The 72,089-nt window shown below is 38.6% G+C and overlaps 2 protein-coding genes across 3 annotated transcripts in view; one reads left to right on the forward strand and one right to left on the reverse strand.

Annotated features, from left to right (window-relative positions):
* Positions 1-247: 247 nt before the first annotated feature.
* Positions 248-56,906, forward strand: LOC143029661 (cytochrome P450 2L1-like). Of its 2 annotated transcripts, XM_076192467.1 has the most exons (11): positions 248-387; positions 4,619-4,703; positions 5,154-5,250; positions 28,765-28,898; positions 28,975-29,193; positions 39,274-39,476; positions 39,593-39,707; positions 41,428-41,608; positions 47,077-47,194; positions 47,752-47,896; positions 56,400-56,906. In XM_076192467.1, exons 1-11 carry the CDS (start codon positions 271-273, stop codon positions 56,597-56,599), a joined length of 1,614 nt encoding a protein of 537 aa, XP_076048582.1. In that variant the 5' UTR covers positions 248-270; the 3' UTR covers positions 56,600-56,906. The 2 variants fall into 2 exon arrangements, with proteins under 2 accessions (XP_076048582.1, XP_076048583.1); XM_076192468.1 differs by lacking the exon at positions 28,975-29,193.
* An 11,570-nt stretch (positions 56,907-68,476) lies between these two features.
* LOC143029987 (uncharacterized) overlaps positions 68,477-72,089 on the reverse strand; it is a 228,293-nt gene continuing 224,680 nt past the window's right edge. The window contains exon 13 of the mRNA XM_076193197.1: positions 68,477-72,089. This exon is cut by the window's right edge and continues 303 nt beyond it. The gene's annotated coding sequence lies outside the window, so the exon portion shown is untranslated.

Raw genomic sequence — 72,089 nt, forward strand, 5'->3', positions numbered from 1 at the left:
GTCACTCCACCCCCCACCCCCCAACACGACCCACTCCAATCCATCACCCATTTCATATTTTAGCTTCTTGTCATTGAAGGGACATCCTTGTCCCCTGTCCACTGCCCAGGTCAGAAGCAATGCTGCTAGACAAATAGAAACACGAATAAAATATTTCATATGCATTCCTTAAATAATAACGTTTCCTTTGATAGCCTATCAACCATAGTTACTAATGGCTTACAATAGTCCTAGTTGGCAACATAGTCGTAATCTCATGCCTGAAGTCGCATGTGGCCGAAGGCCCACTCATGCTTGTATTTGAGCGAGGTTCTTCAGTTCATTCATACACACCCCTTTCAGCGCAACTTATACCTTCCACTTTCGAAGCACTGCAGTCATCGCAAGGTATCGTATTTCTGTTCAAAACAAGTTACGGTGTCCACGAATACACTGGTGGCCACATGCAGACATAAACTGTCTTGTCACAGCTTCTATTAGGTCATTCGGGAGCGGTGTCCTTTTGCATGCATACTCTACCATCGAACGGTTTTATTCAGCTAAGGGATATATTTTCATTGACCAACACACTGATGAACATTTTCTGTCAAAAGTTTCAGTTTTACATCAGCAATGCTTTGTGTATTCGGACTTGCGCGTTCGACGTTTCAAAACAAATAGTATGAAATTTGGCCAATCCTTCAAAAGATGTTTTGGGACGCTCTCTCCCACGTACCCTACCCAGCCACACACACCCGTATTTGCTCTTGCATCACCGTTAGAAACTATACCCCACTCTCTGTTTAGAAGTACGATAATAGTAATAATGATTGTAATAATAATGATAAGAAGTAAGAAACCTCGAAATTTGCAGATACTGGTCCAACAAATGAATATTGGAAACTTTTGTTGCACGTTGAACTAAGTCAGAAAAGGATCCAGGGTGAAAAAAAAAAAAAAAAAAAAAAAAAAATAGGGTGGGGCTAACCTGAAGTTCGTAAATGTAGATGACTTTTTTTTTTTTTTTTTTTAGGGGGGGCTGATTTTTGTAAATATTGAGACGATTTTAAGGAATGTACTCTGTAGCTTCAGCCCCCTCAGCATCCCTCTCCTAGTACCCGCCACTGCTATAAGGAAATAATAATAATAATAATATTCTTGAGCGATTAACTACACTATACTCGTTACATTGAGAAATGACCGTTAGGGCGGAGCATTGGGAGTCCCCCTGTGTTGCCACATATAATTATTTTATAATTTTGTTTTATTCTATAATTTTATTTTATATTTTTATAATGTTGCCACATATAATTATATTCCAATTTTTTGTCACACACCACCACTGAGGTAAAAATCAAAGCAATGTTTTCTATACAAAGGTTTCGTTTCCTCGAGTCAGACATGGCATATGAGCAAGGGAGAGCGACGTTGCCCTACATTTATTCTTTGGCCCCGCCCCCCTCACACTGCATTCAGTGTGAGCCGTGCGGGCCGTGTTATCTGTAGAGATGTGGCAACACCGGGAAATCTCCTAACCCCGCCTTAGCGGTCACTTCTCGTTGCGCTGACTATAATCGTCAGAACGTCATCGGTATCCAGTTTAACAATAACTGTATCAGAGAGAAGATCAATACAAGAATAGTAATGATAATAGCAATAATAATAATAATGACAGAATAAGAATAATTATAATAACAACAATAATAATGATAATAACAATGACGGTAATAATAAATAATTCATAATATTAATATAATTGTATTACAAAAATCAACAATAATAACACTACCAATAATGATAACGATAGTAATAACAATAATAATATTAATTTATATATCTATCGATAGTTACCATTTTCAATAATGATAATAATAATGCTAATGCGCATGTCTACTCTGGCAAGCTCTGAGCTTTCATCCGGGAGGTTAACTGTTGATCACGAATCCAACACGTGATCCAAGGCCATGGTGAATCACCAGCGAACTACCAAAACATTAAAGTACTTCGCTGTAGACGGCGGTAATATTTCATTTATATTTGTTCTGGCTACCACCAAGCAATTTTATTCATCAGAGGGTAACCCCCAACTCCAGTCATTTCAGGGTCACAACCCTTCTCAATAAATCCAAAATTTTTTACCCCTTATAAGAGGGGCGGACAGCCAACGCATACATCCATCCTTCACCTATCCCACTCCCATCCAACACTCCCTTTTATTTTGTTTTCAATTTACTCAAGATATTCTAAGCAATGTGTACATCAAGGCGCAATTTCATCCACGATTTCTAGCGATGACTAAATGAAGCGACATATTGTTTCCAAACAAACTACGCTTTGATGAATCAATCGTGCGAGATATTTCTTGACTTCGGTGAAGCAGTATTTGATGGTTGCTGTAGTGTAGTGACAATGTAGACACAGCATAATTTGAGGCAAAACAATCAAGTAAAATTTGTACTATTGTGCTATCTTTACCGCACTGACGCAGCAGTAATGCGTGTGATTAATCAGGTGTATCCCAAATGCACAGAGTAGGCTTTACTACGCAGTGTGTGTGATTCACCATGGTCCATGGTCTTGGATCACGCGTTGGACTCGTGATCGACACCTCATATATGACCGTGTGTGTGAGTTTACCTGTACTATTTCCATTATCTCGTGGCCCACAAGGTGTTGTCTGCCGTGTTGTCACGTACTGAATCAAAACATTCTTCATATACCGGAAGCTGACCACTACCCCGAGTATGTTAACATGGAATATTCTAAATGCATTTTGATTTTTTCATTAAATGGCAGGTGATATGAGTAATTCTTATACATGTGAAGAAAAGAAGAGATTTGTTAAACGATGTGGCATCTCAGGTCAGGCGTCGTTGCCCCAGCTCCCGACCTAGGAATCCCCGTAGGTTGGGGGAGGGGGGGTGTTTAGTAATTACATAGAAAAGCTGAGTGCGGGTCTTCGGTCCACTTGCAGTTTCTTTAATTATATCGGTCATACATGCAAATATAAAGAAAACGGTGTCTCCCGTTTTCTTTGGAGATGGTTTAGACGTGGCAACGCTGCTGGTTTTGCCGACCACATCCTATGGGTCACCAGAAAATGGAAGAAGTATAGATGTATTATACGGGAAGGGGAGCTATGCTCGTAGTGACCCGTCTTTGAATCTCTCAGCATCTACAGTAGTTTCTCAAATTCTTGTATGGTCTTTGTACACACTATTGTTTCGTTCAATTTGTTCCAGACATCCATCACTCTGTTGGTTTACTATATTTTTGTCTATCTTCATCATCCTCCCTTTTATATTTTAACCAGTAAGTGAAATTACTCTATTATATCATTACAGTCAGTCAATAAACAAAGCTCCCTTCCCATACAATACCAACTAGGCATTTCCACCAACTTAGTGAAAAAGCATTGTACACCAGAGCTCGTTCTAGATGCCCATTCCAGATGGTGATTCGTCGGTGTGTGTGTCTGTGTGTGTGAGAGAGAAGCACAGACCATTGTGGCAGATGCAGGTTGTTCAAATGCTCCAAAAATGCACGGGAAGGTTTGTTTTCCGACAACCTTATTTCATCGTGTGCACATAGATATTCCTGTGGAGTACTGGTCTTGTTTTCTCTATATTTTAGTATAATACTAATTGCCAAATATATTGCAACGCAATGCATAATGATATGAGTATGGCACCAACTACTAGTTGATAAATAGCAAAAGGTTGTAGTATAATCTTAAGACGTGGCTGCATGACCCTGAAGCGTAGCACAGTATCCATGATAACAAAACGCCTCGGCATCTTCTTTGTTGTGGCTTAAATGATTAAACTCTTTAACTTCTTCAAAACTGTCACTATCTATTATAATTCCTTTATTTCTAATCGGTTGGTTTTCTGGTCTTTCTTATGAAGTATTAAATTATCACAGCAACATTGCACCATGTGTCGTAAGACACAGCGCATCCACAGCAAGGCCGCTTCATCAATTCGGCGACCTCCCCCCCCCCCCTCTCCGTCCCCTCATCCAGTAAAGAAGAAGACGGGAAGAAATCTCCTCGGGCTGTGTCATATTATTTCTCATACATACTTCCTCATCCCTTATCCCCCACCCACTCCCCTTCATGCATCACAGCATCATCCATATACAACCCTTCTCCATTCACCCCTATCTCCTGTCCTCTCCCATCCTTCTTCAACAGACATTCCTCTCTTTCCTGACGTAAACTGGGTATATAACAGAGCTAACGTACAATGAACTTATTTCCCTGTGTCTTTCTGAAGATCTCCATATGCACAGAACCAAACTGCCACAAAGACAACCATCATACTGAAAATACTCGGCACCTCATCTTGCTTTGCGTTACTCTGACCATACCCAATAACACATTTCTTCTTATAGGCCAATCCAGTGGCTCCTGCAGGGAACCTGTGATCCATGGGTCTCCTGCAAAAGAGATGTAGACCAATATGTTTAATTGACTAGTTTTATATAGACAAGGTCAATTATAATGAGAGATGTATCAGCCCATCAAGTCCGTTATATCCGATTTTTTTTATATCAGATGCTGCTATAATGAAATTTGACTGTAATCTATATAAATTGTAAACCAAAGACTGTGTCTAATGTTTTTTTTTTTCTGCAGATGTTGGCTGAGGTGCTCCTGAGTGTGTTCTTTCTCACAGTCTGTGTCTACTTTCTGGATGCAAAGCCCAAGAATCTCCCCCCAGGTATGTTGTAGTATATTTCAATATAAGGTCATGTTATTATTTTTCTCTGCAAACCTCATTAAATTAACCTAAATTAAATAAATCAGTACAACACTGTCAGGGTTGTAGATAGCCAATCCTTTTCTCCTACTATTATTTCAATGGGCATTCCTCTAAATTCTCCCCTGTCTCTTACTCCCTTTCATCTGTCACAGATAGTCTAAATCTTCAACTGAAGGTCTAAATAAGGTCTCTACTGACTATCCCTGTGAAGTGAATATCCAAACTTAAGTCTAACAGTTATAAGCATTTACTACTGTACAAAATTCTATTAAATGATGCCTCAGAGTATTTAATGAAATACTTAATATTTTTTGTGTCAACTGTGGGACTATAAAACCCATAACTTACTACCAAGTGTGGCACCAAAATGACTATACGAGATATTATATCAACCACTTCTCTTTGCAGGACTATGGGGCCTTCCAGTTGTTGGATACATATTTTCGATGTTGCCATTTCCAGAACAAATAAAAAACCTACAGAGGAGATTCGGAAACATTGCTTCGTAAGAAAGTTCCTTATTGTTGTAACTAATGTACATGCGTAATAATATTTCATACATGGTAGGAAAACAGTTGACAAGTAAATAGGAAAAATGTATTTATACATGACACACGCACATACGATTGGCAGAGACACGGCGACGATTAGAACTCAGGAAAAAAACTAAATTTTCGTAGATTTCAATGAAAGAGTTGTATTAATAGGGAAGGGGAAAGCTCGTGGTGTAGTGGGCAGGTGAAGAAAAAGGAGAAGGGGAGGGATTAGTGAGGAAAATGGAAGAAAATGACGAAGGAGACGAACGGGCTCCCCCGGACGTCAGAAGGAATGTAAACAAAAGGGCTGCAGACGACGCAGGTGAAGTCGAAAATATCAGTAAAGACATTAAAATTAGAAATGTAGACAAGAACAACAGAATAGAAAGTGAAGATAATAATTTTCATGGATTTAATGAGGGAGGAGATGACAACCTCCCTCGATTAGCAAGTCTAGAGGAAAAACTAGAGAAAATGAACGAACAGTGGGAGGTTAGGTTCAGTCAACTTACACGGATTACACAAAGAGTTGATAAATTGGAAGAACTAAAGAAGGAGAATCAAAACCTAACTAAAGAAATAGAAGAATTAAAAAGACAGTTAAAAGAAGTAAAGGATGAGAATGAGGAATCAAAGAATAATAATAGAGTAAAGAGTCCATAGCAAAAGAGGTACAGGGTTGGAGAAAAGTACAAGAGAACAACAAGATTGAATTTAGAGATATAGTAAAAATACAGATGAAAGAACAAACTAAGGACACAGTTATTAAAGTGATGAGGGAGAAGGAGAATATAGTAAGAGACTTAGCAGATAAAAAGAAATGTATAATTACATTAGGGATGGAAGAGAAGCATAATCCAAATAGGACTACAAGAGTAAAATAGAAGGAAAAGTTAAACAAGATATTAGAAGAATTCAAGAGGATGAACAAGAAACAGGGAAAGAAAGTGAAGAAATATATAGAATAGGGAAATACAATACAGATAAGACCAGACCAATTAAGGTTAAATTCAGGTCACAAACGACAGCAGAGAATATCTTATCAAAAACAGGGAAACTAGCAAAAAGTGATCTGTATAAACAGGTATGGATAAAAAGACAGGTGAATAAAGAGGAATGAGAGGATGAGAAAAAAAAAAGAATAGAAGCTAAGGAAAAAAACGAGAAAAGAACAGAGTCAGACAAAGAGAAATTCTATTGGAGAGTAGTGGATATTAAAGTGAGGAAATGGTTCATAACAGAGAAAACGGAAGGGAAACGGAAAACACGATGGAAGTAGCAGAAAATTAAAAGTGTCTTACTCAAATATAGATGGCTTAATAACAGGCTTGAACTGAATGATTACCTGAAAGAAAAAGAACCGGACATAATGGGAATTGTAGAGACAAAATTGAAAGGTCCACTACCACCCAACAGTGTAGGACATGGTGTATGTAATTATTGGATTAGAAACAGAGAGGTAAAACTAGGGGGTGGAGTTATGTTCCTGATTAGGGATATAAATATGAGGAATGTCACATATGGAAAGAATAGAGTACAGATGATTATGATGGAAGTGGAGGACAGGGACAAGAAGAGCAGGAAGTTTGTAATAAATTATGTGTCTCCTATAACGGCTTCGTGAGAAGAGAGAGAACACAAAAATATGTGAGAAGACACAAGGATAACACTAAATAAGATAATGGAAGATGGAGTAAGAATAATTATAATAGGTGACTTTAATTGCAAAGAAATCTGCTGGGAAGAGATGACAGTGAAGGGTCGAGACGATCTATGGGGAAATGTACTACTTGATATGATTGTAGGACATACAATGACGCAATGGATACAAGAGAATACTAGATATAGAAATGAGGAAGAATCATCGAGACTGGACCTAATAATCACATCAGAACCTGAAATAGTGGACAAGATTGAATATAAGACACCAATAAGTAAAAGTGACCCCATATTGGTTGAACTGGAATTAAATGAGGAAAAAATACATGGAAGAAACGAACAATATAGTAAGGGAAGATTGATTTATGGAAAAACCAATTTTGATCAAATAAGAGAATTCTTTCAAAAAGCAGACTGGGAAAAGGTACACAAGGAGGAAACAATAGTAGAAGAGAAATGGAATATTTTGACAAAAATTTATAAAGTGGAAAAGTATGTTCCAAGACAAAAACAAGAAAAAGTGTTGGTACAACAAAAGATATACACATACATTCATATACCAAAGGCTTTTTTCCCTTTACATGGGGGATAGCCAAAAAGAAAAAGGCATAGAAACCACCCCCACCCATTCCACCCCCTACATATTCCACTCCCGTCCACCCTCCTCCCTCCCTCTTATCTTGGAACCTCTTGGATGACGGGACATCGCTGCATCCTGTCCACTGCCCTGGGTCAGAAGCTGTGTCGCAAGACACAGCGCATCCACAGCAAGGCCGCTTCATCAATTCGGCGACCTCCCCCCCCCCCTCTCCGTCCCCTCATCCAGTAAAGGAGAAGACGGGAAGAAATCTCCTCGGGCTGTGTCATATTATTTCTCATACATACTTCCTCATCCCCTATCCCCCACCCACTCCCCTTCATGCATCACAGCATCATCCATATACAACCCTTCTCCGTTCACCCCTATCTTCTGTCCTCTCCCATCCTTCTTTAACAGACATTCCTCTCTTTTGCAATGCCCCTTTTACCCCATCCATCCATCTCATCCTAGGATGCCCCCTCATATTCACTCCTTCCACATCTACCTTCCACACCTCTTTTATTAATCTTTCTTCACTCATTCTTTCCATGTGTCCAAACCATCATATTACTCTTTCATCAACCCTATCTCCAAACTCCATTTCCACCCCTGTTCTCCTCACCTCCTCATTTCTCACTCTGTCCAGCCTAGTAACCCCTATCATACTTCTCAGACATTTCATCTCAAACACATTCAAACTCCTTCTCTCTTCCTCTCTTATGTTCCATGTTTCTGCCCCGTATAGTGCTGTTGGCACAATCAGCCCTTCATATAACCTCCTCTTAGCATCCATTCCATGATGTCAATTTCTCATTACACTTTTTAATTCCACCAATGCATTTACTTGCTTCTCTCAATCTACATTCTACCTCCACCCCCACTCCTCCCTTTCCTGCCACATTTGCACCCAAGTATCTAAAACTATCCATTTCCTCCAGTCTCTCTCCCTTAATGCTCACTTCCAGCCTGCTGTCACTTTCTCCCCTTGTACATCTCATCACCTTTGCCCACATTTATCTTTAGCTTCCTTCTTTCACACACCTTCTCAAACTCTGTCACCAACTTCCTCAATCCCTCCTCTGATCCTGCTACAAGCGCAGTGTCGTCAGCAAACAACAACTGGCTTATTTCCCACTTTTCTCCATTTTCTTTAACCATCTCCAACCCCTGACCCACCACCCTTGCATTCACCTCTCGCACCACCCCATCCATGTATAGATTGAACAGCCAGGGCGACATAACACATCCCTGACGAAATCCCACCTTTACCTCAAACCATTCACTCTCTCCATTTCTAATCCTAACACAAGCTCTACTACTCTCGTAAAAACTCTTGACTGCTCTTAACAGCTTTCCTCCTATCCCATATATCTGCAGTACCTTCCACAGCACCTTCCTGTCTACCCTATCGTAAGCCTTTTCCAGATCCATAAAAGCCCAAAAAATCCTTACCTTTTCCTATAGCTTTCTCACATATCTGACTTACCACAAAAATCTGATCCACACAACCCCTACCTGTCCTAAAACCACACTGTTCCTCACCAATTACTCCCTCTGTTCCTCTCCTACAGTACTCGTCTCAATCAAGACCCTCCCATAAGCCTTCCCAGCTACGCTCAACAAGCTGCCCTATGAAACTACTACACTCACACTTGCCCCCCCTTCCCTTGTAAAGCGGAACTATACAGGCACTCCTCCAGTCCTCCGGCACTCTACCCTCTCTTTAAACAAACCTTAAATTACCTCATCAGCCAGTCCACCATAACTGTACCTCCTTTCTTCAGACATTCTGCATGGCATTTATCCAACCCAGGTGCCTTACCTGCTCTCATCATCTTAACAGCTGCTTTCACTTCATCTTTCCCTATTTCTCCTCCATTTTCTTCACTCATCACTCATTTTCTTAGCACTTCCCACTGCAACTACATTTCCCTCCCTATCCCCCTTCACATTTAGCAACTCCCTAAAATACTCTGCCCACCTTCCTCTCACTGCCTTCTCTTCCATTATCATCTCTCCATCTGTATCTTTTACTTTTTCTTCTCTACTTGATTCACCTCCTCTTCCTCTTTTAATTTCTTTCCAAAACATCTTTTTATTACTTTCAAAATTTTCCGTCATACTCTTATCCCATTTCACATCTGCTCTCCTCTTTGCTTCCTTTATCTTATGCTTAACTTCCCTTCTCTTTACTTTGTACCTCTCATACAATTCCCTCGTTCTAATTTGTAGCCAATCTATGAAAGCCTGCATCTTCTCTTCTACACCCTTCTTTGTTTCCTCATCCCACCACTTACTACCCTTCCTTCTATTTCCTCCCACCCTCCTTGTTCCACACACCATCTTTGCACACCTTATGATTCCCTCCTTAAACCATCCCCATTCCTCCTCCACTCCTAGTTCTACTCTATCCTTCACTACCTCCCACTCCTCTCTCAGTTTCTTCTTGTACTCCTTCTCCTTTTCTTTCTCATTTAAGCAGTTCACTCTAAATACCTCCCTACCTTATGCCCTTTTCCTTTCTCCATCTATTCGCCACTCTCAATTTACCTTCCACCAGAAAATTATCTGATATTCCCCCACTCTCTCCCACTCTGTACTTATGCTTGACTTTCTTCCTAACCACTGTATTTGCTATCAACTCTCTTTCAAGACACATCTCCACCATCAATTCTCCACTACGATATTTACCTAGAACTCCATACTTCCCAATTACTCCATCTATTGGTTCGTTTCCTACCCTAGCATTAAGGTCTCCCAATACAACTACATTGACATTTCTCCCTAATCCCTCTATGCACTCACTCTATCTACCCAAAAAGCCTCCCTTTCCTCTATGCTCTTCTCACTACCAGGCCCATACGCACTTACAAAAACCCACATCTCCATTCCCAGCTTCACCTTCATGCACATCAACCTTGAAGAAACCTCCTTCCACTCCATTACACATTTACCTATCTCTTCACTTACTAGTATAGCCATCCCTTCTCTCCCTCGTCCCCTCTTCACTACTGAGTACCTCCCAACCACACTCCCAAACTCACACTCGCCCCTCCCTTTCATTTTAGTCTCACTGAAAGCCAGCACATCAATTTTTCTTCTCTCAAACATACTGCCTATCTCTTCCCTTTTACTCTCATCTGTACCACATCCATGCACATTAAAAAACCCAAACCTTAGGGTACTGGTTGGAAAACTCCCAGACCCTCTTATGCATTTACATTTTTTTAGGAATGTCCACTTTGGGACTACAGGTAGCAAGACTCCTAATCCCATCCCCCGTCCCGTTTTTCGTCGCCTTTTGCGACTCAAGTGGGAAGACTTGGTGGTAGCATTCTTTTCCCCCACCACAGGATAGGCGAAAAAAGGAAATGAATATTAAGAGAAATTGTACAGGACAGGAACAAGGGGTTAGGGGACAGCATAACGAAGGGACAGTCGTAGTATAAAAGTGTCATCATTTCTCTATGAACAGAATTTTCCTCTATCACAGACAAAATGATGTGTGGCTCTGGTCCGTAGCGGCGCCCCATATAGACCCTAAAGTATCAACTGCATGCTACTTTGCCACAATAACATCCAGCCAAATACCCCAGATGTAAGGAGTTAAAAGACAAAAGGGATAAAGCTTGGATGAAATGGAAAAAATACAAAAGACCTGAAAATAGAAAATATATACTAGTTATAGAAATCAATATGTACAAGTGTGCAGAGAAGAAAAGAGAAAATACGAAAAAGATGTCATAGAAAAATGTAAAGATCAACCAAACCTATTTTACAGATTGTAAACAAACTAAAAAACAAACAAGAATTAGAGAAACTATGACAAGGAGGAGTTGAATACACAGAGGAAATAGAAATGGCAGAAATTATGAACAAGCATTTTAAATCGGTGTTAACGAGGGAGAACATACAACTTACAGATGTCGAGTGGAAGGAGAAAGTCCCCCTATGAAAGAGATAGAAGTAACAAGGAAAGAAATAATTAATCACTTGAGTAATCTCGATGTCAGAAAATCGCATGGACAAGATGAAATGGCAAACTGGATTTTGAGAAAATGCAGGAATGAACTAACAGACAAAATACATAGCCTAATAAACAGTTAATTGAAAGAGGGATAAGTTCCAGAAGATTGGAAAAGAGCAAATATAGTGCCAATATATAATGGGGGAAACAAGGAAGACCCTACTAAATATAGACCGGTCTCTCTTACAAGTACGATAGCTAAAATTTGTGAAAGAATTATCAAAATTAGATAGGTAAGACATTTGGAAGAAAAAAAAAATACTAAATCCAAGGCAATTTGGATTTAGACAAGGACGATCATGCGTCATAAACTTAATGTGTTTCTATTCAAGGCTAATAGATGTAATACAAGAAAGAGATGGATGGGCTGATTGTGCATTTCTAGACCTGAAAAAACTTTTGATAAGATGACACATAAGAAGTTGCTTAAGAAATTAGAAACTGCAGGAGGAATACAGGGCAAACTGCTGAAGTGGATGGAAGACTTCTTGCATGAAAGAAAAATGAGAGTGGTGATAAGAGACAAACACACTAATCGGGATGAAGTGATTAGTGGAGTTCCACAAGGAACAGTTCTGGCCCCAATAATGTTTGCTATATATATTAATGATATGGATAAAGGAATTGTAATTTATGTGAGCTTCTTTACAGACGATGAAAAATTGTTGAAAAAAGTGAACACTGAAGAAGATTGTGAGTCGCTACAGAGTGATCTCAATAAAGTATGGGAATGGAGTAGGAAGTGGGAGATGGAATTTAATATTAAGAAATGTAGTATAATGGAATTTGGAAAAAGCAAAAAAAGAATAGCGGCATTGTATAAATTGGGAGAGGAAGATATTAAAAAAGTAGAAAATAAGAAGGACCTGGGAGTCATTATTATGAATATGTCCCTAGAGAAACATATAAGCACAATTATTGGAGACACTTATAATTTAATAAGAACAATCAAAGTGGCATTTACATACCTGGACGAAGAAATGGTAAAGAAACACTTGATAAGACCAAGATTGGCGACGTGGTCACCAAGTACAAAAAAAAAAAAAATTATAACAAAACTTGAAAGAATACAAAGAGCAATTACAAAATTAGCACCAACACTCTCAGGACTATCATGTGAGGAGAGACTAGTGGGACATCACGAGCATAGCTTCCCTTACCGCAAAATGCAACTAAGTAAATACACGTTGGATTGACGGCGAAGATTGGAACTCAGGGGGAAAAAATTGTCATGGATTTCAACGAGGAGGGAGTACCTGTGTTGTATTAGTAGGGAAGGGGAAAGTTCTTGGTGTAGTGGGCAGGTGAAGAAAAAGGAGAAGGGGAGGGATTATTGAGGAAAATGGAAGACAACGAGGAAGGGAACGAACGGGTCCCAGACGTCAGATTGGATGTAAACAAGAGATGTACGGACAAAACAGCTGAAGTCAAACAAGTCAGTAAAGACATTAAAATTAGAAATATAGATAAGAGCAGCACAATAGAAAGTGGACATAATCATTTCTATGGATTTAATGAGGGAGGAAATGACAACCTCCCCCGATTATCAAGTCTAGAGGAAAAACTAACAAAAATGAATGAATCGTGAGAGGTTAGGTTTAGCCAACTTGCACTAATTACACAAAGAGTTGATAAATTGGAAGAACTACAGAAGGAGAATAATAAACAGAATAAAGAGTTCATAGCAAAAGAGGTAAGTGGTTGGAAAGGGTTCAGGAGTAAAGCAAAATTGAATTTAGAGATATAGTGAAACAACATATGAAGGAAGACACTAAGGACACATTTATTAAAGCGATGAGAGAGAAGGAGAATATAGTAAGAGACTTGACAGATAAAAAGAAATGTATAATTATATTAGGAATGGAAGAGAAGCATAATCCAAATAGGAATACAAGAGTAAGATATAAGAAAGGAGTGAACAAGGTATCAAAAGTATTTCAAGAAGATGAACAGAAAATAGGGAAAGAAATTGAAGATATATATATATATATCTAGGGAAATACAGTATAGACAAGACCAGACCAATTAAGGTTAAATTCAGGTCACAAACAACAGCAGAGAATGTCTTAACAAAGAACAGGAAAACTAGCAGAAAGTGATCAGTACAAACAGGTATGGATAAAAAGGGATGAATAAAGAGGAAAGAGAAGAAAAAACAAAAAGAATCGAAGCTAAGGAAAAAACGAGAACAGAAAGAGTCAAAGAGAAATTCTATTAGCGAGTAGTGGATATGAAAGTGAGGAAATGGTTCATAGTAGAGAAAAACAGAAAGGAAACAGAAAACAGGATGGAGGTAACAGAAAATTAAAAGTGCCCTTCACAAATATAGATGGATTAATAACAGGCTTGATTGAACTGAATGATTACCTGAAGGAAAAAGAACCTGACATAATGGGAATTGTGGGGAACAAAATTGAAAGGCCCATTACCACCCAACGGTGTAGGACATGGTGTATATAATTATTGGATTAGAAACAGAGAAGTAAAACAAGGTGGTGGAGTTATGTTCCTGACTAAGAAGGATATAAATGTGAGGAATGTTTCATATGGAAAGAATAGAGTGGAGATGATTATGATGGAAATAGAGGACAGGGAAAAGATCAGGAAGTTTGTGGTAAATCATGTGCCTCCTAAAACAGCTTCGTGGGAAGAGAGAGAACACAAGAATATGTTAGAAGACACAAGTATAACACTAAATAAGACAATGGAAGATAGAGGAAGAATGTATATATATATATATATATATATATATATATATATATATATATATATATATATATATATATATATAAAATCAGCCATCCTCAGTCCACTGCTGTACAAAGGCCTCCTTCATAGCATTCCATGATTCACACGACCGTGCCATCATCTGCCACGTCACTCCTGCAAACTTCTTGATCTCGTCTCTCCACCTTCTGTCTGGTCTCCCTCTTCCACGCTTCCTATCTCGCAGCGTCCACTCAGTAACACACTTGTTTCATCGCTCATCAGTCGTTCGCACCAACTTACCTGCCCAATTCCATTTCCTCTCTTTTACCGCCTCTACAATATCTTTCACTCTAGTCTGCTCTCTCACCCAACTTGCTCTCTTTCGGTCTCTCAGTGTTATTCCCATCATTGATCTCTCCATTCTCCTCTGTGCAGTCCTTAGCTTTGTTTCCATCGCCCTCGTCAGCTTCCAAGTCTCACACCCATAAATTATTACTGGTAGAATGCATTGATTGTAAACTTTACGTTTCAATCATAAAGGTAGAGAGCCTCTCGAGATCTTATGTTACTTACCAAACACTTTCCAACAAATTGCAAAGCGTCTTTTTATTTCATTATCATGATCTTTCGTCACTTTCACCGCCTGGCCTAAATAATTATACTCTTCAACTTCCTCAAGACTCTCACCATCAATTACAATCTCTTTGCTTTGAACTTTCGTGTTGAACATTACTTTGGTTTTGGTCTTATTAATTTTTAAACCTAATTTGAGACTTTCCTTGTTTAGATCACTCAGCATCTCTTGCAAGTCTTCTGCTCTTTCTGAAATAAGAATAATGTCATCCGCAAATCTTAGGTGGTTCAAATATTCGCCATTAATCTTCAAACCTTTCACTTCCCAGCTTAACCTTTAGAAAATATCTTCCAAGCAACCGGTAAATAATTTGGGTGAAATGGTATCACCTTGCCGTACTCCTTTTTTGATTTTGATCTTTTCTGAATCTTTATGTAGTCGAATTATAGCGGTACCATTCTCATAAATCTTTTCTAGAACCCTTACGATCTATTCGTTTGTACCCTGATTGCGTAGCAAGTTTAGAATTGCTATTTGTTCTACCGAGTTGAAGGCCTCGTAATCTACAAAAGCTAAACACAGTTATATTATTATTATATATATATATATATATATATATATATATATATATAACTATATATATATATATATAACTATATACTGTATATATATATATATGTATATAACTATATATATACATATATTATATATATATAACTACATATATATATATAACTACATTATATATATATAAATATATATATATAACTATATATAACTATATATATATAAATATAGATATATATATATATATATATATATATATATATATATATATATATATATATAAACATATATATACAGTCGAACCTCGAAAGCCTGGACTAATTGGGGGGGAAAAGTCCGGTCATCGAAAAATTCGCCCCAACACCCGTAGAATTTCGTAGCAGTATACGTATAGGTAATGTATGATATGGCATAGAAACACATAAGAATAAAACTCTAACACTGTATTAATAACAATACTGTAATAATAATGTTATAATACTAATAATTGTGTAATAACTGTAATACAGGCATGTAAATGTACTATATATACAGTGTACTGTACTGTATTTTTTATTACGTACACTGTAAATATCGGAAGGTATGCACGCGGGACAGTGGTGGCAGCCAGGGTTGCCGCGTTTTCTACACTGCCGTGTAGAATGGGAGTGTTGCCATACCGGGGCATACATTTTTCTCGGGCGTGTGCAGACTTTCATAGCAAGATATACTTGAATGTATATAAGACCCCCATGCCCTAACATATTCAGTAAGATATAAGAATTATTTTTTTATTATTATTATCGCTAAAAGAAAGCTGAAACTTTAGCGTAGAATTTTTTTCTACACTGTAAAAACGTATCTTTTGGGGTATAATATTTTATAAGTAACACAATTACCAATAGAAGTCATATTTCGATGTACCATTTATTATTTGATAACTAGTTCTATGATTTTAAACAAAAGTTTGAGTTTTTGAATGTTTTAACAGCCCGCTGATATGTAGAAAAAAATTTCTCATGTCCTTGTGCAGTTGCCACATGCCGCTATTTTACTACGTTTTGGTACAAAATTCTACGAAACAGCAGCCCTGGTGGCGGCTTGACTGGGCCGGGTTTGAGTACACGTGCACGGCCGTCGCTGCCACCTACCGGACAAATAGGGAGCTTTGCTTGAAAAGTCCGCCCTGTGTTCATTTCGACTGGTCATACGAGGGTCCGGGCATTCGGGGTCCGGGCTTTCGAGGTTCGACTGTATATTATATATATATATATATATATATATATATATATATATATATATATACACATATATATATATACATATATATATACATATTTATAATATATAATATAATATAATATATATATATATATATGTGTGTGTGTGTGTGTGTGTGTGTGTGTGTGTGTGTGTGTGTGTGTGTGTGTGTGTGTGTGTGTGTGTGTGTGTGTGTGTGTGTGTGTATTTACCTAGTTGTATTTACCTAGTTGTATTTTACGGGAAGGGGAGCTATGCTCGTGGGGTCCCGTCTTCATATCTCATTTTATCTAAACTATTTTTAAATTCATGTATTGTTTTTGCACACACCACTTTCTCATCTAACTTGTTCCAACTGTCTATTACTCTGTGAGGAAAGCTGTTCTTTTTCAAATCTCTTCTATAGCTGTCTTTTTTTATTTTCTTTCCGTGTCCTCTTGTATTTCTGTCATCCCATTTTATCAGATTCTCTCTATCAGTAATTTCTATGCCTTTCATGATTCTGTAAATAGCTATCAAATCTCCTCTCTCTCTTCTTTGCTCTAGTGTCTGTAGTTTAAGTTTTTGTAGTCTCTCTTCATATGATAGTTTTGAGAGTGTTGGTGCCAGTTTTGTGATTGCTCTTTGTATTCTTTCAAGTTTTTTTATACATTTTTTTGTACTTGGTGACCATATCGTTGCTGCATATTCCAATCTTGGTCTTATCAGGGTGATTAGGATTTTCCTCACCATTTCTTCATCCAGGTATGTAAATGCCACTTTGATTGTTCTTATTAAATTATAAGTTTCTCCAAAAATCTTATTTATATGTTTCTCAGGTGACATATTATTCATAACAATGACTCCCAGGTCCTTCTCATTTTCTACTTTTTTTATTCCTTCTTCTCCCAAATTATATGATCCTGTTATTCTGTTTTTGCTTTTTCCAAATTCCATTATACTACACTTTTTTGTATTGAACTCCATCTCCCACTTCCTACTCCATTCTTGTACTTTATTTAGATCTCTCTGTAGTGATTCACAATCTTCTTCAGTTTTCACTCTTTTCAGTAGTTTTGCATCATCTGCAAAGAAGCTCATATAGCTTTCAATTCCTTCATCCATATCATTAATATATATAGCAAACATTATTGGGGCCAGAACTGTTCCCTGCGGGACACCGCTTATTACTTCATTCCATTTTGAGTGCTGATCTCTTATCACTACTCTCATTTTTCTTTCTTGCAAAAAGTCTTCCATCCAATTTAGCAATTTACCTTGTATTCCTCCTTCATATTCTAATTTCTTAAGCAACTTCTTATGTGGTACTTTGTCAAAAGCTTTTTTTTAGGTCTAGAAATGCACAATCAGCCCATCCATCTCTTTCTTGTATTATATCTATTAGCCTTGAATAGAAACATATTAAATTGGTGACGCATGATCGTCCTTGTCTGAATCCAAATTGCCTTGGATTTAGTACGTTGTTTTTTTCCAAGTATTTTACCCATCTACTTTTGATAATTCTTTCACAAATTTTTGCTATTGTACTTGTTAGAGAGACTGGTCTATAGTTGGTAGGTTCTTCTTTATTTCCTCCTTTATATATAGGTACTATATTTGCTTTTTTCCAATCTTCTGGAACTTTTCCTTCTTTTAAGGAACTGCTTATTATGCTATGTATTTTGTCTGCCAGTTCATTCCTGCATTCTTTCAGAATCCAGTTTGCTATTTCATCTGGCCCATGCGATTTTCTGACATCAAAATTACCCAAGTGTGTCAATATTTCATTCTTTGTTACTTCTATTTCTTCCATAGGGGGGACTTTTTCTTTCCACTCAATCTCTTCAGGTTGTATATTTTCCCTTGTAAACACTGATTTAAAATGTTTGTTCATAATTTCTGCCATTTCCATTTCCTCAGTGTATTCAACTCCTCCTTGTCTTAATTTCTCCAAGTCTTGTTTGCTTTTCAGTTTATTGTTTACAAATCTGTAGAATAGTTTTGGTTGATCTTTACACTTTTCTATAACATCTTTTTCATATTTTCTTTTTTCCTCTCTGCACTTTTGTACATATTCATTTCTATAACCAGTATATATTTTCCATTTTTCAGGTCTTCTGTCTTTTTTCCATCTGGTCCAGGCTTTGTCTCTTTTGTCTTTTAACTCCCTACAACTTTTGTTGTACCAGCATTTTACATATTCTTTTTCTTGTTTTTGTCTTGGGACACACTTTTCCACTCCTTTTTTGTAAATTTTTGTCAAAATATTCCATTTCTCTTCCACTGATGTTTCTTCTTTGTATATTTCTTCCCAGTTTTCTTGTTGGAAGAATTCTCTTATTTTATCAAAGTTTGTTTTTTCATACATCATTCTTCCTTTTCTATATTGTTCATTTCTTTTCATATATTTTTCTTCATTAAGTTCCAGTTCAATCAATATGTGGTCACTTTTACCTATTGGTGTTTTATATTCAATCTTGTCCACTATTCTAGGTTCAGATGTAATTATTAAGTCTAGCCTCGATGGTTCTTCTTCATTTCTATACCTAGTGTTCTCTTGTATCCATTGTGTCATTGAATGGTCAGTAATCATCTCAAGTAGAGCATTTCCCCATGAGTCATCACCACTCTTTACTGTCATTTCTTCCCAGCAGATTTCTTTGCAATTAAAGTCGCCCATCATAACTATTCTTCCTCCGTCTTCCATTATTTTAGTTAATGCTATCTTTGTGTCCTCTAACATACTTTTATATTCACTCTCCTCCCATGAGGCTGTTTTCGGAGGCACATAATTGATCACATATTTTCTGCTCTTCTTATCTCTGTCTTCCACTTCTATCATAATCATCTCTACTGTATTCTTTCCATATATGACACCTTTCACGTTTATATCCTTCTTAGTCAGGAACATAACTCCACCCCCTTGCTTTTTCTCTCTGTTTCTAATCCAATAATTGTATGCATCATGTCCTACACTGTTGGGTGGTAGTGGGCCTTTTAATTTTGTTTCTACAATTCCCATTATGTCCGGTTCTTTTTCTTTCAAATAATCATTCAGCTCATTCAATCCTGTTATTAATCCATCTATATTTGTGTAAGACACTCTTAGTTTTCTGCATCTTCCATTGTGTTCTCTGTTTCCCTTATGTTTTTCTTTTGTATGTCGAACTTCCTTAGTTTCATGTTCACTACTCTCCAATAGAATCTCTCTTTCTCTGACTCCGTTCTGTTCTCGTTTTTTGCCTTAGCTTCCAGTCTTTTCTGCTTTTCTTCCTCTCTTTCCTCTTTATTCATTTCTCTTTTTATCCATATCTTTTTGTATTGTTCACTTGTTGCTAGTTTCCCTGTTTTGGATAAGATATTCTCTGCCGTTGTTTGTGACTTGAATTTAATCTTAATTGGTCTGGTCTTGTCTGTGCTATACTTTCCGAGTCTAAATTTCTCTTAGATTTGTTTCATAATTTCTGGTTCATCTTCCTGAACTGATTCTAGTAATTGGCTTACTTTTTCATTTTCCTCTTTGATTCTTGTGGTTCTATCTGTGTTGTGTTTCTCTTCCATTCCTAATATAATTATACATTTCTTCTTGTCTGCTAAATCCCTTACTATATTCTCCTTTTGTCTCATCACTTTAATAACTGAGTCTTCAGTATGTTCTTTCAATTGCTGTTTGACTATGTCAGTGAATGAAATCTTATTTCCTTCTTGGGTTTTCTTCCAATTTTTACTTTCTTTAGCTATCGTTTCTCTGTTTTCTTTACTATTCTTCTTCAATTCCTCATTCTCCACCTTTACCTCTCTTAACTGTCTTTTTAGGTCTTCTATTTCATCAGTTAAGTTTTTATTCGCCTTTTCCAGTTCTTCCAATCTTTCAACCCTTTGTAAAATGGTGTTCATATGACCTAACCTACTCTCCAAGTCCTCGATCACCTTATCAACCTTCTTCTCTAGTCTTGTCAGTCGGGGGGGGGGGTTTGTGTCCCCCCCACTCTCTTTAAATCCCTTGAAAATATTCTCATCACTTTCTGCTATATTGCTCCTATCTATACCTCTAATCTTCACATTCCTATTAGACATGTCGTGATCATCCAACTCGTCTTGGGGTCGTTTGTCTACCTTTCGGCGGCCCGTCAGGGCCATTTCCTCCACCTCCTCATTACCTTCCATTTCCCCAGCAATCCCTCCCCCTCTCCTCTTTCCTTACTTTCCCACTACCCCACGAGCAATTTCCCCCCACCCTGCAAATACAAAAAGGCACTTCTCTTTGCGTTGGTATCCACAATCTGCACTTTTCTTCAGAACGTTCTTCAAGCCGTCCGTTCGTTGAAAGTGTGTGTGTGTGTGTGTGTGTGTGTAATTACCTAGTTTACCTAGTTGTATTTTACGGGAAGGGGAGCTATGCTCGTAAAGGTCCCGTCTTCATATCTCATTTTATCTAAACTATTTTTAAATTCATGTATTGTTTTTGCACACACCACTTTCTCATCTAACTTGTTCCAACTGTCTATTACTCTGTGAGGAAAGCTGTTCTTTTTCAAATCTCTTCTATAGCTGTCTTTCTTGATTTTCTTTCCGTGTCCTCTAGTATTTCTGTCATCCCATTTTATCAGATTCTCTCTGTCAGTAATTTCTATGCCTTTCATGATTCTGTAAATAGCTATCAAATCTCCTCTCTCTCTTCTTTGCTCTAGTGTCTGTAGTTCAAGTTTTTCTAGTCTCTCTTCATATGATAGTTTTGAGAGTGTTGGTGCCAATTTTGTAATTGCTCTTTGCATTCTTTCAAGTTTTTTTATACATTTTTTTGTACTTGGTGACCATATCGTTGCTGCATATTCCAATCTTGGTCTTATCAGGGTGATTAGGATTTTCTTCACCATTTCTTCATCCAGGTATGTAAATGCAACTTTGATTGTTCTTATTAGATTATAAGTTTCTCCAAAAATCTTATCTATATGTTTCTCAGGTGACATATTATTCATAACAATGACTCCCAGGTCCTTCTCATTTTCTACTTTTTTTATTCCTTCTTCTCCCAATTTATATGCTCCTGTTATTCTGTTTTTGCTTTTTCCAAATTCCATTATACTACACTTTTTTGTATTGAACTCCATCTCCCACTTCCTACTCCATTCTTGTACTTTATTTAGATCTCTCTGTAGTGATTCACAATCTTCTTCAGTTTTCACTCTTTTCAGTAGTTTTGCATCATCTGCAAAGAAGCTCATATAGCTTTCAATTCCTTCATCCATATCATTAATATATATAGCAAACATTATTGGGGCCAGAACTGTTCCCTGCGGAACACCGCTTATTACTTCATCCCATTTTGAGTGCTGGTTTCTTATCACTACTCTCATTTGTCTTTCTTGTAAAAAGTCCTCCATCCAATTTAGTAGTTTGCCCTGTATTCCTCCTTCAGTTTCTAATTTCTTAAGCAACTTCTTCTTCTTAAGCTTTCTTTAGATCTAAAAATGCACAGTCCGCCCATCCATCTCTTTCTTGTATTATATCTATTAGCCTTGAATAGAAACATATTAAAATGGTGACGCATGATCGTCCTTGTCTGAATCCAAATTGCCTAGGATTTAACACTTTGTTTTTATAAATATTTTACCCATCTACTTTTGATAATTCTTTCACAAATTTTTGCTATTGTACTTGTTAGAGAGACTGGTCTATAGTTGGTAGGTTCTTCTTTATTTCCTCCTTTATATATAGGTACTATATTTGCTTTTTTCCAATCTTCTGGAACTTTTCTTTCTTTCAAGGAACTATTTAGTATGCTATGTATTTTGTCTGCCAGTTCATTCCTGCATTCTTTCAGTATCCAGTTTGCTATTTCATCTGGTCCATGCGATTTTCTGACATCAAGATTACTCAAGTGTGTTAATATTTCATTCTTTGTTACTTCTATTTCTTCCATAGGGGGGACTTTCTCTTTCCATTCGTTCTCTTCAGGTTGTATGTTCTCCCTTGTAAACACTGATTTAAAATGTTTGTTCATAATTTCCGCCATTTCCATTTCCTCAGTGTATTCAACTCCCTCCTGTCTTAATTTCTCCAAGTCTTGTTTGTTTTTCAGTTTATTGTTTACAAATCTGTAGAATAGTTTCGGTTGATCTTTACACGTTTCTATGATATCTTTTTCATATTTTCTCTTTTCCTCTCTGCACATTTGTACATATTCATTTCTATAACAGGTATATATTTTCCATTTTTCAGGTCTTCTGTCTTTTTTCCATCTGGTCCAGGCTTTGTCTCTTTTGTCTTTTAACTCCCTACAGCTTTTGTTGTACCAGCATTTTACATATTCTTTTTCTTGTTTTTGTCTTGGGACATACTTTTCCACTCCTTTTTTGTAAATTTTTGTCAAAATATTCCATTTCTCTTCTACTGTTGTTTTTTCTTTGTATATTTCTTCCCAGTTTTCCTTTTGAAAGAATTCTCTTATTTGATCAAAGTTTGTTTTTTCATACATCATTCTTCCTTTTCTGTATTGTTCATTTCTTTTCATATATTTTTCTTCATTAAGTTCCAGTTCAATCAATATGTGGTCACTTTTACTTATTGGTGTTTTATATTCAATTTTGTCCACTATTCTAGGTTCGGATGTAATTACTAGGTCTAGTCTTGATGGCTCTTCTTCATTTCTATACCTAGTGTTCTCCTGTATCCATTGTGTCATTGTATGGTCAGTAACCATCTCAAGTAGAGCGTTTCCCCATGAGCCGTCTCCACCCTTTACTGTCATTTCTTCCCAGCAGATTTCTTTGCAATTAAAGTCGCCCATCATGACTATTTTTCCTCCCTCTTCCATTATCTTGTTTAATGTTATCTTTGTGTCCTCTAACATACTTTTATGTTCACTCTCTTCCCATGAGGCTGTTTTCGGGGGCACATAATTTATCACAAACTTTCTGTTCTTCTTATCTCTGTCTTCTACTTCCATCATTATCATCTCTACTGTATTCTTTCCATATGTGACACCCTTCACGTTTATATCCTTCTTAGTCAGGAACATAACTCCACCCCCTTCCTTTTTCACTCTGTTTCTAATCCAATAATTATATGCATCATGTCCTACACTGTTGGGTGGTAGTGGACCTTTTAATTTTGTTTCTACAATTCCCATTATGTCTGGTTCTTTTTCTTTCAAATAATCATTCAGCTCATTCAATCCTGTTATTAATCCATCTATATTTGTGTAAGACACTCTTAGTTTTCTGCCACTTCCATTGTGTTCTCCGTTTCCCTTTTGTTTTTCTCTTGTATGTCGACTTTCTTTAGTTTCATATTCACTACTCTCCAATAGAATCTCTCTTTTTCTGACTCCGTTCTTATCTCGTTTTTTTTCCTTTGCTTCAAGTCTTTTCTGTTTTTCTTCCTCTCTTTCCTCTTTGTTCATTTCCCTTTTTATCCATACCTTTTTATATTGTTCACTTGTTGCTAGTTTCCCTGTTTTGGATAAGATATTCTCAGCCGTAGTTTGTGACCTGAATTTAATCTTAATTGGTCTGGTCTTGTCTGTACTATATTTCCCTAGCCTGAATTTCTCTTCGAATTGTTTCATTATTTCTAGTTCATCTTCCTGAACTAATTCTAGTAAATTTCTTACTTTTTCATTTTCCTCTTTGATTCTTGTGGTTCTATCTGGGTTATGTTTCTCTTCCATTCCTAATATAATTATACATTTCTTTTTGTCTGCTAGGTCTCTTACTATATTCTCCTTCTGTCTCATCACTTTAATAACTGAGTTTTCAGTTTGTTCATTCATTTGCTGTCTGATTATGTCAGTGAATGCGACTTTGCTATTTTCTTGATTTTTTTTCCAACCCTCCTTGTTCTCCTTATTATTCTCCTTTAAGACTTTATTCTCATCTTTTACTTCTTTTAACTGTTTTTTTAATTCTTCAATTTCCTTAGTTAAGTTTTTGTTCGCCTTCTCTAGTTCTTCCAATTTTTCAACACTCCATATATTATTGTTAACATGACCGAACCTACGCTCCAAGTCCTCGATCATCTTATCGACCTTCTCTTCTAGTTTAGTCTTCTTGTCCCCCCCACCCTCTTTAAATCCCTGGAAAATATTCTCATCGCTTTCTACTGTATTGCTCTTATCTATACTTCTAATCTTTACATTTTTATTAGACATTTCATCGTCGTCGGGGGGCCTTTTGTTTACCTTTCGCCTGTCTGCCTGGGCCAAGTCTACTCCTTCCTCATTTCCTTCCATTTCCCTCAGTAATCCCTCCCCTTTTCCTCTTTCCCTACTTTCCTACTACTCCACGAGCAATTTCCCCCCCCACCCTGTAAATACAATAGGCACTTCTCTTTGCGTTGGGATCCACAAACTTCAATTCTCTTCAGAACGTCTTCTAAGCCGTCCATTCGTTGAAGTGTGTGTGTGTGTGTGTATATATATATATATATATATATATATATATATATATATATATGTGTGTGTGTGTGTGTGTGTGTGTGTGTGTGTGTGTGTGTGTGTGTATATGTATATATATATGTATATAATATATTTGTATATATATATATATAATATACATATACACATACATATATATACACATATATATATATTATATATATATATATATTATATATATAATATTCATATATATATACCGTATATATATATATATATATATATATATATATATATATATATATATATATACTGTATATATATATATATATACCGTATATATATATATACACATACATATATATATATATTTATATATATATTGTATGCATATATATATATATGTATATATATATAATATACATATATATATATTATATATACATATGTATAATATATACATTCTCCCTCTCATCACTTATAACTGTGTCCTTAATGTGTTCCTTCATCTGTTGTTTCACTATATCTCTAAATTCAATTTTATTATCTTCCTGAACTTTTTTCCAACCACTTACATCTTTTGTTATGGACTCTTTATTCTCCTTATTATTCCTCTTTAATTCCTCATTCTCATCCTTTACATTTTTTAACTGTCTTTTTTAATTCTTCTATTTCTATATTTAGATTTTGGTTGTCCTTCTTTAGTTCTTCCAATTTATCAACTTTTTGTGTAATTAGTGCAAGTTGGCTAAACCTAACCTCCCATGATTCGTTCATTTTTGATAGTTTTCCTCTAGCCTTGCTAATCAGGGGAGGTTGTCATCTCCTCCCTCATTAAATCCATAGAGATAATTATCTCCAATTTCTATTGTGCTGCTCTTGTCTATATTTCTAATTTCAATGCCTTTACTGACTTGTTTGACTTCAGCTGTGTCATCTGCACATCTCGTTTACATTCCTTCTAAGGGCCGGAGTCCATTCGTCCCCTTCCTCTTTTTCTTCCATTTTCCTCAATAATCCCTCCTCTTCTCCTTTTTCTTCCACTACACCACAAGCTTTCCCCTTCCCTACTAATACATGTACTCCCTGTTTTTAAATTCGTGTATCGTTTTTGCACCCACCACATTTTCATCTAACTTTTTCCATACGTCTATTATCCTATGGGAAACTATTTTTTTCAGGTCTCTTCTATAATTGTCTTTTTTTCCGTGTCCTCTTGTATCTCTACTATTCCATTTTATTAGATCCTATCAATAATTTCTATGCCTTTCATGATTCTATAAATAGTTATCAAGTTTCCTCTCTCTCTTTGCTCTAATGTTTGTAGCTCAAGTTTTGCCAATCTCTCCTCATATGATAGTTCTGAGAGGATTGGTGCCAATTTCATAATTGTGTTTGTGTGTAACTGAAGGAGGAGGAACTAGACAAGTAATAATGGGAGAATTTTAATGCTTTAATGTTCCGACCCACAGGGTCTTTTTCACAAAGCTAACAATGAGGCACAACATGGACATTTTATACACAGGCAAGTCATGTCTTGGGACATCTAGGAGAGGTTGTTGCCACACTCATAACATTTGTGTATTTATTTTCTTTAACTATTAATAAACTTGTGGCTTTTACTAAGCTTATAAAACCTTCTTTATGTTTAATGTTATTATTTGTGTTAATATAAACTGCTTCTATTAACATACTTGTTCATATGCTGGACAAAGGATCTCAATGTTCTGTGGGCATTTCTGTGTTCAGTTAAGCATTTATGTAAACCCTGTCTTGACTCTCCAAAATATGAAGCATCCTTTACATGTACTTTGATAAATGACACTTAAATAATTATTGGGATTTTTAACTAATCTTATTATTTTATCAGAGGAAGATTAGGTTGATTTCATTCTAGCTTTCATGAGGACCCAAAGTGTCCTCTTATAAAATAGCAAAAAAAATTAGAAATCAAGTAAAAAAGTCCCAATATTGATTTAAGTGAAGAACTTTTGCCTCCTTCCAGTGAGGCAGACCATACTTGTCCATATGCTGGACTAAGGAGTGGATTGGCTGGTGAGGTTATTTAATGTGTACCAAAGGGAGGGTAGCGTGCTAGTTGATTGGAAGAGTACATGTATAGTTCTGCTTTACAAAGAAAATGGGGACAAATATGAATGTGGTAACTTTAGTGGGATCAGTTTAAGTGTAGTTGGAAAGGCGTGTGGAAGGGCATTAATTGAGAAGGTTAGGAGGGGAATAGAGGGAGAAATTGATAAGAAACAGTGTGGGTTTAGGAAAAGAGGATTTTTTTTTTTTTTTTTTTGTGGTAGGGCAGACTAATGAGTTTTTGACAAATGGTAAGGATGTTTTTTTGGGCCTTTATAAACTTAGAAAAGGCTTATGACAGGGTAGACAGGAATGAATTGTGGGAAGTATTGCAGATATATGGGGTACGGGGAAAGCTATTAAGAGGAGTCAAAAGCTTTTTATGAAAGTAGTAGAGTTTGTGTTAGGGTGGGGAATGGTGAGAATATATGGTTTGAGATTAAGGTGGGGCTGCACCAGGATTTTATGTCACCATGACGATACATGTACATGGTACAATGTACATGTTACCCCTGTATATGGATGGGGAGGTATGAGAGGTAGATGCAAGGGTGGTGGACAGGGGATTGGAGATAGACATGGGAGGTAAGCCCATTGTTGATTGCTGATGACTGTCCTTGTGACTGGGTCAGAGGAGGGTCTGAGGCAGTTGGTGTCAGAGTTGGGGAAGTTGTGTAATAGGAGGGAGTCAAAAGTGAATGTGGGTAAAATCAAGGTGATGAGATGTACAAGAGGTGAGGGAGGCAGTAAGCTTGAGACAAGTTTTAAGGGAGACAGGTTAGAGGAAGTGGATACTGTAGTTTTAGATATTTAGGGTCAAATGTGGCAGAAAATGAAGTAGTGGTGGAAAAACTGTAGAGTGAGAGAAGCAAGTAAATGTTTTTTTGGAATGAAGAGTGCCATTAGAAAGAGGCATCTGGGGATAGATGTGAAGAGAAGACTGTATAAAAGGGTGGTTGTGTCTAAAATACTGTATGGGGCAGACTTGTAATTTAAGGGAGGCTGAACACAGAGAAATCTAAATGTTTGAGATGAATTTTTTGAAAGCATGGTGGATGTTTTGGGGATCGATAGGGTGGAAAATGAGGACATGAGGAAGAGAACAGGTATGGAATGGGAACTGGTTCATATGGAAGATGAAGACCGACATGATTTGGGGATATGGAAACAATGAGGAAAGACTAGCAAAATGTGTATGGAAGGCAGAGGTGGATAGAATGAACTTGAAGGGATGACTGAGAATGAGATGAATGGTTGGGATGAAGGGGCCTTTGAGCTGGGAAGGGAAAAGGCAAGAGATAGTTGTGAGCGGAGACTGGTCGTGAATGGATGACAGACTGACACTGCCCAAATGGATAACTTCTTGTCCTCTCCATTTTTACATGAGGGGATGAGGAGGGAGGGTCGCTGTGCAAATGAAATGGCTGGCCTTGCTGTGTTTTGCTGCACTGCTTCTGACCCAGGCAGTGAGTTGAGGACAGGAGTGACCCTTCACCTACAAGGACCTTAGATGAAAGAAATGGGAGTGGGATGGGTGGGGGTAGGTGCATGCCTTGACTGGCAACCTCCCTTATATGGGGGTATAAGCCTATTGGGATGTACATAGATTTATATTGTAATTCAAATATCACATAATCATGAGAAAATTACGTTGCATCCAAACAAATATGTATCTGGTTGACAGGTGGCGTATTGGTAGCCGGATTACAATACTCATCAGCGATTTTACCACTATCAAAAGTGCTTTGGGACATCCTAATATAGCGGGAAGAGCAGATTTTTTCTCCTTCAATATTTTCTCACATTTTGAAAATATGGGTAAGTCACTGTTTCTGTTAAGTGAAAACTTGACAATTATCATATAACATGTTACTAACATTATGTTTAACAATAGGAATTATAATTTCAAATGGATCTCAATGGCAACATGCACGACGTTTTGCTCTCCGCAATTTAAAGGACTTTGGAATGGGAAAGGCATCTTTAGAAAACATCATCATACCAGAAGTAAACCAGTTGATTAATGAAATATGTAAGCAAGAAGGCAAGCCCATGGAGATATCAAATGCACTAAATGTAAGCATTCTTAATATCATCTGGAAATTAGTGGCTGGTAAGTAGTCTTGCATATGTATACTGTATATCTAAACATATGCACAAAGAATCCACAATTGGAATAAAAAGGAAACTAAGAAGCAAGTTAGAGTTCTACATTTTGGCTAATAGCTATTGCGTTCCTCAGGAAAGTATATGATATGAGAGTTGTTTGAAACTTAAATACTGTAAAGATGAAATGGGAACATGGGTAGATGACAGGCAACATTCCGTCACTCAGGGCGGGGTCAGAAGGAAGAGGGGTATGACATTCAGAAGGGATAGGGGTATGAGGTCAGAGGGAGGAGGAGTGCAGGGTTGGAAGGGGAAACCTGGGTCAGGAGGGTGAAGATTCTTAACCAAATGACTCACAGCTAGATGTGAGATTATGTCTGAAGACCATTGTCCTTTGGAGATGTTAAGGTTTTGACATTGAAGAATGTTCCTACACCTCTTTCATCTTAACAGTATTTAAGTCTCAAACAACTCTTGTATCTTGTACTTTCCTGAAGAGGGCTATAACTATTAGCCAAAATATAGAAGTTTAATTTTCTTCTTAGTTTCCTTTTTATTTCAATTGTGAGTTCTTTGTGTATTTCACAAATGTGCTACTACATTTTGTCCCAGTGATATAAACATATATATATACATACATATCATATATATGCTGACAGGAGACCTTTTGATCCAAAAGTAGGTCAGTTGCAAAAAAATGAATAAATAAATAAGTCAATAATGAATAAAATAAATAGATAATGATAAATGATAAACACACATAATGATAATAAATAATAATCAATGAATAAATAAACATAAGTGACAGGCATTACAGTATATTACATATGTGTTTATCTAAATGAAGCTTAAAATTTCAAGTTGTACTACATTGCACTGCCTCTGCAGGAAGTTTATTCCATTCTTTTACTACTCACTACTCACTTCGAAATTAAATCTACTTCCTTACAGTTTGAAACCATTATTTCTTGTCTGATTCACATTGAGAAAATTTCTTCACTTTTGATTTTGTCAATTCTCTATAGAATCAGACCTGTATCAAATCACCCCAGATTTTTTTTTTTTTTTTTTTTTTTTTAAGGGAAAATAGATTCATACATTTTAATATATTGTCACAAAATCCCTGAACAGTGGAAGGAGAAGGTGGTGGTTGTGGGGGCGTGGGAAATACCTACCTTAAGTGAGGGATGAAGGGGGAAGGATAGCCGCAGTGGGAAGCCGAATTCCAGGAGATTTGAGTCACTGACCGGAACCAAGCGCGCTCCCTTCTCGGCGCGTGTGTATATAACTCAAAGGGGGGTGGGACAACTCATTAAGTAGACCGTCCTAGGCTAATCAAACAGATCATCCTATTGTGAGTTTTAATGATCCAGATTATTTCTACAATCAAACCTTGTTGGCATGCACCTCAAATCTATAAAGGTTGGTCTAAAAGATAACAAATTCTTCCTACAGTATTCTAACTCCCTGCGCACCTATCTATGGGTCCTATGTAGTAAAACACCAATATCGTTACTTGCTACCATCCTTAGGGGGCTTCTGCTGGTTACGGGGATGTCTTCAAATAGGCGCAGGTCCCTCGTTCAGGCAGGATGCGTTTGCTATTGAAGGATAACTGTGCTGTTGAGCGTGGCAGGAACCCTGGCTGTCCTCGTTGTTTGGCAACTCATGGCGGTACGCGGGTTCGATATCGTAGGGGGTTTCCTATTTTTCACTATCAAGTTCCTTTCAGGTCAGGATGTCCCGAAAAGGGGGGAACTGTTTGTACAAATAGTCGAATAGCACAAGGGTGGTGTGTTCACTGGAGGCTGACCTCGTCACGACACCGTTCAAACCCGTTCCCACGAGGGTCTGGGCGTCACTCGCAACACTGTCTTCAATTCGATAAGTCTCCGGGGGATTTTGTACTTGAATCACTCGTGTAGGGTCTGACAGTGCGTAATCGGTCACTTAAGGAAGAAAATCCTCGATAGTCACCATATGGGAGGGTAGGGCGCGTTTGTACTTCCGAGAATACGAGCGGCCCGACCTCCCTGTAGGGACCCAGGGGGAATAACTGACCAGTGCCCGGCACCGCCGGGTCAACTGCCTATGCCCATACAATGTATGGCATACACTGTTGCCGTTTTTCTTCGTTCTCATTCACTAATTTGAAGGGAGCATAGTGCAATGTTTCTGTGGAAGTTGAAACAGTTCTAATTGATCCTTGAGGGTAGTCACTACTCACGAGAATGGAAGATATGATCCTAACTAGTCTAATTAAAACTAGCCTAAACAATAAATGGCAAGCGCGCAGGGGGGAACCGTTAGAACTAATTCGAACGGTAACTCTTGGATGTAATACACTAATTCTATTCATAAAGTAGCAACTTACAACTGCAAGAAGGAACAGTAAACTTGAGAGGTTGTGGAATCCCACACTTAATATTAAACATTCGTGTCTTTGCTCGCAGGCATATGTAGACACCTGGAACTAAAGGGAGGGGGGAGGGTTTTCCTGAGCAATTAGAAGTCTCTCTCAAATTCGTTAAGGCACTGTAATTGACTGCCAAATTGGCGCAACAGTTAATGAGGATAAGGAGAAGGAAAAATATCAAGAAGTAGTTGCTAGAGGCCTTAAGAGTTCCGGCAATTCCAAAGAGTAGAGGGAATTGATAACCGAAAAGGGCTGAAAGGAGACGAAAAACTGTATATATATATATAAATATATATATAAATATATATATATATATATATATATATATATATATACATACATACACACATAATATATATAGGTTTGCCATCGTGAAGCTTCTAATGTGGTTCCCTCTGAGGGTAAGACCCACTCATGCTCAGAGGGACCTGTATTCAAAGCTTCACAATGGTCGTTTATAAATATTTTTGTATGTAGAAGCCCAATTTAATTAATTCAGCCAAGGGAGGGTTCACTCAGCTGATTTCTCCGCAAAATCTGGTGTTTGATATTGCCATGTTATTTAATGTTACATCAAATCTTAAAGAAAATTTTGCGTTTAGACTGTGTGGGTTTTTGTTCATTTTGTGTTTTGGTATTTGTCAGAAAGAGGTTGATTTCTTTGTCAATGATAGTGTTACAGTAACTGTTGTTGAGTATCTGTTTTAGTCTCAAATGACACCAGCATATAAAACTGACAAAAAAGATATTAAAAGAAATTATCACAAGGAACGTTACATGCATTAACCCACAAGAAAAATTGGCCATAATTGCATACTACAAAAATGAAGTCTCTAGCCTTTTTGTGAGGAATAACCTCACAAATAATCACAACGCCCTCAAGCAAGTGAACATGGTATACCAACAACTTCTACCCAACATGTCTTATGTCGCGTCCACACGGTCGAGCTGTGCCTGGCAGACTTTGCCCTTACTGGGCAAAGTCCGCAGACTCTGCCCGTGAAGTGTCCACACGGCTGACGATGGTGGTTGGAGGTTAGTTGGCCTCAAGCAGAGGTTGGGAGGGAATGGTTCAGTGCGGTACGATAACCATGGTTCCCGCCATACTTAAAGAAGGTAGCACTGTACAGCATTATAATTGCTGACTGCATTAAAAAGAAAAAGAAGAAATCACGGAGACATGTCTGGTGCCGGGAGTGGTTACAAAGACGTGATTTAATGGGAAGCTCAGTGACAATCCTGCGTGAATTGCAGGATGAAAATGAACAATTGTTTTGCAATTACATGAGAATGAACATAAGCAGCTTTTCTGTTCTCCTTTCGAAAGTGGAGCCATATATACAAAGGCAAGAGACAAATATGAGGAAAAGCATAGCACCAATAGCACGTCTTGTCGAGATCAGTACACACTAGCACTATGTGCGGACATGGTGGTAAAGGTAACTTCGGTCTGTACTGGATCTGGATTCCAAGAAAAGACCACCTCGCTTGCGCGGGATCGGGTTTTGTGGGAGGGGAAGAATGTCTGTTAGAAAATGAAAAGATAGTAGTGTATAAAAGAGGGCTATTGCCACCGGGCGAATTGCGAGCGATTAGGGGCTAGATTGTTGTCATGGCTTAGGAGAACTGGACCAGGGGCTTGGAGGGCAGCGCTTGACGCCGGAGGTTAGGATTACCAACGGGGTTAGGATCACCAACGAAAGTTTAGAAAATGGTAGGAGGCGTAGTAGTAGAGAAAGGTGGAAAAACGGAAAAATCTTTAGTGGGAGGTAAACTGAAATGAGAAGATGTAGTAGAAGAGAAAGTTAGAAAGGAAGCGAATTTTAGTCGAAGAGAAAGTTAGAAAGGAAGCGAATTTTAGTCGAAGAAAAAGTAAGTGTACATGTTTGTGCGTGATTTGTGGCTCTGTTCGTGAGAGGTGTATGTGTGTATCTTACGAGAAGTGAGTTGATTTCACTTTCCGCGTGTAGAGGGCGAACCTGATAAGCCACAGGTGGGGCGAGCGTACCCTGATTATCCCCAGGTTTTGGGTTTGAAGTCCTTTTAGAGCTGATCAAGGGGCGGAGCGGGGGGGGGGGGTAGACGGGCGGTGTACACCCGCCTGCCGACGTCAACGAAGAGATCAGTGACCAGAACGGGAGCGGCAAGGAGATAACTCCCCGCCGCCACCGCTGGCGAGGGCGAACCTGATAAGCCACAGGTGGGGCGAGCGTTGTCTGTTTATCCCCAAACTGGGTTTGAAGTCCTTTTAGAGCTGATCAAGGGGCGGTGCGAGGGGGGGCAGACGGGCGGTGTACACCCGCCTGCCGACGTCAACGAAGAGATCAGTGACCAGAACGGGAGCGGCAAGGAGATAACTCCTCGCCGCCACCGCTGGCGAGCGCGAACCTGATGAGCCACAGGTGGGGCGAGAGTTGTCTGTTTATCCCCAGACTGGGTTTGGAATTCGGAAGAGTAGATTCAGTGGCGATGCGAGGGAGGGGCAGACGGGCGGGTGTTGTATGGTCTCTTTCCTTCCAATCACAACTCTGAAAACAGAGAATTACGCGATTGGGAATTGTGTGTAAATGTCAGAAGTGTAAACTCGCTCACCAGCGTCAGCGAGAGGCCAGCGTTTGGTCTGTACTGAGCGGGTTTGCTAACTTTGCTCGCACCTCACCTCGTGCGTTTGGCAGCGATGTCAGCCCTCCATCCACTGCCCGCAAATGGCACCGGGAACGGACAGTTTGATGGTTTGCCCCATGAAATTGCCTGTTGTCGAGCAAAGCCTTCGTGCCCGGCGGACAGTGCTCGACCGTGTGGACGTGGCATTACATTGGTGTTACCACTAATTCACTTACCAAGAGGCTCACAATGCATCCCCATGAGGGTAGCATACAAAAACACATGACAAGATTTAGTTAACAATAAAAAAAAACACTTAAATGCTGTAACAATCACAAAAAACTACACATCCTCGAGAAAGTTTCATCTCACAACACATACCGATCATTAATATGCAAACAAAAACATTAGGCACCCTACTCCTAAACAAACAATCCATCACACCTAGACAAAAACCACTAGGCAATATGGCACATAATGAAGAGTCCATTGCACCTGGGGAAAAAAAAAGGGACAAGATGGCACATAACAACAACTGACAGTAACCTATCCCAGTTCCCTGTCACCTACCCCTCTCCCAGTTCTTTGATTTGACTCTAACCTCTTTCAGTTCCACCTCAGTTTGAACCATAAAAGCCCTGTCAATTTAAAAACCTTTAGCATATCTGACATGGACCTTTTCCTGTCAATTCATTTCCCTAAATAATGTTGTATGTAACAACCGAAAGGTTACCATTGTATTTATATAACTAGTGTTAATATACCCTGAATCTCAGTAGAATTGTGTTTAATGTACCCCTAGAATATAAAAAATGTATATGACAAATGGAAAAAAAAGTGACCAAGAAGATTGTTGAAACTAAATTAGCCCTGGTCTTTAACAAGACATATATATATATATATATATATATATATATATATATATATATATATATATATACTGTATATATATATACATATACTTATATATTTACATATATATCCACAAGGGGGTGCTGAAAAGTTCCTGGCTTTAAGGGTATCGTGAAAGGGTAGAACTGATACTTTAACAGGGGAGGTAGGACAGCTATTTAGGAGAAGATAGGCAAAAAAAGCATGATTTCCTTTATGCAGGTTCAACGTATGATGGTAGCGCCTACAGTTGATTTTGGTAAAATTGAAGCACGGGTGGTCATGAAGTTCCTCTTCTTGCAAGGCAAAGGGGCGGCAGAAATATATGATAAGATGAAGGACGTCTTGAAGGATGACTGCCCATCATACTCTACTGTGAAAATGTGGGTGTCAAGGTTTCAGACTGGTCATTTTGAGGTCACAGATGAACCCACAGAGGAGAAAGCCGACACTGTGCATATCATGATTCTCAAGGACTGCCAGATTTCAGCTAAAGTCATAGCTGAGACTCTAGGGATTTCCCGCAAAAAAGTTGGCCACATCATCCACAACATTCTGGACATGAGAAAATTTTCCGCAAAATTGGTGCCGAAATGCCTGAACGCAGATCAGAAGTGCATCAGAGTGACAACATCAAAGGCGATTTTGGACCGGTTTGCAGCGGGGATGGCTGATTTTATGGCTCATTTAGTCACCATGGATGAAACTTGGCTTTATCACTATGATTCCCTGACCAAGCAGCAATCAATGTAGTGGCAACACAGAGGTTCACCGCACCCCAAGAAGTTTCAGCCCCAGAAGTCAGCTGGAAAGGTACTGGCTTCAGTGTTCTGGGACAAAGATGAAGTACTGTACTCCTCATAAAATACCTGCCAAAGGGTTGCACCATCAATGCAGAATACTACATGTCTATGTTGGACGAATTGTGTGAAGCTTTGAAGCAAAAATGCCATGGAAAGCTGAGCTGTGGTGTTCTCTTTTTGCAGGACAATGCACCAGCACACACAACACATGAAACTGATGGCCAGGGGTGGTTGCTGCTGTTTGGCCCCCAACTCTTGGGGTTGGGGGGGGTGGTCCCACGACGTAGACGCTGCAGCTCCAGGACTCAAGCACTCATCTGCCTGTGGCCCTGATAACATAAGCAACATCCACCTAAAACACATTGGACCACAAGGTATACACGCACTCACAAACATTGCAAACTACAGCTATTCACACAACACTATACCTGACATCTGGAAGCATGGTAAAATAATCACCATTCCAAAACCGAACAAAGACCCAACAATCCCAACATCGCACCGCCCAATCACACTTCTCTGCACCCCCTCTAAAGTCATTGAACGCCTAATACTTAAACTTGTCACACCACATATTCTCCTTGCTGACTCACAACACGGTTTTAGGCCACTACTCTCCACAAACACTCTTCTGATAAACCTCACACAAAGAATTTTAGATGGCATCAATTCAGATAGGCCCCACCACAGAACACTTCTCATAACATTAGACATTAGTAAAGCTTTTGATGCTATCCCCCGCCACAACCTAACAAATAAAATATATAACACAGACATGCACAATAACACCAAAAGATGGCTGGCCAATTATCTGGCAGGTAGGAATGCTTACGTGTCATATAATGGCCAATCATCGCACATCAGAAACATTAAGAATGGAGTACCACAGGGCTCAGTTCTATCCCCCACACTATTTAATCTATACATGCATGACTTACCCACACCAGACACCTCAGAAATACAAATCTCTTCCTACGCAGACGACATAACAATCACATGCACACATCGTAACACAGACAAAGCTGCAGAAATAATCCAGCCATACCTTGACACACTCAACACATGGTTCATCACAAACAGACTCAAAATAGCTCCAACCAAATCTACAGCAACACTTCTCACCAACTGGACAATAAAACACAAATACATACCTCATCTCTACATCAACAACACTCTAATACCACACACAAACACACCGAAAATTCTTGGTGTAACATACAATACATCCATGTCTTTCAAACAACACATCACAAACATAAAAAACAAATGCACACCTAGACTTAACGCACTTAAGTCAATCACTGGAACGACATTTGGACAAAACAAAGAAACTAATATAACAATATACAAACAATGCATACGCTCAGTGTTGAATTATGCGAGTCCTGCATGGGCTCCTAATCTCAGTGAGACACACCACAACACCCTTCAAATCATACAAAACAAAGCCCTAAAAAACAATTACAGGCTGCACAAATACAACACCAACAGACCATTTACACCATGAAACAAAAGTCCTCAAAGTCAAGGACCACCTCGACATGAGAGGCACACAAACACTTGCCGCAGCCACCACAAACACATCACACCCGCTACACTACATAGCAGAACACACACACACACCAAGAAACATTGAAACAACACCCAAAGACCTTTTTACGCACAAATACTCTCTTCTCTTCCTCCACAACCACCAAATACCAGCCTCCGGAAACATATTCATAATCATATCACACACCGCTCCATTAACACAATGAAAGACAACACACTGCTGCATGCCAGACCCCCTGATATCCACCCTTCTGAATCCTCTCTCCCACGAAAGGACAGAGTCCACTTGGCCAGACTGCGGTGTGGCCACCACCCAGCACTTCTAAGCTACCAGAAGAGGCTGGATGACCGCATTGTGAACAGCTGCCCAGGATGTAACACTTCACCCCATACCATACAACACATAATGGAAGACTGCATTATACACAATCATGCACGCAAACAATACAACATACACTCTATAAAGGATTTGTGGGAAAACCCAGTTTCGGCAGTAGCATTCCTTGGGGAGACGGGACTGCTCGGACAGACAGTCTAGGGAACGACAACAACAACACATGAAACTCTATGGAAAATACGCGAATTTGGCTTCGAATTGGTAGACCACCCGCCTTACTCCTCAGACCTGGCCCCCTCCGACTATCACCTCTTTCCACAACTGAAGAAACATCTCAAGGGAATGATATTTCACTCTGATTCAGAAGTGATTGCTGCTACAGAGTCCTGGTTGGAGGCCCAACCTTCAGAGTTCTTTTTTCAGGGCTTAGAAAAACTGAAGGACCATTGTAATAAGTGTGTGAATCAGAGAGGGGAATATGTTGAATAAAATCATAGTTGACTGATCTTCCTGCATTTCCTTTTACCCAAAGCCAGGAACTTTTTAGTACCCCCTCGTATATATACAAACTACACTAACATGGTTACAAACAATGTAAAGATTACAAGAAGAATAAGAGCCTCACAACTGTAGCTTTCTTGTATATAAAAAAAAAATTGATAAATCAATAAAAAATAAGTTAGAATAAGTAAACATTGGTACAAAGTTAGGTAGGCAGTTATGCATTTTAACATCTCCATAAATTGATAGTGAGATGAATTCATGTTCTTGTTTTTCAAGTGGGGCGTATTCATATGTTCACAATAGACAGCACACTACAGTGTGTGGGCACAGATTGCTTCTTGGAAGTAGTAGTCTGGGTATGGTGTTGTCTGTTCAAACACTTGTTTGCAAGTCTGTTGGTGTCTGTGTATATTAAATACAGACACCAACAGTCTTGCAAATAAGTGTTTGTACAGACAACACCATGCCCAGACTACTATTGCCTGTGAGTTCCACATCTGTATTAGTAAGAATGGTGTTGGTACATGGAACTCTGTCTTTTAAATAAATACTGGAATGGGATTATGTGTGTATATCCATAGCCCCCTCATTTTTTGTAATGAGTCAGATTCTGAGGTTTCAACATACCCATGCTTTTTATGAGTCATGTTAGCTATCACTGAGTTGAGGTGGTTTCTGTAGAAATTTTATTTATCTTTTGAAAATTATTAGATACTCATGGGGTTCTATCTTCTTATTCAATCATAATGCCTAGTCTTGAATTTGTTTATGGTTTTAGCTTGGGCTACATCAGCTTGTAAGCTATTCCAAGAATTGATGAAGTTTGAGGGAAAATTGTTTCTTGATACCCTTTAGAATTTTCTCCCTTTGCCTTGTGACTCTCTCTTGTCCCAAACCAAGAGTTCTTCTGTTATTCTTATCTATTCTCTTTAGTGACTTGAACACAAGTATGCTTTACTCCATTCTTGCATGTTCCAGATCGGAGATACAATATCAATGATGAAGAACTCCTTACCTTTCAAAATATGATACATGAAGACTTTGAGAATGTACAGGGACCTGTAATGCTTCTGGATTACTTCCCATGGCTTTTGCACATTCTTCCTTCTTGGGTCATCAATAAAGTCATGAGAGTAAACATAATGGAGTATAATCGGAATACATTTAATGTTTTTCATAAGGTGCATTAAAGAATACTTTAATGAATCTGAATTATTGTTATTTATTATATACTTATTTTATATACCTATCACTCTATATTCTGCATTCTTTTTATGAAATACTTCATATTTTACAGCAAATTGTTGAAGAACACAAGAAAAGCCGCATCCCACACAACCCAAGAGACTATATTGATGCATATCTCGACCAAGAAGAAAAACACGACCCAAACTTCTCATTCAAACTTGAACGTAAGAACATTGAAACTTTTAGTAAATATGACAATCCAATAAAAGCTAAAATATGAAAATTTATTTGTATTTACCACACTGGCATGATATGATCCTCCTTTGGACAATGTATTACCTAAAAGTCTGTCATTCCATGGAAAATGAATCATTGGTTATATACCGTATTTTCCGGCTTAAAATGCGCATTGGGTTATAATGCGCACCCATGCACTTCGTTATCTCAGTACACAGATAGCGCGCACTGACGTATAACGAGCATGCCCGATCGCATTTGTCTATAACGCAGTTTTACCTCGGTATTTATATCATGTAAACGAGGTTACATGGAGAAGTATTTTTCATTGGCTAGAGCCACCGCTGGGAAACCTGTTGATTTGTCACTAAATCAAGTGTCAGTTTAGGCATCAATCAGGACACAACTAAGAAAACGTCGGAACTACATGTACCGGTATATGACTCATGTTGTGCGTTGGTCCCTTATTACTTTGTAGCTTAAATAGTTAGTAGGAAATATGATCTAAAAAAAGTTTATTGAAAGTAAAATATACAGAAAAATTGCGGCATTTTTACAGAAAATGTTCATTTTATATCTTGAGGAAACAATTCGTCTTTACCATTTTTTATTCAATACTGAAACAAACTACAGACTGTTTCGTTTTAGCTTTGAACCTGCAATGACAGTGGTGAAAGGACAGTCTCTCATCGAGGTGACGTTTAGTTAATATAACTCCCGAAAGAGGGTGTTGTAGTCAGGTGTTTGACACGAGTTTATGAACGGCCGCAACGGAATTTGTACCATACCTAAAGTGAAGCAACATAGCCAACATAAAAATTCAAACTAGGATGCTGTGAACATGGGCACATACCATGAATATTGATCATGTTTCATGGTGTTTAGGCCTATTTAAACATGAAAAATAAGATTCGATAGATACCTACCTATACCGAATATCTATATACGGTAGCCCATGTCACCATGGCTGTTCTTCTTGTTCTCACGGAACGTCACGGAGAAGTGTGCCTCCCGACTTTGTGACGGCCAACATCGTCATGTTGCTGTGAAAAAAAATTACACAGCCGCAGAATTTTTATCGTAGGCCGTAGATAATGCGCACCACCGGATAATGCGCACCCCCCATTTTTAGGCCCTTCCAACGGAAAAAAGTCGCGCACTATACGCCGGAAAATACGGTACTGACAACACTACTTGTATATGACTTTGAGGAGAAACTGAACCAGTTGGTGATTAAGTTTGGTAGGATATGTGAAAAAGAAAGTTACAAGTAACTGTTGGCAAAAGTAAAGTAATGATATGTGATATTAATTTTACAATAATTCTAATATTTTCCCTTTGTAAATTAGTAAAATATATGTCATCTTCCAATATTTTCTTACTGTGCCTTCCACAATATATTTCTATAAAAATCTCTGCATCTATTCCATTGTACTTTCTCCTTCTTTTGACACTACTCTTTGTTCTCCTCTGCTGAAAGTCTGCCCTAGACCCCATTCTCTCCAACCATTTATTTCTAATCCCACCTCTTATCATACAGGCTCAATAATTTTCAGAATAATCATATTATGTTCTTTAACTTGTTCCTTTTCTCTGAAAACTTCCCCTCTGTTTCGTACCTCCACCATGAAATATTTCTTAAACATCACAAACATGTTTCATTCAAATCTGATTTTTTTTTCTAACATGTACATATTTTGTTTTAAGTCTTAGATTTGTTGATAACGATTCGAGACCTTTTTGTGGCTGGAAGTGAGACATCATCATCAACATTTAGATGGATGATAGCATTCATGGCAGTCTACCCTGATGTGCAAACCAAGGTTCAAGCAGAAATTGATGCAGTAGTTCCTCGTGATAGGGTACCAAATCTTAATGACAGAATGAAGTAAGATTTTTTTGTTTTGTTTTCACCTCCATTCAATTGAAATTTCATCCAATGGTACATGTAATTATATTGCATGAGACTTATGTAAGGTGTCCCAAAATCCCTGGACAGTGGAAAGAGGAGGGGGCATGAGAATCCTCGTACACTGGGAAATTGACGAAGGGAGATAGCTACAGTTGGAGCCAAGGTCCAGGAAATTTGGGATGCTGGCTGGGACAACACACGTTCCCTTCAATCCATGCATGCAATTTCGATTTTGAAGGACTAAAGAAATGTTTCTCAGTGGGAATCAAACTCATGTAAATCACAGCCCTAGGCTAATTAAACAGAACACACTACACTGATTTTATGATTCAAATTATTTCCACAAACAGTGGCATGCAGCTGATATTCATAAGTTTTATCTTCAATATTATGACCATTTACAGTTATTCTCTTATCAACTAACTGGGCAAGATATATGTATGTATTTGGTTGTCCTACCTGGCTAGCCCTGTGTACTATAATCCTAACTAAATAAATACCTTTCATAATTCTCTCACGTAACAATGCACCGACTGGTGATGTCTTCATATGAGTGGATGTCACCGGTTGAACAGGATGCTGTTGATATTTGTTGTGGATCCATGCATCACATAGGAGGTGGCGGGAACCATGCCTGTCCTTAGTCAATAGCATTGAACACGTGGTGGGGGAGGGGAATCACATCAGATGATTTCCTTTTCCCTATCATCCGCATCATACACTAATTAAAAGTTTTAGTTCCTAAATATGAATTGAATCACTGGAGTGGGTTTCAACAAAGAACTCCAATTGAACTTGTAGATTCTCATTTTGGGCATGTCATGAAGCACCTTTGTGGGTATATCACAAAACACATTTCTTGTTTCAGTAAGTTTCCAGGACACTAAACACATCACTTTTACGTGACTGGTGATAGCCAATAATGGGAATGTCATGTTGAGGATACAAATTCCTCACAAGACATGTGCCGTGTATCCCTCTCCCATGGGAGCGTGATGCCCTCTGCCTTCACCCATGAGAACATGTTGCCTACTCCTTACTACCAGATACTATATGCTCTATGCATGGGATCCAGTGCACTGTTTTCTGTTATCACTTTTCTAATCACTAAATTTCAAGAGGAATGCAACACAACATCTGGGCAAGAGTTAAAGCATTTCTAATAGTCTTATGAGGTAGTCACTAGTTACAAGAAAGAGATAAATGATTCTAATTAGCATAATTAAAACTAGCCTAGACAAGAAGTGGCAAGCAAGCAGGGGGAGGGGTTAATAAGTGAAACAATTGAGAAACAAAATCAAATGGTAATACATAGGTAAAATATACCAATCCTAATCATAAAGTACAAGGATACAAATCTAATATGGTGAACTAGTAAAACTGACAAGTTGAGACATTTCAATCTTAACGTCGTGAGTTATATTGTCCTTAACCTGGAAGGTGGCGCATTGGCCATCTACCTAGAAATGAGAGATAGTGATGAAGCAGATGCAGAGAAATTGAAAAAAAGGCTGGAAGAGGCATTCACTGAGTCAATTTGAATCGTTTAATCAGATGCCAGCCCGATGACTCATGTGGGGAGAGGGGAGACCCAGTGAAGCAGGGTCTTCCATTGGACAATAGAAGAGGGAAAGTGAGGGAGTCCAGGGGTGACCACAGCAGATGGAGGGGACCACCTAGGATCTGTTGTTATGCGTGTGGGTGCCTCGGGCACCTCACAAGGAATTGCAGAGAGACGGAGCAGGGAAACGAACAAGAGGCAGCTGCTATGTGAGTGGCCACCCAGTTAATGTAAGGACACTCTCCAACTATGCCGATTGTAGATGCCTGGTTAAGAGGAAGGCATGCAAGAGCACAAGTAGATTCCAGCTGTTCAACCACAATTGTAATGGCTGACTTGATTAAAGAATTCAAACAGGGAGATATGACCCTGATGACAGTTGACGGAAGGGAGAGAAAGTGCAACATCGACCAGGAAGTTGAAATGATGGTGGAGGGCATTCCGATATGACTAAGAGTGTTTGTTATTAGAACAGTCACAGAGGGAATTGATGTGGTGCTAGGAATGGATGCAATTGCACAGCTTGGAGAAGTCACGTTTGTCGCCGGACAAGTGAGTGTTGGAGCAACACGTGACTTGAGTACAGAAAGGAGGGGGAGGAGCTGTCAGAAGCCAGAAATAGACATAGGAATGACAATGAGGGCCATGAAGGGCAGTGTCACTGCGAAGCTTGACCTTGATGAGAAGGTGGCACCTTGTACAATTGAGGACAAAGACTTCCTGGCAGAATTTGATGGCCAGATGTGGGGGGTAGAATGGTACCTGAAAAAAGGCTCACTTCTATTGAAGAACAAAGTCCACTGCTATGGACAGACTCTCAGAGAGTGGGTGAGGGATGACTTTGACATTGAAGTAGAGAGGTGGATTGATGAGGGAATTTTGAGTCCCTGGGAGGAGCCGGTGGAGGATGGATTCTTGCCTCTGATGGCAGTGGTGTAGCCAACCAAGAACAAAGTGCGACCAGTGTTGGATTTCTGAGAGCTGAATCAGTTTGAGGTGTCATACTGATGATTTTGTAGATGTATGTAACGAGACCCTATGCAGATGGCACCAAATGAGGAGGGATGGAGTCCATGATTGTAGATCTATGGGTGGCTTACCTACAAATTCACATGGCAAAGAAGCTATGGAAATACCAACTAATAAAATATAAAGGTAAAACATATTGCTTGACCAGACTGGGATTCGGGCTATGCTCAGCTCCGAGGATAATGAAAAGAATCCTGAAGACAGTACTGGAGAAGAATGAAGCGATGAAGGATACGGACACCTCAATGACATATTGATGGATGATACTGTTGTACTGACGTCGGACATAGTGGAACATTTAGCTCGGTTTGGATTGGTCTTGAAGGTGCTGGAACTGATGGAAGGAGGAACAGTGTTGGGACTGTGACTAGAGAGAGACAGGAGTGAAAACCTGTTGTTTAGGGGAGGCAACAAGATCCCGAATGTAATGGATGAGATGACCAGACAAGAGCTCTTCTCGCTGTGTGGCAAATTGGTTGGTCACTACCCAATCACCGGTTGGCTCTGTGTAGCATGCAGTTATATTAAGAGGTGGGGGGTTGAAGGATTGGGGAGACAAGATTGATGAGGGTACACTCAGGATGATACATGACATCACACGATGGGTGAGACACAAGCCTGTGAGAGGACAGTGGAGTGCACCATAACAGGGCATAGGTGTAATATGGTGTGATGTTAGCAGCACAGCAACCGGCATAGTCATGGAGATAGGGTAGGTGAAGATGGGGCGTGGCAGCACAAAAAAGATGACTACCATCACATTAACATATCAGAGTTGGATGCAGTTGTAAAAGGAGTCAATTTGGCGCTGAAATGGGGGCTACGCAAAATCAAAATCAGGACAGACTCAGCCATGGTGGTGGGATAGATGAACTCAATGCTGACAGCTGAGAAGAGAATACATATGAAAGGGGCAGCAGAGGTTTTTGTGAAATGAAGCCTTGGGATCCTGAGGGAGTTAATAGATGAGTTCAGGGTGAAGGTGAGCGTAAACTAAGTGCCGTCAGGAGTGAACAAAGTGGATGCACTAACCAGAGTGAAGAAAAGTTGGCTCAGGGTGCCAGAAGAACAGGAAGAGGAGGTTGAAATGTGCACCGCAGGGTCCCTGTGCGCGAAAGGGTTGCATGGAACGCATCACCTATGTGTTGATAGGTCATTGTTCTTAGCAAGGAAAGTTAACCAGAATATAACTAGGGAAGAAGTCCGGCAGACGGTGAGAGCATGTGTCTGATGTCAATCAATAGCTCCCTCCCCTAGACCGCACATAGCGGGGGAACTTAGCGTAAAAGAGAACTGGAGGAGGTTGACGGTTGACGTAACCCACTATCAGCGGGGCATGTACCTATCGATGGTTGACTGTGGGCCAGGACGCTTCGCTGTCTGGCAGGAGCTGAAGACGGAGACGGGAGAGGAAAATGCACGGGTGATGAATGAAATATTTCTGGAACGGGGCCCAGTGGATGAAGTCCTGATGGATAATAGCACCGCATTTCGGTTGGGAACACTGAAAGAAATGCTGGACAAGTGGAGCTCGAGACGTTTCTTTAGGGCTGCGTACCGGCCGAACGGAAATGGAATACTAGAACAACACCATCGCACTATTAATTCTATCGCCAAGAGGGTACTAATACAGCCCATAGAGGCAGTCTTCTGGTAAAATAAGTCCCCCTAGGCCAGGCCAAGACAAAGACTCAGTTCCACTGAGAGCCTTATTCAAATATGATTGGCAACATCCCAGGGTAGGGCCGGTGCTACACGCTAATACTGAAGGCAATGCCTCAGTACAGATGGGGGAGGAGGTATGGGTGAAGCCAAAGGATGGTAAGTGCACATCATAGTGGACAAGGGGTATCGTAACAGAGGTAAATTCGCGGAACATCTCTGTCGAAGAAGTGATGAGACATATCCTGGATCTTCGTTGTGTGGTGAATGATGGAGAAAATGAGGAAGAGAATCACAACAAGGTAGTGGATGGGGGAGCAACGCACCGACAACCGCAGAGCAATAGAAATCCTCCGAGATGGCTGCAGAACTAAGAAGTAGGAAGTGGAGGAGACAAAAAAATACGAACAATAGGTTGATCTTGAAATCAAAGGGGTGTGTGGTATGAATGTGGTGCAGACAGGGGTGTGCAATTGGCACCCCAAACATGGGATAAAAGGTCATGGTGTAGAAAGGAGGGCAAATGGGGCACGAGCTGCGTGCATCTGCCAGTATGTATGTGGAGCAGACAGTGAGAAGGTGCAATTTTAAATTTGTTAGAATTAGAAATAGGAGAGCTAGTGGTTTAAGATAAAGATACATTGTAGAGAGAAGTGAGTAAGTGCATTGGGGAATTGAAAAATGAAAGAGAAACTAATAAAGAAGATGAAGAAAAACTAGGAAATAATTCTGATAAGGTAAGATAGCGACAGTAGTATCAGACAAAAAAGTGGTACCCTTGGGAAAGCAATACCTCAGTGATGTAAACACATGCAAATAAAAGTGTACACATATTGGGGAAAATCAAGTTTTCATTTATATAACTTTTTGTAGATCATAAGTGATATACATAGTGAATTTTAACACATTCAAGAAAATCGTCTGTGTATAGTGTGACCCCCTATTTTTTGAGTAAAGTATTTGTCATAAAAACTTGCACTATACACAAGTATATACAGTAAGCAATTTTATTCAGCTGCAAGTGAGACCATATTTTGAATGTTTTAACAATATGCTGAATAAAATAATCATGAAAGGGGAAGAGGTAGTTACTATTGCTGAGAGGAGTTTGGTTATATTAGAATGAACTAGTTCTGTCACATATCTTTTCTGTGTACATTAAGACTAATACTATATATTTCTTATATTCCAGCTTGCAATACCTTGAGGCAATGCTGAATGAGGTTCACCGTCATGCATCCTTTGTACCCCTGGGCGTTCCTCACCTGGTCACTGAAGATACAGATTTAGAGGGCTATGTTCTACCCAAGGTCATGTGTTAACCAAGTATTCTTTTATTTGCATTCACTATATTAATCAAGATGTCAAATTTGCAATGTATACCCAAATGAAAAGAGAGGTAGCTGTATTAATTTAAATGACACCACAGAAGACACAGAACATGTTATCTTACACTACCCAACATTCACTCTATTCATATGTTATTATCTTCTCTGAGTTAGGTATAGGGCACCCTAGTAGGTATGGCTAGGGTGCCCTATAGGGCTTCCTACAAGAGAGATCTGTGATTGACTACTTGTATAATGATCATGTTTCTTCAGGCAAAATTATCACCATTGCTTTCAGTTTACTTTATTGTGTTTAGAATCTTAATTCATCATTATACTTTCTTCTATAAATTTTTTCTCATATTTGCAAAACCTTTACAAAAATAAGTGTGTAGAGTTATGATAATTTCTGTAAAAATTTCACTCCCCATAACTTAACTGCAGTGTCTTTCACATAAATAGCACACTTTGTCTATCTTACACATGATATATAATCATTCCTTAGCTGTGCTAATAATGAAAATCTTGCTCTGCTTCAGGGTTCTATTGTGCTGGCCAACATTTTCAGCTGCCACTTTGACCCTTGCTATTGGAAATATCCTGAAAAATTCTACCCAGAACACTTTATTGATGAAAAGGGAAAATGTATGACTAAGAGAGAAGGATTTCTCCCATTCTCAGTTGGTATGTATATTTAAAGACTGCAATCCCTCTCTTAATGGAGATGGCCAAGTCAGACCACACAACTGCTCCAAAAAACACACTAACACCACCCTTTTCATCTTAGCATCTTGGGGATAAAAGATCACATATCCCCACCACATTGCATGAGACAGATACAGTGCAGCAAAGCAATCTCATCTACCAAAGGACCTAAACAACCAAAGATGGTTTACCTCCAAACTTCACCATGCAGCCAATGCCCACCTCCAATCTGATAATCTATCTATATACCAAGGGAGGTACCCCCTTACCTACCTCCCTTACATATATGTTAGGTAGTCCTGGCCCCACATTGGGTGCCAATATCAGGACTGGCTGGAAGGCAAAATCTGATGGGCACAATAGTTGTTTATTGAGTTAAAATGGGCATCAATAGTAATATGGCTTACTCTAAGTGTTAGAAAAAGGGGAGGAGACGGTGAGGGAGGTGACGACTATGCATTTCAAGTTGTGTCCCAAGGCAATCTGCTAGCGGGGGAAGGGGAGGCTTGAAGGATACGGAGGCAGCAAGCTAGACTTACAGCGCGATGCTCTGAGGCAATCTGCATTTTCGGCAATGCCGTCCAACTTATATACTTGGGCCAGGTCATGACCCATGCTCTTAATTGCTGTGAAGGTAGGTGTCAATGCTACGGAAGTCAGACATAAAAGGTTCTCAAGCCACAGAGTCACCAAGAAATGCATGGAGTTGGTACTGCAGATACATATTCTCAAAGAATCACTTGTGTGGCTCACATGGTCAGGCAGCATGCAGGTTGGTCATCACAGAAGCTGACAGGGTCCATTCTTAGGCTGGTGACCTAGCAGAATGAAATGGAGATGGAGCTGGGTACTGCATGTGTGTTTCCTCAAAGAGGCTTTGTGTGACTCACATCATCCATATCCCACCACCATATACCACTCATGTTTTCTCTCCTTTTCTCTTTTTTCCTCTCTCTCACTCTCTATCCCTCTCCCTTCTTTTTCTCTCCTTTCTTTCTGTTTCCCCCTCTCAGTCTTTCTCTGTACCTCCCCACCATAACTCTTTCTCTATTCCTCCCCCTGCCATATTCCACTCTTTCTTTATCCTTCCCTCTTTTCTCTCCTTTTCTTTCCCCCCCCCCTCATCATCTCTCTAACTCACCCCTCTGCCATCTCTCACCTTCACCATATATACATACATATGTGTGTGTATTTACCTATTTGTATTTTATGGGAAGGGGAGCTATGCTCGTGGTGTCCTGTTTTCATATCTCATTTTATCTAGACTGTTTTTAAATTCATGAAATGTTTTTGCACACACCACCTTTTCATCCAAATTGTTCCAGATGTCTATTACTCTGTTGGGAAAGCTGTTCTTTTTCAGGTCCCTTCTATAACTGTCTTTCTTGATTTTCTTTCTGTGTCCTCTTGTATTTCTACTATCCCATTTTATTAGATGCTCTCTATCAATAGTTTCTATGCCTTTCATGATTCTATAGTTATCAAGTCTCCTCTCTCTCTTCTTTGTTCTAATGTCTGTAGTTCAAGTTTTGTTAGTCTCTCTTCATATGATAGTTCTGAGAGTGTTGGTGGTAGTTTTGTAATTGCTCTTTGTATTCTTTCAAGTTTTGTTATAAATTTTTTTGTACTTGGTGACCACATCATCACTGCATATTCCAATCTTGGTCTTATCAGAGTAACTAGTATTTTCTTCACCATTTCTTCATCCAGGTATGTAAAAGCCACTTTAATTGTTCTTATCAAATTATAAGTTTCTCCAAAAAATTTGTTTATATGCTTCTCAGGGGACATATTATTCATAATAATGAATCCCAGGTCCTTCTCATTTTCTACTTTTTTTGTTTCTTCTTCTTCCAATTTATATGATCCCACTATTCTTATTTGCTTCTTCCAAATTCCATTATACAAAACTTCTTGATATTGAATTCCATCTTCCACTTCCTACTCCATTCCCATACTTTATTGAGATCACTCTGTAGCGACTCACAATCTTCTTCAGTGTTCACTTTTTTCAACAATTTTGCATCATCCGCAGAGCTCATATAGCTTTCAATTCCTTCATCCATATAATTAATATATATAGCAAACATTATTGGGGCCAGAACTGTTCCTAGTGGAACACCATTTATCACTTCATCCCAATTAAAGTGTTTGTCTCTTATCACCACTCTCATTTTTCTTTCATGCAAGAAGTCTTCCATCCACTCCAGTAGTTTGTCCTGTATTCCTCCTGCAGTTTCTAATTTCTTAAGCAACTTCTTATGTGGCACTTTATCAATGAACTGTTTATTAGGCTATGTATTTTGTCTGTTAGTTCATTCCTGCATTCTTTCAAAATCCAGTTTGCCATTTCATCCGGTCCATGCAATTTTCTGACATCGAGATTACTCAAGTGTTTCATTATTTCATTTCTTGATACTTCTATCTCTTTCATAGGGGAAACTCTCTCCTCCCATTCGATATCTCTAGGTTGTATGTTCTCCCTTGTAAACACCGATTTAAAATGCTTATTCATAATTTCTGCCATTTCTATTTTCTCTGTGTATTCGACTCCTCCTTGTCGTAGTTTCTCTAATTCTTGTTTGTTTTTCAGTTTGTTGTTTACAAATCTGTAGAATAATTTTGGTTGATCTTTACATTTTTCTATGACATCTTTTTCGTATTTTATCTTTTCTTCTCTGCACACTTGTACATATTCATTTCCATAACTAGTATATATTTTTCATTTTTCAGTTTTTTTTTTGTCTTTTTTTCCAATTTATCCAAGTTTTATCCCTTTTGTCTTTTAACTCCCTACATATTTTGTTGTACCACCACTTTACATATCCTTTTCTTTGCTTTTGTCTTGGGACATACTTTTCCACTCCTTTATAAATTTTTGTCAAAATACTCCATTTCTCTTCTACTGTTGTTTCCTCCTTGTGTATTCTTTCCCAGTCAGCTTTTTGAAAGAATTCTTTTATTTTGTCAAAGTTTGTTTTTTCACACATCAATTTTCCCTTTCTATATTGTTTTTTTTTTCATGTATTTTTCCTCATTTAGTTCCAGTTCAACCAATATGTGGTCACTTTTACTTATTGGTGTTTTATATTTGATCTTGTCCACTATTTCGGGTTCTGATGTGATTATTAGGTCCAGTCTCGATGGTTCTTCCTCATTTCCTTACCTAGTATTCGCTTGTATCCATTGCATCATTGTATGTCCAATAATCATATCAAGTAATACATTTCCCCATAGGTCATCTCCACCCTTCACTGTCATCTCTTCCCAGCAGATTTCTTTACAATTAAAGTCACCCATTATAATTATTTGTCCTCCATCTTCCATTATCTTAGTGATATCCTGGTGTCTTCTAACATATTTTTGTGTTCTCTCTCTTCCCATGAAGCCATTTTAGGAGGCACATAATTTACTACAAACTTTCTGCTCTTCTTATCCTTGTCCTCCACTTCCATCATAATCATCTCTTCTCTATTCATTCCATATGTGACATTCCTCACATTTATATCCTTCTTAGTCAGGAACATAACTCCTCCCCCTTGTTTTACCTCTCTGTTTCTAATCCAACAATTATATACACCATGTCCTACACTGTTGGGTGATAATGGGCCTTTCAATTTTGTCTCTACAATTCCCATCATGTCCAGTTCTTTTTCCTTCAGGTAATCATTCAGTTCGTTCAAGCCTGTTATTAATCCATCTATATTTGTGTAAGACACTTTTAATTTTCTGCTACTTCCATCGTGTTTTCGGTTTCCCTTTTGTTTTCTCTGCTATGAACCATTTCCTCACTTTCATATTCACTACTCTCCAATAGAATTTCTCTTTTTCTGTCTCTGTCCTTTTCTTGTTTTTTTTTTCTTAGATTCTAGTCTTTTTGTTTTCTCATCCTCTCTTTCCTCTTTATTCATTTCTCTTTTTATCCATACCTGTTTAAATTGCTTATTGTCTGCTAGTTTCCCTGTTTTTGCTAAGATATTCTCTGCTGTCGTTTATGACCTGAATTTAACCTTAGTTGGTCTGGTCTTATCAGTATTGTACTTCTCGAGACCATACATTTCTTCTATTTGTTTCCCAATTTCTGGTTTATCTTGAACTACTTCTAACGTACTATTTACTTTTTCCTTTTCCTCCTTTATTCTTGTAGTCCTATTTAGATTATACTTCTCTTCCATCCCTAATATAATTATACATTTCTTTTTATCTGCTAAGTCTCTTACTATATTCTCCTTCTCTCTCATCACTTTGATAACTGTGCCTTCAGTTTGTTCCTTCATCTGTTGTTTCACTATATCTCTAAATTCAATTTTGTTCTCCTCAACCTTTTTTCAACCACTTAATTCTTTTGTTATGGACTCTTTATTTTCTTTATTATTCCTCTTTAATTCCTCATTCTCCTCCTTTACTTCTCTTAACTCTTTTTAATTCTTCTACTTTAGTTAGATTTTGATTCTCTTTTCTTAGTTCTTCCAGTTTATCAACAACAGTTTATGCAACAAGAGTTAATTGGTCAAACCTAACCTTCCATTCTTTATTAAAAAAAAATTTTGTTTTTTGTTTTTTTTCTCCTCTAGATTTACTAGTGGGGGGAAGTTGTCCCCTCCTCCCTCTTTAAATCCATAAAAGCAGTTATGATCTCTTTCCATTGAGCTGCTATTATCTATATTTCTGCTCTTCACACCTCTGCTTCCTTGTTGTTCGTCTGTATATTCTGCCCCCCGTTTGTTTACGCCTCTCCTAAGATCCTGGGCCTATTTGTCCCCTTCCTCATTTCCTTCCATTTTCCTCAGTAATCCCTCCCCTTCTCCTTTTTCTTCACCTTCCCACTACACCATGAGCTTTCCCCATGATGCCTAATTGGGTCAGGAGACAATGCAAAGATTCTGCAGGATGATCTTAATAAATTGTTAACATGGTCGGAGAAATGGCAAATGAACTTCAATATCTCTAAGTGTAGTGTGTTAAACATAGGGCTACACAACCCCAAAAATAGATACATCTTAGATAACACATTTTTAGAAAAATCTGAGTGCGAGAGGGACTTGGGAGTTCTGGTGAGTCCAGACCTTAAAACCAGGAAGCAGTGCATTAGCGCCAGAAATAAAGCGAACAGAGCATTAGGTTTCATTGCTAGGACGGTAATGAATAGAAGTGCAGAGGTAATTATTAAACTCTATCTAGCGATAGTTAGACCCATCCTTGACTATGCGGTACAGTTTTGGTCTCCATCCTACAGAATGGACATAAATTCACTAGAATCAGTACAGAGAAGAATGACCAAAATGATACATGGACTCGGAAATTTGCCTTACGAAAAGAGGCCTAGGCACCTAAACTTACACTCTCTGGAAAGACGCAGAGTGCAGGGTGATCTAATAGAAGTGTTCAAGTGGATCAAAGGCTATAACAAGGGAGATGCAAACAAGGTCATCATAATAAAACAACAGGGCAGGACTCGCGGTAATGGGTATAAACTGGACAAATTTAGATTTAAGAAGGAAATAGGCAAGAATTGGTTTACTAATAGGGTGGTTGATGAATGGAATAAACTTAGTAACCATGTAGTAAGCACTGAAACTATCAGTTGTTTTAAAAAACGATTAGACAACTTTATGGATGGGGACGACAGGTGGTGATCGATACGGAGCTGCCTAGTGTAGGCCTTATGGTCTCTTGCAGTCTCCTTTATTCTTATGTTCTTATGTTCCCTATTAATACAACACAGGTACTTCCTTGTCATTGTGATCCTCGAAATTTGCAGTTTTCTCTGAAGTCCAAACTTCGTTGTCACTTCTACCGATGTGTGTGTGTGTGTGTATGTATATATATATATATATATATATATATATATATATATATATATATATATATATATATATATATATATATATATATATATATAAGCCCCAAGATTTAAGGATGACAAACTCAAAGGTATGAATTTAAATTTTGTGAATATCATTTGGGAATTGGCAGAGATAGTAGGAAGTACAAAAAGTATTAGAGAAAACAAATACTCCAAAGCTACAAATGACCTAATTAAAAGAAGAAAGACTATGCAGATTAAAAGCAGGAATGATTAAATAGAATATAACTTAAGCTTATCAACAAATGGCAGAGATCAGAGAAAAGGAAGAGAAACATAGATGAAATAGAGGAAAGTATTTGGAAATGTAAAATTATTAAAATGAGCGAGCACAGATATGTTTTAGGAAGATAACAAATGATATGTTTGAAAGATAGAAATGGAGAAATAATTAAATGCAGAGACAGAATGGTAAAAAGAGTAGAAGAATTTTATCAAGAGCTTTACTCATCAACACCATAGTTGAGTTGGTAAATTCATCTGTAGACAGTAGTGTGCCAGAAATTAAAGAAAGAAGAATTTGCTCTAAAAATATGAAACTAGGAAAAAACACCTGGGGAATATAGTATATCGATAAATGTTTTGAAAGGCACAAGGAAAGAAATTCATATTAAGTTAGCTCAGTTGTACCCCAGTGCTTACGTCTAAAAAGCATTTCTGAATCCTGGTGCAATGTTATAGTGATTTTACTTCATAAAAAAGGAGACCAGAAAGACTTTTATAACTTCTGACAATTAGTTTGCTATCAAATATAAATAAAGTATTCTCCAAGATCCTTACGAATAAACCAAGTCAATTTTTAAATGGAAAGCAACTGAGAGAACAGGCAGGCTTTAGAAGCGGATATTCAACACTAGACCATTTGCAGGCGATGGACCAACTATTTGAGAAAATGACAGAATACAATATACCTCTTTGTTTAGCTTTTGTAGATTATGAGAAGGCCCTTGACTTGGTAGAACAATTCACATCACTAAACTTACTATGCGAGCAGGGTGCAAACAGATCATAAGAGTTCTACAAAATATTTATGTGAAAGGTACCACCATAATTCAAGTAAATAAAGATACAGAAAAGATAAAGATCAAGAAAGGAGTAAGACAAGGTGACTCAATTTCACCCAAATTATTTACAGCTTGCTTGGAAGAGATTTTCAGAAGGTTAAGTTAGGAAAAGAAAGGCTTGATGATTAATGGTGAATATTTAAACTACCTAAGATTTGCAGATATTATTCTTATTTCAGAAAGAGAACACTTCTGAGATATGGTGAGTGATCAGAACAAGGAAAGTCTCAACATAGGTTTAAAAATGAATGAGTAAAACCATAATAATGTTCAACATGAAAGTTCAAAGTAAAGATATCATAATCGATGGCGAGAGTCTAGAAGAAGTTGAAGAGTATAATTATTTAGGTCAGATGGTGAAAGTGACCAAAAATCATGATAATGAAATAAAAAGGTGTATTGCAATTAGTTGGAAAGTGGTAAGTGTAATAAAATCCTGAGAGGCTCTCTACCTTTACATTTGAAATGTAAAATTTACAATCAATGCATTCTGCCAGCAATGATCTGCAGATGTGAGACTTGAAAAGTGACGAAGGCAATGCAAACATAGCTAAGGAATGCTTAGAGGAGAATGGAGAGATCAATGCAAAATCATAGATGGCACTTGCTTCCATTCAACCTTCCACTTGCACATCCTGTCACTCATCAACAGAGCCACTCCTCTCTCCCTCATCACTCCAGCCACACTACCAATCACTCTCAAGCTCAACTTCACCTTTCTTTTTAACTTAAGTTTCACTCAAAGCTAACATATTCATCTTTTGTTTTACAAGCAAACTACCCATCTCCTCCTTTTACTATCTACTACTGAACAACCACACACATTCTGGGAGTTATTCGAGTTTTGGTTCAAACTGCCCTCCCATAACCCCCTTTTGCTTTGACTCTTCACATGAAAATTTTTTTAGAAAGGCAGATTTCTGGTCCCTTCACTCCACTCCATTCAAATACCTTTTATGACACACATGGGAACACCCTGGATGAGGTATTGACTGCAGTCAGTACTTTAAGGGCTTTAATGATGTCCCTACAGGTTAGCCATGCAACATTCTTTTGTGTATGTTAACTAATCTCTACTCAAAAGATAATGTTCATCATTTTTAACTTCAAATATCCCTCTTTGCCTCTTTTTTGCAACTTCTATGATTCCACCTCTTTGGCATACTACTCTTCCCACGGACAGAACTATTAATGGGAAACAAAATGTAAATCCACACATAGGAATACAGAGGTGACATTCTTATCCCTTCCACAAAACTGGAAAAAGAAGAGATGGAGTCCTGTGAGCAGTAAAGGAGAAGGAGAAGGAGAGCACAAAAGAGGAAGAGTAAAATTCTAAAAATCAGATTGGCTTTCCCCCACAATATTAGTTTATGAATATTGAAGAATGCTTTATGACTTTGGTCTTTTAGGCCACCACTAAAGTCCCTTGAGTATTGACTGCATCTAACTATGGGTTACTGGAGTAGCAGCTTTGTGAGTTTGCACAGAGAATGGTATATGAAGAAAGTACAGACTCCATTGAATAATCCTCAGTTTGTCCTCTCAACAGGACGTCATGTGTGTCCTGGGGAAACTTTGGCAAGGATGGAACTCTTCCTGTTCACTTCAGCAGTTCTACAGCAATTTACAGTCAAGTCCCCACCAGGAGAAAAAATTATTGCGGAAACTGATCCTAGCAAACTTCTCTTCCATCATGTTAAGCCATATAAAGTGGTCTTTGAGAGGAGGACACAAATAATACAATCCTAGCTTACTGGTCTTCTGACTCAGCATTTATATGTGAAATGTAATAAGGCCAGAAGATATCACCATATTCCATTATACACTATTTTGGTTGACTGTCAACCATTATTCATTGTAAACTACCATAACTTGTACATCAAGACTTTCTCCAAAGAAAATGAGATATCTTGTGTTCAAATTTGCAAAGTAATGATATTCTTTTCCATGCTGGATATTTTAAAATTATCTTCGAGATACTTTTTGTGTGGCTATAGTATTTTTCAAAAATACTCTTTACATTTACATGTGTGATTTACCTTTAATCCATCCAGCCTTATAGGAAATATTCATACACTCCAGGGGGTCCCCCTCATAAATCTGGGGGGGGAAAAAAATAAAATAAAAAAAATAAAAAATAAAAAAAATTGTAGCTTAGTATGTATAGGCTGTATGACATAATAATGGCATTGAATTTCTAAAATAATAAATTTTAGTAAATAAGTCAACAAGGCACTTGGCAATGTTGCCTTCTTCAATAGGGCATGAAATGTGTGGGTGAAGAGCTTGTACATCAAAATACGGCTGGTAGTTTGGTGGCTTGAATCAGAAAATTATGACTTTCCTGTCTCTCAAATTATGTGAAAAAAATACAAGGCTGAATTTTTTTAATAGCTTCAATGTCACTTTATGGCACTTACTGATGCAAGGCTTTAGGTGTCCATCTTGCACAGGTGGTGAGAAAGGAATTTGATAATCATATAGACCTTGGAGGTTGGGCATAGGTGCTGGCATTCAAAGTATGAAAGATTTTGAAGGACAATTGGGTTTGACTTGAATGTCAGACTCTGAAGTGTAAATTAGTTGTTGACATTACTTTTACACTGATATTCTCTGCCTTCCATAGGTTGTTTCAAGTTCTATTCTGACTTCTCTTGTGGAAACTGCACTAATATACTTGTTATTGAAACATAGATGTATCTGGTTGTCACTATGATTGTTCAACATGCATGTGGACATGGTAGAATGGATGGTGAGTGTGAAGGTGATGGGTGGGAGTTTGGAATTGGTGAGAGTGGAGGTTAGTGGGAGGTGTCAGTTGCTGTTTGCCAATGACACTGCACTTGTGTCTGGTTCACAGGAGGGTCTAAGGCAGCTAGTGGCAGTGTTTGAGAGGGTATGTAAGAGGAGATATCCAAGTAAATATGGGCCAGAGTAAGGTGATGTGATGTACTTGGGGACAGGGCACAATGAGATGGACATAAGTCTTAAAGGAGAGAGGCTGAAGGAGGTGGAGAATTCTAAGTACACAGAATCTGATATAACAAGGAATGGAGTGGGGTAGAGGTAAACTATTGAGGGAAGCAAATTAATGTCTTTGGAAAATGAAAGGTTATGAGAATGAGGTATATGGGGCCGAACACAAATAGAAGAATGCATGAAAGGGTGACTGTGCCTATGACACTGTATGGGACAGAGACTTAGAATTTAAGGGAGGCAGAAAGGAAGAGTTTAAATCTGTTTTGATTTAATGTGTTTTAAGAAGTACGGTGAGGGTTATGAAGATGGGAAGAGTGAGAAATGAAGAGAGGCAGAGAGCAGGGGTAGAAAGGGAGAAGGCAAATAGAGTTGGTCAAAGAATATTGGGATGGTTTGGGCATATGGAAATAGTGAAGAAAGACTAGCAGAGGTGGCTGGAGTGAATTTGAGGGGAAGATTAAGAAAGGGATGAGTGAATATGGGTGAAGGGGGTCTTGGGTAAAAGAGGCACTTCTCTTGAGCAGGGAAGGAAGGGGGCAAGAGTTTGGTGTGAATGGATATGAATGAATAATAGACTGATGCAGCTTCAAGGGATTTCTTCTAGCCACTCTGTATTTGTCATGAGTGGACAAGTGGTGAGGGTCATCATGTAATGGACCAGTGGGGATAAACTAAATTTGACTGTCTAGCCCTGCTGTGGAGAGGGCTGTATTTTGTTGCATTGCTTCTGACATGACCTGAACAGTGGGCACAGGACAGGGATGGCCCTTCATCTCCAAGGAGCTAAAATAAAAGAGAAAACAAGTGGGTGTTGAATGGGTGAAGGGTGGGTGCATGCCTTGGCTGACCACCTCTTTGAGGGAGAAAATGACTTTTAGTATATATAAGTATAATAGTAATAATAATGATAACATCAGTAACATCAAACAAACATAGAGGGAGCAACAACTCTCTCAAAATCAGTCATTCATTGTTCACAATTATCTATAATTAGTCATTTAAAACATGATACCAGATGGACCCCTTCCGGAGAGTAAGTGCTCCATCATGTGACCCCCTCCCCCATAAAATGGATTCTCCCTATGCCATTGGCATAAAACCACAATTTTCTGCATGTTTGTGTAGAGTCCACTTTTGAATTCACAGTACTGGATGGATTCTGTCTAAATATCAATAGTCTTCTTTCTCCTCAAGAGGACGGTAGCCACCCCAACATGTCCCACTCCAATTGATTTCAATCTTAGTTTTTTGTCATTGAAGGGACATCTTTGTCCTTTGTCCACTGCCCAGGTCAGAAGCAATGCAGCAAAGACAAATAGAAACATGAATAAAAATGTTCACATGCATTCCTTAAAAAATTATGTTTTCTTTGATAACCTGAGGGCCAGTTTAAGGAGCTGTGGGACCTGTAGCACAAGGAACAACAGGGCACCCACCCTACCATTTCCTTTGAAGAGAGGAAAAATTATCTAAGGAATTTAAAATAACTGCTAGTATGGCTGGGAGGACTCAACTGAAAAAGAGGGCTTTATTTTGTACACTTTTTATTCCTTTTTGAAGAATAACACTGAGCATACCCACCCAATACCTGAGGCAATAGACTATTTGTGCTGCCTCGGAGAATCTTGGAACCATTTGCTGAACTGAGTGCACTTCACACCAACTAGTTACTTGGCTCACATGATGCACTTACGAGACTCCTCAATTATCCTTGATGTGTTAATTTCCCTCAGTAACTGCTCAATACTCATTAGAGATGGTTCAATCTTGTTTGACCCATACTGACCCTTCGTTCTTGAGTCGCTTTAATTTTGAAAAGGAGCGTTCACCATTGCAGTTGGTAACCATTAAAGTTAAATAGATTTTCAATGCAATCTCGACATTAGGAAAACAAGACCAAAAAGAATTATAAACTATCAGACAATACAGTGTCAGTTCATAAAGGTCTTGTTGAGATCCAACAACAGTATCAGCTAGGTCAGTTTTCAAAAGTTCACTAAACTGGATCAGTTCCTCTTCAAACTCCTTTTCCAAGTCTTCAGGGTAAGAATTAATCAATTTTGTTGCACCAGCCTTTACTTCATCTGGAGAGAGTTTTGGCAGCTTTTGAAGAAACCCACACATACTTCACAACTTCTTATATGTTATCTGCCTTTTTGAGAGAGCAGCAATGAAGCTGTCCACAATAACCAGAAAAGCTCCAATTCTGAATGATTCAGATAGCTGGTCATATTTGATTCATTTGTCTTTGTCATGAAATGTCCTTGCAGTATTGATTGCAGTCAGTAAGAATTGGCCTGATCTTCAAAAGCTGTGAAAGTTGGTCGAAGAGCTTCAACATAACCTCACAAAGATTCATACAACGCACAAGCAGAATTTAAGTCCTGATCTGATGACTGCAAGGAAACACTGGTTTTCTGAAATCTTCCAGAATCTGATCCCACAGTATGATCATTAGTCCAGTCTCCAATGTTTTCATAGTTACAAAGAGTCCTTTAGCCTGTTGTCTGCATTCAGGTTTGACATCAGCATCCTCAGCAATGTTTTCCATCACATTCATGATAGTAAAATAACTTTTATGGAGAGCTGAAGTTGCATCTGCTCAAGCAGACCATCTAGTATCAAACATTCTTTTGGGCAGCAGAAGGGGAGACTTACTATTTGACAGTGCCTTTGTGAGGAGGCCCCATCAATGAGTAGAAGCAGAAAAGAATGTGTATATATTTTCAACAATAGTAAAAAATTTACTGCTTCTGGACAACATTCTGCAGCAAATTTTCCCACCAAGTTGAAGGAATGGGCAAAACAAGGAATATCTTCCACAAATTTACACCTTTCCCTGATGATGGCCTGTAGTCAGTTGTATTTACCACTCATGTTACTAACATTGTCATAACTCTGGCCTCCACAATCTTTCATGTTGATTTCCCTTTCTTTAAAGAAATCTAGTATGCTGTCAGTAAGATTTGCAGAACTATGTCCTTCCATCTCTAAAAACTTGATCAATCTTTCTATTGGTCCAGAAGGCAACACGTACCTCACAATCAAAGTAAGTTGGTCAATGTGTGCTAAATCTGGTGATGAATCCAGTGAAATTGAATAATACTTGGACTTTTTAGTTTCAGTGTTATTTGGTCAAGCATCTTGGCCTAGATCAGACTAATAAACTCTGCACACACACACCTTTGGACAAATATAAATTACGACCTTTTCCTTCGTTTCTGTGATCATTTATGTGCTCAGACAGAAATGGGTCAAACTTGACCAGCAGTTCTAACAGTCCATTCTTTGAAGAGCCAACAGTTTCATCACTTCCAGGGAAAGGGAGACCCCATTCTGCTAAAAACTTTATAACTTCTACAACACAATCAAACACTTTTCGCCAGTACTGTTGTTCATTTTCCATCTGTTTGACAAGTACAGCATCAACATGTTCACCTTTCTTCCGAGCTAACAAGGCAACAATACCTTTCCTGAGCACAGTACTTTCTTTGTGTCGAATCAGTCCAATATTAGCATCCTTCCAATCATCAAAACCTTCCTCGGCAAACTATGAAGGGAACTCTGGACTCATAACTTGACATGGAAAGCAAAATAGGCAGCCTTGGCTAGGTGAATAGCAGAGCCAACTTCTTTCTTGTTTACAATTTGTAAGTTTGTGAACCCTGTTAAAGTAAGATTTCTGACAAAATCTTGTTTTATATTCACTTTTGTAGTGTCTTTTGGAGAAGGTAAACTCAAAGTCTTAATTTTGACAGTCCTGGCTTCCTTTAGCAATCCAGTGTTCTTTCAAAACTTCATCAAATTTTGGTGACCATTTTCCTAGATCAATGGAAAAACGGTTTTTGTTTTCCACATCTGGCACTGGTGTTGAATCAATGGTTTCTATATTTTGCTCTTCTTCTCTACTGTGTACCATTGTTTCGGTTTCTTCCATATCATCAGCCTTGAAACTGTTATCCTCGCCATACTTGGTTGATTTCTTGACCTCAGCTTCAAGTTCAACAACTCTTTCATCAACTGATGTTGAAAGATTGGAATATCCACCTTGAGGTTTAGATGTGTCAGTATCACTAGGTTTTAGCTTGAAGTGGTCAATTTTGGACACCGCTACTCTCTCCTTCAATTTGTCCTGCTTGACGCAAATTCCTGGACAGTGGAAGAAGGTGGTGGATGAGGTGGTGTGGGTAACACGTACCTTAAGTGATTGATGAAGGGAGGGGGAAGATAGCTGCAGTTGGGGAACCGAAGTCCAGGAGATTTGTATCACATCTCGGGACCACTCGCCTTCCCTCCAAGGCAAGCGTGAGAGTAGATCAAAGCGGGGGGGGTACGATGGGACAACTCATTAAGTGAACCGTCCTAGGCTAATGAAACCCAGAACTCCTATTGTGAGTTTTAATGAATTAAATAATTAAACACTAGAAATATGCTACTTGACATTAAATAAGGGTTTTAACAGTTGGATTTCACACATACATCCTATCTATCCTATCTCCCTGCGCGCCTATCTAGGGGTCCTATCTAGTAAATACTCTTTGTTACTTGCTATTATCCTTAGAGGGTCTCTGCTGGGTGAGGGGATGACTTCCAAGGGGTGATGGTCCCTCGTTCTGGCAGGATGCTTTTGCTATTGAAGGATATCAGTGTTGTTGATCACGGCAGGAACCCGGGTCATCTTTTGTGATTAGCCTCGTGGCGGGGGTGCGGGTTTGATCACGTAGGGGGTTTCTTGTATTCACTATCCAGTTCCTTTCAGGTCAGTGTCCCGAGGAAAGGGGTACAGGTACGTACGTGACCCCTTGATACACGAATAATTTGTTCACTGGAGGCTGGATGCCTCAAGACACTATCCAAATCTCCACGATGGTCGGGATGTCATACACAGCGCTCCACCTGATAAGTTTCGGAAGGGGGTTTGTCCCGGAATCACTCGTCGAATGTCTACAGTGTGTAAGCGCTCACTTAAGGATGAAAATCCTTAATAGCCACATGAGGGAGGATAGGGCGCGATTGGGCTCTCAAGGACGTGAGCGGCCCGAACCTCCCTGCTTGACCCTAATGGAAAGACTGACCTCTGTCCCGCGGCATGTGAGGTCAAAATGCCCGCTAGCCGGCTTCCGACGTTGCCAATAGTTCTACGTCTCCGTCCCTAGTTGTGAAGGGTACTACGAATAATGTTCATGTGGGAGATGACACAGTTCCAATTGTTCCTTGAGGTAGACACTATTCACGAGCGGGTTAGCTACGATCCTAATTATTCTAATTGCCTAGGTTAAAACAAATATGTGGCAGCGCGCAGGGGGGGGGGAGGGAGTGTGTTCGCACTAAGCGGGAGTTGGACAAGGCCGCTTTGATACTTTGGCCGGTGAAAATCCGTTAGCCTAAGTCGTGTGAGAACACTTGCATCTAATGGGGGGGGGGTATCATGGTTCAATGGCCTAAAAACATTAATGGCTTTCTTTTCATCAATACAACCTAACATAACCTGACCAAACTTGGCTGAGTATTTAAGTAATTATTAGACAGCGCCACCTGAAATATCACTTTTCCCACCTTTTCTGATGCTGCCTATTCAATAGAGAATAAATCTTCCAGATATTTTATACTGTATCATTCTGGCCATTTCCCGTTTTATGGATATTTTCAGACTCTAAGGCAGGCATGTCAAACTCAAGTCCCCCCAAGAGCCAAGTTGTCATGAGGGCCGCACTTGCTTCAATGAAAATTATTTAATTAAACGTCATTAAATGCAATTTATACACAAAAAACAAGGATCACTTACAAGGTTGTGAGATCAATTGGCACACGCAATTAACACACAACGATGCACAATAAAACACACACAACTTGCTGAGACTTTATATCGCTACAGTTGAACCAAATACCAAACGAGTTCGAGGGATTCCTATTGCACACGCGAATTCGAATGATTGTTGTCTGCGTGTTTGTACGTCTGTTTGCAAATGCGCGTGCGATTGTTCATTTGCCGCTACGAGTAGTTTTTCCAGAGCGCTTCTACATTTGGATGCGTAAAATCGACGCGACTATATGTATGTGCATAGGCATATCATTATTTCAATTTACAAAATCAGTTGATAAATCTACTGTTAGTCTGTTAATGCTTTTATCATCATTTATTATACAATGATCTAATGAAGTGTTCTATATTTTTATTTAACTTGCGTAGTGCATTTTTTATTATGTTATTTGTATTTTTTTTACTATTTGCTTTCTATAATGGGCAAGCATTAGTCCCTATTTTCTCTGACGATTCCCTGATTATGTTCGCTAAATTCAAATTCATATCCTCACATGTCTTCGTTTTTTTTTTTTTTTTTTTTTTTTTAGATTCAATCTTATCTAGAATTTCTAACGTTTATTCTTTCATGTTATCCTACCCTCACAAGGCTTTATGTATTCTTCAAAACTATTTTAATTCTTTCAGCTCTGAGATTTAATTTGGCTGTACAACCTAAGTTCAGGTTCAGGTTCAATTTGAGATGCTTGAGCGTTTCTATTGTCACACCTCTTACCATTCTATATTCAATACCTATATGTACCTACTTTCTAACCTAAATATTGCTACCACTGTTCCTCTCATTTCTTAATATGAAGCCTTTGTTCCATATAGACTATTCCAGATGCATTTACAACTTTGTAGGAACTACGTGGTACGATTGACCACGTGGCATCAGAAAAGACGCGTTGCGGCCTGAACACACATCTGCCTGTGACAGCGTGACCCAATCCAATGTAGTTATGAGTAATTACGCACCACGGGTGATTCCCCACACGGTATATACATACATACATACATATATATATATATATATATATATATATATATATATTATATATCTATATATATATATATATATATATATATATATATATATATATATATATATATATATATATATATATATATATATATATGTGTGTGTGTGTGTGTGTGTGTGTGTGTGTGTGTGTATGTATAGCATAAATATATATAATATATATATATATACATATATATATATATATATATATATATATATATATATATATATATACACGACTTTGGTTACATGTAAAGATCAGTTCAGTTCTAAACTTAATAAATGACACAGTAACCCTCTTTCCTTCTCACTGTAGACACCCCTCCCCCCTCGCAACATCTTATACACTTTTGGAAGAAGGGGATTAAAGTGTTCATTACATGTTTTCTCACACAGTACTTCTTCATAAATTTGACCAGGATCCCACCTCTGCCATTTTTCTCGCCTGTTGCCAACGTGTATTTAACTTTTTCTTGATTCATTAGCTTAAATTGTCACAGAACTCTTTGTCACTGTCTGAACTCTGGAATTGGTGCATATACCTGAATTATTTTTAGAACACTTTTTACACAGCCTCATCACGATCCAAGCTACCTCATCTGGTATACTATTAGACATCACTGTTACCAGCAACCTCTCAATTTATCAAGACTCCTGCTCATCTAGATCTTTCCTTTCCCTTGCCTGCGCAATAGAACAGGTGGTGACTATCATGTAGCTGCATCAGCTTTTCTTTTTCCCCTCAGACTTCACTCCCCTCGATGTCCCACTTCATGTTCTCCAGTTTTTCCATTAAATTCTCCATCATGTAAGATCTCCCGAGAGCTTTTTTTTTATGTTGTAGATGTAGATACTGTATTCGTTTTCTTCGTGTTGTTTAAAGACTGAGACTTAAATATGCTTGAACAGTGCTTACTCATATTCAGTAGCACACTATCCATAAGCACAGAGGGCAATGCAGTTGGACTTTTGAAAGATGATAATTCAATAGGAATGCCCAGTGTTGTTTTCTCTGTGCAAGTTCATGTTTGTTATGAAGGAACTATGGCAGATATCTCACCTCCCTGCCAACTAGATTATGGTGACCTTTTCCACTGTATATTCAGTGGAAAAGCATACAAATCAAACATCTACTACAACTTTCCATCTGTACTAAACAACACACGCATGCAAAAACATTTACATTCAGATCACAAAACAAGCACTCCACCAAACTCCCCTTTTCCATCAAGTCTCTCCTGACATTAGCTTCACTGAAAAATCCCTAAGAGAAACAGGAACCACACTAGCACAACCACACTCAGGTGACCATTCAGCACTAGAACATTATCAACACAGGATCAGCCTGACCACGGAGCCAAACTGCCACAGATTCAACCATCACACAGAAGGCACTGAACACATCTTCCTTTGCGTTACTCTGACCATACCCCATAACACAACATTTCTTCTTTGAGATGCTAATAGGCCAATCCAGTGGCTCCTGCAGGAAACCTGTGATCCATGGGTCTCCAGCAAGAGAAATGTTGTTGTTGTTGTCATTCCCTAGACTGTCTGTCCGAGCAGTCCTGTCTCCCCAAGGAATGCCACAGTGGAAACTGGGTTTTCCCACAAATCCTTTATAGAGTGTATGTTGTGTATAATGCAGTCTTCCATTATGTGTTGTATGGTATGGGGTGAAGTGTTACATCCTGGGCAGCTGTTCACAATGCGGTCATCCAGCCTCTTCTGGTAGCTTAGAAGTGCTGGGTGGTGGCCGCACCGCAGTCTGGCCAGGTGGACTCTGTCCTTTCGTGGGAGAGAGGATTCAGAAGGGTGGATATCTGGGGGTCTGGCATGCAGCAGTGTGTTGTCTTTCAGTGTGTTAATGGAGCGGTGAGTGATATGATTATGAATATGTTTCCAGAGGCTGGTATTTGGTTGTTATGGAGGAAGAGAAGAGAGTATCTGTGTGTGATACAGGTCTTTGGGTGTTGTTTTAATGTTTCTTGGTGTGTGTGGGTGTTCTGTGCTATGTAGTGTAGCGGGTGTGATGTGTTTGTGGTGGCTGCAGCAAGTGTTTGTGTGCCTCTCATGTCGAGGTGGTCCTTGACTTTGAGGACTTTTGTTTCATGGTGTAAATGGTCTGTAGGTGTTGTATTTGTGCAGCCTGTAATTGTTTTTAGGGCTTTGTTTTGTATGATTTGAAGGGTGTTGTGGTGTGTCTCACTGAGATTAGGAGCCCATGCAGGACTCGCATAATTCATCACCGAGCGTATGCATTGTTTGTATATTGTTGTATTAGTTTCTTTGTTTTGTCCAAATGTTGTTCCAGCGATTGACTTAAGTACGTTAAGTCTAGGTGTGCATTTGTTTTTTATGTTTGTGATGTGTTGTTTGAAAGACATGGATGTCCTGGAGCCGCAGCGTCTATGTCGTGGGACCACCCCCCAACCCCAAGAGTTGGGGGCCAAACGGCGACAACCAGCCCTGGCCACCGGCTCTATGCAGGTGGCACCGATCCCCAAGAGGAGCTACGACTGCCTTGGGCAGTACCGCAAGAGAAATGTAGGTTTGTTTGATTAATTTGTTATACATAGACAAGGTCAACAAGAGATGTATCTGCCCATCAAATCCATTATATCCGAATTTTTTGCTACCAGGTGTTGTTATAATGAGGTTTGACTGTAATCTATATAAATTACAAACTAAAGATTGTGTCTAGTGTTTGTTTCTGCAGATGCTGGCTGAGGTACTCCCGAGTGTGTTCTTTCTCATAATGTGTGTCTATTTTCTGGAGACAAAACCCAATAATCTTCCACATAATAGTACAGGTCCTCTGGTGCAGCATTTATGAAAGTGAAATGTAACAATGCTAGAAGATATCACCACATTCCTTTACACAATATTCTGATTGACTGTCAACCATCATTCAGTGTAAACTACCAGAATTTGTATGTCAACTCTTTCTTCAAAAATAACAAGATATCTTGTGTTCAAATATAGAGGAATGAAAATCTTTGCCAGATTTTTTCAAATTATCTCCAGTGATATTAAGAAATAAACTAACAACTAATATTTTTTCTTTGTGTGGCTATAGTATATTTCAATAGTACTCTATATTTACATAAGATATTTACTTTTAGTCCATCCAGCCTGTGAGGAAAGATTATTTATACCCTACAGGAGGTCCCTCTCATAGCTACAAGGAAGGTAGCCAAAAAAAACAGACAAAAACCACTTCCACCCATTCCATCCCCAACATAATCCACTCCCCTCCACCCTCTTAGTTTGGCACCTCCTGGATGTCAGGTCATCCCTGCATTTTGTCCATTGCCAGAGGTCCTTGAATGTATACCTAAACCTTTCTATAGCAACTACTTTACTTTATTATGTAATTAAATAACAAATTCCTACAACTTTCAATAAATTACTTGTAAAACAAAAAAAACAAAAAAAACATGAAGCATGAAAACTAGAGCTTATCAAAGAAAACCAATTTCAGATTTGAATTTAGCTTGTTGAATTTGCCAGGAAAACCCCCCTTTGGCCAATTTATACCTATATCCCAAGGACTTCTTCCTCCTGTAAGGAAGGTAACCAGCTAAGGCGCACACCCACTCTAACCCATTTTACTCCGTTTCCTTCTCATTTAAGCTCCTCGTGGATTAAGGGTCATCCCCATCTCCTGCCCACTGGCTGGGTCAGAAGCAATGCAACAAGACCCTATGTACCCTTTTAGGCAAAAATAGGGAGACCATTTCTTTGTATATGGCTGCAGCAAGATTTTTTTTCAATCTCATTTGTCTGTTTAAATGCAGGTCAGAGGTTAGTGAAAAACAACTGTATCTTAAAGAGGATCTTCGTTCATTTCTTAGTAAATAACATACAAGGATTTTCATAAAAATTCAAATATAACATATAATAGCTGCCTTATATCATGTAACAGTGTAGACAAATTCTACTCCAATCATATACAATTAAGCACATAACATTCAATTAGAAAAAATAAAACTGAACACCAATGTAAGGGAAACTAAATATGATACAATTGAATTCCAACTCTAGGCCCTGATAAATGTCTCAGAAACTTGTGCATTCCAAGGTCGTATGTAGAAGTCTATCCCTTTTGATATACTTGAAAAACTGCAAATGATATTACTCTGTTTGGGATGCTTGTTTTTTTCTATTTACTTTTTACATAACCAGTGAGGAATCCTGAACTCTTTAAACAGAGAATGCCGAGTATGAATTTACTTGACTGACGTGCAGACGTAGCTAATTACCAAAAATAAAAAATCCTATCTGCTCTTTACAGTCCAAGTTCCCAAGTGTATGCATTTTCCTAAGAATGTGCGAATAATTGTGGACATGAATATGTGTACAAGCTGTTTTGTGCACATGTATAAGCTATTTCTTGACCTTTGTGAATGACGAGACATTAAAAAGAGTTGTCCTTGTTTAAGGCACATTGTCAATATTAAAGCCAAATCTAGCCATTCCATGCTGGCTTGGACTAAGCAAATAGGTATCAGGCATACATAAATTCTTCATAAACAAATGCAAATCCCTTTTGAACACTGCACGTGTTGGCAAGTATATATATCTGTGGCCATGACACAATGGCAGTATGCAATCTAATTTCTCCATGGAGGCAATGACTTTTGGACCCAAGCTCCTTCTCAAATGCTCATGTCATGCCACCACAAAAATAAAAAACAATAACAAAAATAAATAAATAAAAATGAAAATGAAGTGCTCTCACCCCAACAACCAGATATATTTAAATTTCAGTTACAAGTAATATTAGTGTACAGCTTCCACAAGAGAAGTTTGAATAGAACTGGAAACGACCTATGCAAGGCAGAGAATAACAGTTTAAAAGCAATGTCAACAAATGATTTACACTTTAGAGCCTGACACTCGAGTCAAACCCAACTTCCCCTCAAAATCTTTCACACCTTCAATGCCAGCACCTACATCTTACCTCCAAGGCCTCTTATGATTAGTTTTCCTTTCTCATAACCTGTACAAGATGGACATCTAAAGCCTTGCATCAATTCATCAGAAAATGGTATATAAAAAATTGACATTCAAGCCATATTTAGAAAAAAATAAAACAAAATTCACTTCAAATGATGAAGACTGCCTACATGCAAGTACTACTGCCCAAGTCTTATTTTCCACACTGAATGTGAGGTCTATTACTTAAGGGGGTCTTTACCTACAGCAGCATAGTTTAGGACATTGCGAGCCTTACTAAATTTTAAAGAAAAATTAAATTATATATACAATAATGTGCTCCATTAGGCTTTTTGATGAGTAGAAAAGCTAGATTTCTGGGAGATGACACATGGGCTATCATGTACAAGGTAAAGGTGCTGACACCTACTGGGTAGAGCAACAGGTGTGGTGTCTACTAGGTGTAGTTTTTTTTTTAAACTTGTTTGCTTTCCACAGCAAAGGAAATACTAGTAACAATATTCATTTTATAACAACTCAATACTCCGGAATATAACCTTTAATTTTTTTCTTTGTATATTCCCCAAAACATTTTACATATTTTATACAATCACATATTTTGCTATCAAATTTCTCCTACAAAAAAGAAAAAGATGAAAAAAAATCTGTAGTTTAAAACAAGCAAGTATATTTTTCATCCCACAACTGCCTATTTCCTAAGTCCCATTTACTGAGCAAGTTTAATGTTACAAGAGGTCTATAATATCTTTAAAATTTATGTTGTATTTCTGATGACTTCTTATAGGATAGGGTTACAGAGAGCAGGTTACCTAGTCCCATAACTCTGTCCCACTTTGCCTTTTACGACTCACATGGGAAACTGTGGCAGAATCCTTTCTTCCCCCTACCACAAGGGACTGCTGCTACTGAATAAAATCTTATCACAAGAGTTCCAGTAAATACCCAAAGTACTTTTTTCTCCATTCTGGATAATCTTTAATGTTATTGCTTGGTGGAAGCAGTTTTCAGATTTCTTTGTTGTGCATTCCCTTTTGGAAGAATCTCAAAATATACCACCAATCCCCCAATGATCTGATGGAAAGCTTTGGGTGCATGAAATCTTCCCAATTCCCACATGGCCAAAATGTTTAGGTTCAAATTTTGCAGGCTTTGGCTGGTGCAATCAAACCTTGTAATTGGTTTGCATTTACCGCCAAACTCCTTGTTGGTATTTCTGAGGGTGTTCCAAGCGTATTTACACTCTTTCCTACTCCCACATGTCATGAACACCTTCCGGAAGTCCAACTTTAGTAACTTCCTTATCCCTCAGATTTAAATCTCCACCTAGTACTGAAGTTACACCTTGCTTGTTTCTTGTAAATGCACTGAAACAGCTGCATAGCTGATCCATTCAAACTTCTGCAAATTCTGCTGTACTCTCAAGATGAATATTCAACAAATCTACCTATAGATTAAGGGCTCCCTCTTGTAAGGGGAATAGCCACATCAAAGGCAGGCACCCACTCCCAACCATTCCACTCCCATGCACCACTTGTTTCCCTCTTACCTTAGCTACTCATGGATGGATTATCCCTGCCTCCTGCCACTGCCCAGATCAGAGACAATGCAGCAAGTCACATTATATCAACAGAAAGGCCCCTTCACATGATTTGTGACCCCATCTGTCCCCTCATGCAGAAAATGGAGAAGACAGGGAGAAAGCTCTTTGAGTTGCATCAAGGTATTACCCATACATAGCCATTCTCCACTCACCCTTATCCCCTGCCTTCTCCCTTCCTTGTTCAACAGTCATTCCCTTCTTGTTCAAAGCCCCTATCACCCCATCCATCCATCTCCTCATTGATTGTCCTCTCAAATTCAACAAAAAGCTTTAAATCTCCTATACGAGCCTCAACCACTAATAAACTGTGCCCCATCCTTGTATTAGGATAGTAAGATTGTGGCCATCAAAGTATGTCGTAGTTACAGAAGTGTGGCATTAAAGTAATTTTCTAAGCAAGCAATTTTGAGAAAGAAGGGAGAAGGCAGAGGACAGGCAAGTGGAAAATGGTTGTGTAAAGATGATACTTTGATGCAGCATGAAGAGAATTCTCCCAGTCTTTTCTATTTTCCACATACTGTGTCTAGATGTATTGCTTTTGACCTGAGGAGTGGGCAGGAGACAGGGATGACCTTTCACCTACAAGAAATTAAGATGAGAGGGAAACAAGGGTGGTGGATGGGAGTGGAATAGGTTCAAGTGGAATGGGTGGGTGAGGGTGCATGCCTTAACTTGGCTACCTCCCATATATAAAGGGAAGAAGCCCTTGGTATATAGATTGATTTCTGATGACTGCCAACCACTGTGAACTAGATTGTAAGTCACCGAATAACTGTCCTTTTTCAATGATCATGAATCACAAACCCACAACTCCATGTGCATATTTTGCATGCGTGTCTTTCAATTGATAAGCAAGAGTTCAGGTCAATTAGTA

Source organism: Oratosquilla oratoria, chromosome 11 (genome assembly GCF_046742065.1).
Source record: "Oratosquilla oratoria isolate Oo_2021 chromosome 11, ASM4674206v1, whole genome shotgun sequence".
Classification (NCBI taxonomy): Eukaryota; Metazoa; Arthropoda; class Malacostraca; order Stomatopoda; family Squillidae; genus Oratosquilla; species Oratosquilla oratoria.

Coding starts and splice junctions, on each gene's coding strand:
- LOC143029661 (XM_076192467.1), top strand. CDS start 271: ATGTGGCCGAAGGCCCACTCATGCTTGTATTTGAGCGAGGTTCTTCAG. Junction 388..4,618: donor AGCACTGCAGTCATCGCAAG/GTATCGTATTTC, acceptor TTTTTTCTGCAG/ATGTTGGCTGAGGTGCTCCT. Junction 28,899..28,974: donor CTCACATTTTGAAAATATGG/GTAAGTCACTGT, acceptor GTTTAACAATAG/GAATTATAATTTCAAATGGA.